The sequence below is a fragment of the Benincasa hispida genome, chromosome 6 (assembly GCF_027475165.1).
Source record: "Benincasa hispida cultivar pf3 chromosome 6, pf3_genome.v1.1, whole genome shotgun sequence".
Lineage (NCBI taxonomy): Eukaryota > Viridiplantae > Streptophyta > Magnoliopsida > Cucurbitales > Cucurbitaceae > Benincasa > Benincasa hispida.
This window is the reverse complement of record NC_143483.1, coordinates 50,631,362-50,703,450: the sequence shown is the minus strand read 5'-3', so window position 1 is coordinate 50,703,450 and position 72,089 is coordinate 50,631,362. Positions and strand designations below refer to the sequence as shown.

The window sequence follows — 72,089 nt, the reverse complement described above, 5'->3', positions numbered from 1 at the left end:
GCTTGAGTCTGATTTAGGAAAGCTTGTACGTATTACACAGGTGTGCTACATCCACTTTGACGCATCACCTACTCTTCTCACTTAGAGAATCAATTCGTCCTTCATCTCCATTCATCTAGTTATCATCTTCCACTCTCATTCATAAGCACTTTTAGATACAAACACTAGAAGAATTTCGGGCATTTTAAACTGACATTAAAGGGTTTTAATGTCAGTTGATAACCGACATTAAAGATAGTGTTATTAGAGCCCTTTAATGTCGGTTGTCTTCAGTGTCGGTTTTAAACCGACATTAAAGGGCTTTAATAACACTGTCTTTAATGTCGGTTGCAACTGACATTAAAGCCCTTTAATGAAATTTGCAACCGACATTAAAGCCCTTTAATGTCAGTTTCAACTGAAGCCCAAGAATTAAATGAAGCCCTTTAAATCGACATTGAAGCCAAGAATGTCCGTTTTATCAATTATTGTCCTTTTTTTTTTTTAATTCTGTTGCCAAATCTATTTTTTCGGTCAAAAAGTATAACATGACACATCATCATCGAACACTGTGGCTATGACATATTATTCATGTATGGATTATAAATCTATTATATTTAATCTGCAAATTCTGCTATAAAATTCTAATTGAAAAGGTCGTACAATAATTCAAGCCTTGAAAACACGAATTACAAGTAATACAAACATTATGATTTTACAAGTAATACAAATAATACAAATAATTCTGGCCTTCATAATTCTTCTTGAACAGACCCCCTAGCTTCAGCAGTGTTTGGTTGTAGGCATCTTTATCTGTCCACTGTTATTCAAAGGATCACAAACAATAAAGGTTTAAGACAAAAGATTGAAAGTGAAAATGTTATCAAAATTCATATTCAACTAACCGTGTTTATTGGGAATGTGCATAAATGGTACATTCAAGGCAAAATTCTTGTAATGAATGTGTTGGATCTAGAGTTCCCCAAGAAAAAAGCATAAAGAGGTTGCGATACCAAATCTTTACTCCTTTGTTGCACCTGCAAAACAAGACAACTCAATAGTTGAATAAATGAGAAAATCTTCTTTTTCAAGATCTTAAGGAAGAGAAGCTTGATTACCTAGATATGAGATATGAAGATGATGAAAAATTTTCGACAGCATAACGATGCTACCACAACAAAACCAAAAATTAATCTTGAACCTATTCAAAGAAACACACTCCCAAAAATATTTCACAACCATGTGTTCTCAACAGAACTATCAGAATTCCCAAAAAATGAATATTCAAGAATACATACATGAATAAGAAAATTTAGCTCACAATGTACATCAAATCTCAAAAGTTGTCACAAAAACTACCATAGTGCATTAATAACCCACAAACTATCATAGTGTAACCCACAAACTCAAGCACCTTGAATCAAATCTAAACTACAAATAAATAGTACCCATGAGTCATAAACGAGTGTTATATTCTAATCCAATATGGTCCAAAGAGAAATAAGCACACTATAACTTCTCAAACAGGAATTTTCATATCATTAGAGTCACTTGAAAACACTTAGAAACTGTGCTTAGAACTGCAAGCATTCAAAAATGCAATTACCAGGAACAATTTTTATGTGAATCCCTTGCTATTGCAAGAAATCTCTCCTCCCCACCCCTTCCAAAAACCTAAAAAACACACAAACAACACCATTAAAAGTATAGGGTAGAACGAACCTGGCGGCGCATGCGGCGGAGACACGCAAACGACGACAATTCCTTCCATGTCTCTTCCCAAAAGTGTCTTAAATATTGAAGAAGAAACGACAAAAGATGACATTATTTTAGTAATCTTTCTTTCTCAGCTAATACACAAGAAGAAAAAAATAGGAAATAGCCAATTTAAACATATTCTTCCAAGAAAAACAGATAGATCTCAAGAGTTGATATCAATAGATGAGAGAATCTTCTTTTTCAAGATCTTGAAGAAGAGAAACTTGGTTACCTAGATATGAGATACGACGACGATGGAAAATTTTCGGCGGCATAACGATGCTACCACAACAAAACCAAAATTTTATCTTCAACCTGTTCAAAGAAACACACTCCCAAAAATATTTCACAACCATGTATTCTTAATAGAACTATCAGAATTCCCAAAAAATGAATAGTCAAGAACACATACATCAATAAGCAAATTTAGCTCACAATGTACTTCAAATCTTAAAAGTTGTCACCAAAACTGCCATAGTGCATGAATAACCCACAAACTATCATAGTGCAACCCACAAACTCAAGCACCTTGAATCAAATCTAAACTACAAATAAATAGTACCCATGAGTCACAAACGGGTGTTACATTCTAATCCAATATGGTCCAAAGAGAAATAAGCACACTATAACTTCTTAAACAGGAATTTCCATATCATTAGAGTCACTTGAAAACACTTAGAAACTATGCTTAAAATTGCAAGCATTCAAAAATGCAGTTTCAGGAACAATTTTTACGTGAATCCCTTGTTGTTGCAAGAAATCCATCTCCTCCCCACCTCTTCCAAACACCTAAAAAACACACAAACACCACCATTAAAAGTATAGGGTAGAAAAATTCATAGGCCTACTAGATACACCATTAAAATGCAACTTCTCATATATGTAAAAATATTGCTTTTTAGGAGCTCTACTATATTTTGTCACACTATCATAAAAAACAAAAGAGCTCTTATATATTTATTCATCTAAAAACTTCTTACAACCCATCAAATTAATGTTTAAGTTGAATTAGGAAATGGGCTAGAAATAAGTTCTCTCTCCTTTAATTAGCCTAAAAATTGCATCACATCAAAATGTTTGATTGCCCAACATAAAGCAAAAAGAAATTATTCGAAAATGACACAATAAAGTTACCAATATAAAGTGTTCAGTCAAAACTTTATGCATATGTATATACTATTCAAACTCAACAATGAATGTCCTCTAACATGCTAAAGACTTGTCTCTAAAGAATAATAAACGTTAATAAACATTGCTCAACTCTTTCAATACATAGTAACAAAACAATATTAATTTGAAACTGAAAAATTAAAGCACACTCATACATATATACACACATCCACACATGTATATATTAGGCGTAGAAATCTTATGAATCCCCAACGTATATACCAAGTTTGAGATTGAAATTGCCCAAACTCCATAGTCTAAATTATTAGCTAGTGAGTCACTTAAGTTTGTGTTTATTCACTTTCATAAGTCTACTCCACTCCAAATTCACAGTGAATATTTCATCATTAAAAGAATTAATAGAGCTAAAAATTAGTATCCATACCAAACATGCACAAACACATATACATTTCCTCTTAAAAAACAAAACAAAAACATTTCAGAAGAAAAGAAACGAAACAAGAAAATGAGTAAGTCCTTCAATTCGTGGAAACGAGAATAGTGAAGTTGTATCAAGTGCGGCTGTTCAACAGGCACGGAAGATTGTATCTTACACCTAAGAGAAAATGAAGAAATTTTCTGAAGAACTGAAAGAGGAGGACATCTCTCACTAGGTGGCGATATACAGTGGATTCTAATCTCGTTGTTGGGAAACTAAAAATTCTGGTTCATGCTTGGAATAGCATCGAGTTTCCCAATAAGGACGTCGCCGTGAAACACCGTCGATTTGAACCTTGGCCCATTCGGAAAAAATTATGGGAAACGTGGAAAGAAAATCACAAGAAGAAGAGAAAGAGGAGGAGAAAAATTGGGGCTGATCTTGATGAACGGAGGCGGATCTACACGACAAATAGAGGCAGATCGACGAACAGAGGCCAGATCTGCCGGGTTGTGGGTTTTGTGTGGAAGAAAGAAAGGAGTCACATTTTGGAAGGGTTTCGTGTGGGTTGTGGGTGAGTGGAAGTCTAGGAATGAAAGGAAAAAGAAAATTGGGGAGGGAATGGGTTTTTTTTTTTTTTTTAAAAAAAAGCGACATTGTAGGTATACTTTTAATGTTTGTTTAAAACCGACATTAAAGATCTTTTTTTAGAAAAAAAAAACAAAACCGACATTATACATCCGGTTTCACTTTTTCCAACCGACATTAAAACCCAAAATTCTTGTAGTAAAATCACGAGGCGAATAGCAAGCCAAAATGAAATTCGCCCTACTTCATAAAGTTTTCCCTTCATTTAAAAAAAAAAGAGAGAGAAAAAATATATGTAATAAGGGTGATTAGTAGATTGATTTTGATTACTCCAATTTAATGACATTGCCAATTCGAGCATAGGAAACCTAATTCCATATTTTTCGAGCCAGAGTAGGGGAAAAAAAACTAAGGGTTCATAAGGCTATTCTAGGTCTGCTCATGTTCAAAATAGATAAATTTTTGTTTGTGCTTGCATGAAGAACTTAAAACAAATTTCCAAATTTGTCTTGAAATGGTTGAATGATTTTTTATTGCCAAATTGATTGTATGTATGGTTCTAGTTGACTGTTGAGGCGTGGGAAGGGAACATTGTAGCTTGGTAAACTGATTATTTTTGTATGATTGCTTGTTCTACCTTGATCAAGGACGATTGAGAGCTAAGTTCGGGGTGTTTGATAGCACCGAAAATGTGCTATGTCCCTCTCCTTAGTTCGAGATCGTTAGGTGGTGCGTTATTTTATGAAGTCAAATTGTGGATGAAATGCGATGGTGAAATTGCGTTGAGCACTCAAGTTTCCTCAGCGGAATCCAAGTATAAACTCCACTGAGTTTCCTGGTAAGTCCAAGGCTGAACTCAGGCACTTGTGAAAACAGGTTGCGATGGTAATTTTTAGGAAAACTTTGTGGTAACCAAATAAATCAATAGTTATTGAGGTTGTTGTTTGTAGTGATGAAAAATAAATAAATGCGGTGGATTTGAGAAAAGTCAGATTGTGTGATAGATGCACTAAGTATGCGGATGAACGGGTTGAGAAGGTCTTTAACTAGCGTTACTTGGGAATGCATCAGACTATGTAATCATGCTACAACCATGCACAACAAGTCATTTTCCAATGCAAATGCGATGCTCCTAAGTCTAAGATGCATGTGTTGAATGAAAAAGTGTCCATAGAGCTTATTCCTAAGTCTCTATTCTTGTCCAATGTGATGATGCAAGATGCATAAAGGCAAGGTGACCGTACACAATCATATTCTATCTCTAGGATGCATGCGATGCATTAATAGCAAACAGTGCTTATTCCTAAGCTTCGATCTCCTGATTATGCGTTTTAATCTGACTCTCTCGAGCCTAGATTCTAACCTGACATTCCCAAGCCTAAATTCTGTCCTTAGACTACCCTTCCGAGTATCTGTAATGGACGAATGAAGCATACATAATACAAGATAATCGTATAGAACGAAGATTCCCAGTTGTGCTAGCTAAATGCTTCTCAACCCATTTAACAGATTTAACTACTCATGCGTAAATAATAGAGAGTGAACAGATATAGAGAAGAAAATTCCATTTTTATAACTGAGTTTGAGTACAAAATAACAATAGAAGATAAAGGTAGAGAGCCTGGTAGCAATTCCTTGCTAACCGAGGCTTTTACACTGTCAATCTCATTTCGGTTCCAAAGATATTCCTACTTCTGCAGGCGTTAGCCCTCTCTTTGTCCTTGAAGCTTCCGGTGCTCTCCCAAGCTTACCGGAATGATCTGTTGGCACAACCTTCTTCTCTCGCGTCCACCTTAAAGTAAAAGAAAATCTAAGAACAAGGCTAAACTATCAACTGAACTGTGAACTCGTAAAATAGCTTAACCCCTTTTCTGAAGGATGCCTTCGATATTTATAAAACCTCCAGGGTGAAAGGCGGTTTCTATTTCATGATTGCACAGATGGGATGCCTTTAATTCCCTGACTGATGCGCCGAATATTTGTCACCGAAAAGCTGAATGTACTTGTTCGTTAGTGGCTGTCAACTTAATTCAAATTTGACTGTCATCAGCTTTCTGTCCCATCGTGATTAATTATACCTTTCACCCAGATGCACCCACCAAGTTGAGCTGACCAGGTTGCAGCAATTCTTCTTGAGCAAATGTTTATGAGCACAATCACCGCAAAGCCTTGCGATAATGCTGTGCTTGACCAATGATTTCCTATGATCACAATTTTTGCCTTGCGTCAATGCATTTTCTGCACAAAAATACAAAAATCAACTGTTCCTATGCGATGAACGCATGCGACCGCAATATTATGAATTTGATGCTTTTTGGACGCAATCTAACATGTTTTATCAACGCAAGCCAGCATTGTTTAAAAACTTAGCACTATGATAACGTGCATTTCTACCCGTTATCATTAGGCTATTTAATGTGTTTAATTGATGTTTTTATAGTCAAGTGTACAAGATGTTGAATGAAGCGTCCGGGCGAATAGACGACAAAAAGGCCAAGTTGTGAACTAAATTACACAAAAAGGGAAAGAAGGCCGAAGTAGCATAATTCTGCCCTCAGTCGAAGCATTATAACGCCCAAAAGTAGCGTCATGCAACACTTGAAGACAGAAGCGTTATGTTTTTGCGTGGAACACAGCAGTGTTGCAATGCTACGAACGCTAGACGGAGGCGCGTGTGCGCTTGCTATATATCAAGTTTTCTGTTTGAAACGTAGGTTATCACGCCGTTTTGCCATTTTGACTCGTTTTTCCTCTTCTCTCAACTAAATACTGTAATTTCTTTCCATTTTTGCATTATAGAATTTGGTTATTGATTTTAGAGCATAATTGTGGCTAAAAGGTAAGTACTTAGCTTGGGTTTTGTAGTTTATCTCCATTCCTTCTTCATTCTTGAGACTTGGGTTGTAATATTTATGAGATTATTATGAATTTTAGAGATTTCATCTTGAATTTATTCTTCAATCTATCTTGCATGGGATAATCTGATAAATTAGCTATGTTAGTATGATTGAGTGCTTTGATTAGCCCTAGTTTATAATTGTTAGGTAGTTAATCACCTAGAAGTAAGGGTTAAGTAAGTTTATGAAGTAAAATTGGGATTTCATTTGATAAGCATTACTTTCTAATCTAGATAAATCTCACTCGAATAGTTGGTTACATGATGGAAATCAATTTTCGGCTTAGCATTGCCCCTAATCTTAATGCTTGTTGTTTTATTGATTAGCTGATGATTCTCGCTATTTCTTTGAATTAACTTGATCTAAAGGACTACTGGTTAGGATTGATAAATTTCACACAAAAAATCACTCAATTCATTCCGTGCATTTATTTTATTCTGCACATTTTAATTTTCACGCAATTAATGTTAATCATCTTCACAACCCCCTTGTTTGGTTATATTCTATAAGTTTCAAAGTTAAGAAATCTAAATCGACTCTTTGTGGATCGACTCCGTACTTCCCTTGCTATATTTAGTAAAGTAAGGTAAAAAATTAATTTGGGGTGCGATACGAGCTAGTGCAGTTCACTAGTCATATGCAAGATGAAGTCCAATCCATCTAGCTTCCCCTCGAATGCGAGATTGACTCTGGTTCGTTGAGTTCATTGATGTTTCATCAAACTTATGTTCGAAGATTTCGTTGATGCTTCACCAAGCTCAAATATGAAGGATTTATCGATGCTTTATCGAGTTCAAATGTAGAGGATTCACCAATGCTTCGTTAAGCTAAAACGAAGGATTCACTGATGCTTTGTCAAGCTCAAGTGCAGAGGATTCATGATGCTTCATCAAGCTCAAGTGCGGAAGATTCGAAAATGCTTGACCAAGCTCAAGTGTGAAGTATTCGTCGATGCTTCACCAAGTTCAATTGCGAAGATCTGTCAATGCTTCACCAAGTTGATGTTCGAAGATCCATCAATGTTTCATCGAGCTTATACACTCTCTAAGGGTAAAACGATTTGGTAGGGTCAGATGACCAAGCCCTCACTAAGGGAAAAATGATCTGGCCTTCTCCAGAGGAGGATGATCTGACCCTCACTAAGGGCAAAATAATCCAGCCTTCCTCTGGGGAGGATGACCCAACCCTCACTAAGGGCAAAATGATTCGACCATCACTGAGGGCAAGAGGATTCGACAGCGTTAGATGATCCAACCCTCACCAAGGGCAAGATGATCTAGCCCTTTCTAGAAGAAGGCGACCTGACCTTCTCTAAGGGCAAGATGATTCTCAAGGGGAAGATAGTTCGGCTTGGTCAAGATGATCCTAATGGAACCATGAGATCAACTTCAGAAGCGCAGATTATTCCCAATTTCGTTTTTCACAGTAATTAAAATTACTGTACAAACAAATTATGCATATACACAGAGTAATTTACAACATGCTTTAGAATAAAAGGAGAGTAAGAAGGGTTAAAATTTAACTTACCCTTGAAGAAACAATCTGTCTTCACGAAAATCCTCCCAAAAGGTTACGATCACTTCGAACCATCGATCTTCCAAAAATCACAATAAACTAAAGGGACACCACCAAGAGGTAAACCTTTGTATTCTCTATAGGGATGAGAATCACAGAAGGTGTGAGCTTTGTGTTCTTTGAGAAGAGGGAGATAATTTGAGAAGAAGATAATTTTCTTGGGAGAATTACGTTCTATTGAAGAGAGAAAATTAAGGGGAAGGAAGTTGTAACTCCCTCCCTTTAATTTCGAAATTAAATTTAAATTAAAATAAATTTAATTTAAATTATAGTTGTATATATATATAAATATAATAACTAACTTATTGTATGTATAATAACTATATGTTATATCAAATATAGCACATAACCTATAGTTTTTATATTGTATTAAATACAATATAACCTATAGTTTTATTCCTTTTAGTAATGCATGATATTTAATATAAATCACATTTAAACTAAATTTAATTATATGAATCTCATCCATATAATTAGTATTTGAACCACATTTAAAAATTTAATTCTCTTAAATAAACTTTATATTATAATTGTATCAAATACATTATAATTAATTCCCTCAATTAATTTGAATAATTCAAATTAATCCAATTTTTTTTTCTCAATAATCCCTGTTGAGCTATAGAGAGGACCTTATGGATCTATAGATTGAAGCTCCAATGGTGCTCAGATAATTAATTAAACTTCTTTAATTAAATTAGCTAACATTCATTAACTGTCGGTCACTCCACTAAAGATCGACAACTACACTCTTCGCACTATAAATATATTTCTGTGTCTATTGGATATAACCAGTCAACAATGCGATGACCGTTCACAAATTACTCGTAAGTACGAGCCAAAATTACTGTTTTTTTCCCTGTAGTTACATCTAAATTCTTAAGTACCATCGCATAGCTAAATTCTCATACTTTGATTTCAAATTATGTTTTTTGAGATCATCCACCACATAGACGTGCATTAACCTCGAAAAGGGGACATTTGTTGAAGGAGAAATTTTGGACCAATCACAAATTGCCACATCATTCACTAAATTAATAATGAAATTCCAAATCATCAAATTTGGGACCGATTGGAGTTGACATGTGCCCAAAATTAAAAAAGATATTTTCCGCTAACGCCATGTGTTTTCATCATGGTCGTTGGTTTGATCCAATTTGATATTATTATTTGGGTTAAAGTCCAACTAAACTAAAAAAATAGGCTGAATTTGACCCAAACGTCAAATCAGGCCCAAATCCAACTAATTAGACCTAAAGGCCAAACCATAGACAAATTAAGCCCAAATCCAACTAATTGGGCTCAAAGACCAGGCCCATTGATCAACCACACCGAGGCCCACAAAGCCCACCAGAGAACTCTATAAATAGAGGAGCTCTCTTCATTTATGGAGGTCATCAATTCTACACTCCAGGTAGCCTAAATGAAATTCTCTATAATCAGAAGACTCCTTGACCCCTGAAGCTGACCACACTTGAAGACTGAAGTTCTTTGGAGATACAAACATTCTTGCAAGACTCCAACTTCAAGAACATTCACACGCTCCGCTTCCATACATCAAGCGTAGGCATTCAACCGATTGAGAATCAGAGGGTTAAGTACTAGAGATCAAACCACATATGCGTCAAATCTACAGAAGCGACGTGCATACACTGATCACCCAAGAAGATCAATAAGCCCAAAGGTCGATCAATCACGAAGATCAACAAGCCCAAAGGTCGATCACCCAAGAAGATCAACAAGCCCAAAGGTTAATCACCCAAGAAGATCATCAAGCCCAAAGGTTGATCATCCAAGAAGATCAACAAGCCCAAAGGTTGATCACCCAAGAAGATTAACAAGCCCAAAGGTCGATCATCTAAGAAAATCAACAAGCCCAAAGGTCGGTCATCTAAAAAGATCGATCAGTTTAAATATTAAAGTTTATTTTGAACTCATCAAAGAATTATGTATTAGATATTGTACTCGCTATACTAAAATTAATACAAATACAAAAATTCAAATTCCACAAAACAAGTTTCTCCCAAAACCTCGTGCGAACAGTCTTAATTGTATAATCAGAAAATTGTACTCTTAACTTAATTATTTGAGCAAGTAATCTTACAAATGCAAGATTTCGACTTGATTATAAGCACACATGTGACTATCTGCTGGATGCGTCTATTAATACCATAAAATATCTAAATGGTCCATTCGGTGGGTTAATAGGTCCACATATATCACCATGAATTCGCTCTAAAGATGCAGATGATTCAGTTTACACTTTAGTTGGTGATGGTCTAATTATCAATTTTCCTTGAGGGCAAGCATCACATGATAGTTCATTAGATTGAAGAACCTTCTAGCCCTTCAATGGGTGCCCATTTGAATTCTTAATAATTATTCTCATCATTATAGACCATGGATGACCTAATCTAACATGTCAAATTGTAAATATATCTGGATTCATGAACTTCAGGTTCATTGTTATATATGTTTCAATTACTTGTATATGAGTATAATATAATCAAGAAGATAAAGCAGGTAACTCTCTCCAATATATGTTTTTCATATGAGACAATAGATATGATGTAAAGATACTCCATATTGTTCTTTCTATCAGTCTCAATATGATAACCATTGCAATATTTATTTGTTTTTCCAAAGCCTTCAATCAAATTTGCAGAACCTGATATCATATTGACTTTTGCTTCCAGCATTGTCAGTTTGGAAAAATATTTTTTACTTGTAAGTATTGTATGTGTAGTTGCATTATCTGCCAGGCATAGATCTTCTTTACTCATTTTTTAGTTACCTAACATAAGAAAATGATCTAGGTTTCTTCACTAAAGGAAAATAATTACAATAAGAAAAACAAAATTAGGAATATACAAAGGTTAACATCTACAAAGAGAAGAAAAGAAAAACATGGAGATGGATAAAGAAAAAGAAATATTAAATCTAAATATTCTCAAAGTCAAAGGAAAAACCTATTAATAAATCTAGATGTTCCATCAATTCTATTGATTTTCTCTTCAAGAGATTCAAAGAAGTTCGCCACATCCAATTTTTTCATGTAGGATGAGTCAATGATGAGAACCAGTGAAGGTCATGAACGGAAGCGGGGATTGGTCCCAAATCCCAATATTCACAGAATATATAATTTTACAGAAACACACAGAAATATTATGCATTAAATCAAAATTCAGCATGCCAATTATAATTGAGAAAAGAGAAGAGGAAAAGAAAGACTAACCCCTTGAAGATCCGATCTTCTTTGAGTGATTCATCTTCTCCAGAATCGATCAACTACAACATACTTCAAACTCTAATTGGCCACCACCAATCAGAACCTCCTATATTCTCTGGGATGAGAATCCAAGGAGTTGCATGGGCTCTTGGTATTTATGAAGAGAGGGAGAGAGATTGAGAGAATGAGGGGGTGAGATCACTTTTTCTCAGAGAAGTTTATATCAGTTTTTCACATAGAGAGCTCTTTGTAAAATCCAAGGGGAAGATGATGAAAACAACTCATCTGCCCACTCCCCACATACGCATGTAGTATAGAGAAAAAATGGGAGGGAGTTAAAATATTTTTTTAAAAAAAAAAGATTAAAAGAAAAATTGCTTTAATAAAACATTTAATATATATTTATATGATAATCACTTTATCATATAATATATATTCAAATTTATGCTTTATCAAATATAACATATAACCTATAGTTTAATATTGTATCAAATACAATATAACCTACAGTTTTCATTCTCTCATTAATGCATGATATTTAATATAAGTCCTATTTATACTAAATATAATTATAGGAATCAAATTCACATAATTAATATTTGAATCATATTCAAATATTAATTTCCTCTTAAATAAGCTTTATATTATAATGTATCATATACATTATAGTAATTATATTATATATAATTAAATTGAATTAATTATATCACATAAAATTGATCCCCTCAATTAATTGGACAATTGAAATTAATCGAAAATTGATTCACATTTAATCCCTGTTGAGCTATAGAGGAGACCTCATGGACCTGTACCTTGAAGCTCCAATGGTACTTAAATAATTAATTAAATCATTCAACATCCATTATCTATCGAACACTCCACTAAAGACCGACAACTGCATGCTTCACACTACAGATATATTTCTTTGTTTATTGGATATGACCAGTCAACAATGCGATGACCCTTCACAAATTGCTTGTAAGTACAACTAGGTCAAAATTACCATTTTGCCCCTGTATTTACATCTTACTCCTTAAGTACCACTGATCCCTCTAATGAATAATAAGTCATAGTTCAACTATGATCAAACTCTTCTCGGGCCAGGAGATAGTGTGGTGCCACATTGTTCAAGTACCAAAATCAGCCCTAAGGGATTAATTTTTCTACTAACCCCGACGTCGGGGAAGGAATGAATTCCTTCTTGTTTAGCTATGTTCCTAGCTCCCCAATCAGACCAATCTCGAAAATGATAGGCTTATTGAGTTGACGATCTGGCCACTCTCACCCATATAAATCAAAGAACCACATTCATAGACAGGAGTTCACAACTCACTCAGAATTCAGATCATGTCACCTACGATCATCCTGGTGAAATGTAGATCTCAATTATGAACGGCGTTGATATAATGAGACTAATCATTTCGTGGTTCGATCTTATAAAAACTCCTTTGTATAGAATACCACCGCTCACATGTCTCCACATGAATGATCAGGATCAGATCATTTGTAGCACTTTACAACAATTGTAACATTTACAAAGTAGGTCATATTCGTAGTGTCACCAGGATAGTGTTGGAAATTTCTTAAAACTCGGAGTTCGTAAATATTGGAAACATATTTTATTTATCAATAAAAGTATTATTGAGTTATTCATTCAATAAAATGTTATTGATATTGCATTTTGTTGTAAAATCGAATAAATGAATCCATGGCTATAGTATGAATACTTTAACTTTATGTAGAGACATAAACGTGGATCAAGTTTTAGTTTATCGCCAAAATGGTCTATAAGTATATAAATGTGATTGGATACCTGATCCTGGTGACACTATTGGATGCGACCCATTTTGTATACTGATACAAACGACGTGATCTCAAGATTATTCATGTAGGGACACGCAAGTGGGGGCATCCTATGCAAAGGATGTTTGCATAAGACCGAACCTTGAAATAGTCACTTTTCTTTTAATGGGATATACAAGCACGCAATGGAAGCAAACAAAATCAACAAGCACTCTAATTATATTTAATATGAGTTCTAAAAGCATGCTTTGACAGAAAAACAAAAGAGGGTTTCTTATGAACATACCTTTGATGAATTCTCCCAACTTCAAGCTGCTCTTCCCGTGATTTCAGCTTCAATTCAGCAGTAAACCACCAAGAGATCTTCTCTACTATTCTCAATCTTGAATTTGAGTGGTGGAACTCTAATTAGGGTGAATTTGTGAAGGGTGTAACTGTGAGTTTTGGTCAAGACGAATTTCTGCAGCAGTCTTCTAAAGACTCAGCAATTCTTTTTCCCAATCTTTAAGTTTAGAGCTTTTATACACAAAGTGCATGCAAGCATTCAATACTCAGCTCAATGCTAGCAGCAACTTCATGAAGAAGTGGGATTTGTGTGTAAATTCGGGAGGAATACCTCCTACTTGGTGTAAATGTGGGAAGAACCCACTCTGACCAAGTTTTCATTTTCAATTTTCAAATTTCAATCAATTCTATAATTAACTAAAAATTTGATTTAATTAATTCATAATTAATTAAACCAAAATTCAATTTCTCAAATTGAATTTAAATTGAAAATTAATTTTATTTTTTAATTAATTAACTAATTTTAATATCAAATATTAAATTAATCACACACCCAATTTTTATTATGATTCTTATTCATGTAATTAATATTTAAATCATTATTTAAATATTATAAACTCCCCAATTTCATTTAATTTCAATAAATTAAATGTTAATTATATCAAATATAATTATAAAAACCCTAATTTGAATTTGAACTTATTCAAAATCAAACCCTAATTTCAATATGAACAATTCAAATTGATATCATTCCAAATTCACTCAATTTATTAATTCAAGGTGTTCATGTGTTACGAGTTAGTAGGGGGACCTTATGGACCTAAAGATCATGAGCTCCAACGATTTAAGATTAATTGACTAAAATTCTTTAGACTAGATAAATCAATATTCGTTAACTATCAAGTCGCACCACTATAGCTCGATGATTGCACTCTCCTCTATATTTCTGTCTACTTGATTTAACCATAATCAGTAAGTCGATCATTCACATGTTGTTCGTAATAACGGCTGGGTCATTATACTGTTTTACCCCCGATATTACGTCTTTCTCCTTAAGTTTCACTGATCCTCTAATGAACAATTGGTTTGTGATCCAATCACTAAACCATATCCCTCTTGGGCCAATGAGAGGGTGGGGTCCCTTGTTCTAGACCTGGATTAAGTACTTAAGAGAACAACCTTTCTTCTATCCTTAAAATGGGTAGGCGTGAATTCCTTATTGCACCCTATGTCCCCAGCTATCTTGTAACGACCCGACCCCTGAGGACTCAAGTTAGGTTGTTACTAAACTCATGCATGCATGAAACTTAAAACGACATCCTTTTATAGTGAAATAAATGCTAAATAAATAAGTTGAACTCAAAAGACCTTCATTAAATTTAGATATTAAAAACAGACGATAGGGTGCCCATAAATCATAAATGATAATAAATAGGTCTGAAAACAAATCTTAATAGTAAGTTTTGAACATCAAATTGAAAGTTGAAAAATATGGAAAGAAATCTAAATATCATGAGCGGAAGCATAAAACTGGTCCCCAGTGGCTCGTTCAAGGATTCCTCTTGTCATTCGCCAGTGTGTCCTTACTCTTATCTGAAACATAAACATGAGAAAGGGTAAGTATAAAATGCTCAATAAGTAACCCTACTACTCGGGTTGGGCTAGGCATCTATATCCTCTAGATGCCTACCTCTAGTGGAACATAAAAATTGCTCTAGTCCTCATGGGACACATACATACATGCAAAACTAGTTTCTATCCTACTATAGTTAAGTATGTCCATTACCTTTGGTGAATACCGAAAGAAACACAATATCTGGTGAATCCCGAAGGAAACACAATATCTGATGAATCCCAAAGGAACCACAATCTGGTGAATCCCGAAGGAAACACAATATCTGGTGAATCTCGAAGGAAACACAATATCTGGTGAATCTCGAAGGAAACATAATCTGGTGAATCCCTAAGGAAACAAAATATCTGGTGAATCCCGAAGGAAACACAATATCTGGTGAATCCTGAAGGAAACACAATCTGGTGAATCCCGAAAGAAACACAATCTGGTGAATCCCGAAAGAAAAACAATGCCTAGTGGGCATCTAACTAATCAGTAAAGACATTATCACAGTCTCAACATCACAATTATTACAATATGGTTTAATAACATACATATACACCTCAACATCATGGCTATTCAACATGCATATATGCCTCTATATCCTCATATCAAATACACCTTCAGTGAATCAAGTATCACCTCTTACTAGCATGCAAGTCTCTATGTGCACAAATAAATCTTTCAGATTCTCATACAAGAACATATATCGGTCATACTATACTATCCATCTATCATGTTATCATTCTGTCATAATATTCATCTATCGTGCTGGCATATATCTAATGTCTGGCATGTGAGTAGTTCCAGTAGTAAGATTACTTACTTTGATATTAGGTTGAACCAAAAAGTAATTGGATCTTTGTGAAATTCTTGAATCCTTAATCGAGCCAAATATTTGAGCAACTAACCCCTTCTAATCTCCACAATCTTTGAATTAAATCCTAGTACATAAACTAAAATAAAATTTAACCTTTAGGTTCACACCTAAGTGTTTAATCACGCCAAAATCAGCAACAAAACTTAATAACTTAATTCGTATAAATTACATTCGAACTGAACAAGTCACAAAGCCCCAAATCTTACCAAAATCACCTTAACTTTTCTTGACAGCACGTTAACGACCTTTTAAACTCCTTCAAACTTTCAAATTCAACCTCCAAAATCACGATTGAAATGATAATTAAACACCTTATTTATTGGGAATTCAAGATCCTCAACAAAATCATGAAAATCATTTAGATCTTATCCCAAAACTATGAACCTCACAATGGCGTTCGACAGAGGACAACGATTGGAAGAGAGGAGGACCAACAGCGAGCAGATATGGCGATATGAAGGTCGGAGCGGTTCGGTTTCAACTTAAGGAGGAAAGGATGTGGACGTCGGCGGTGCGGCAGCCGAAGTTCGTCTAAACCAAAGAGAAAGTGAGAAAGTGGGGGTTTGAAAATTCCATATTTCTTTTCTTTTTAATTCTCCACCACACAAATACATAAATAATATAATATATATATATATTATATTCTTTCCTTTTCTTTTCTTAAATTCCAAAACCCTTACATATATATATATATATTTCCTTCCCTTAATAAATGTCATATCAAACTCAAATCTTTCACCTCTTTTCCAATTAATTAAATAAACCTAAAAATAAATTCACCAACTTTAAATCACTTCTTTCCAAAAATTTTAAATCCCAAAATTAAATTCTAACTTTTCAAATTAACTTGAATCCAAAGTTACAAATCTTTTTAAGTACTTGATTTAATTACTTCCAAATAAACCAATTATTTTTTCCTAAATCTTTACTTAAATTTTGGATCTAAGTTCCAAAATTAAAGAGGGTAAAATATTAAAACCACAATTTTCTCTTTTCCCTTTCAAATTTCACAAAAACTTAAAATTTCTTGTACAAATAATTCAATTATCCTTTCCAATTAATTTAAAACTCATACTCAGAGAATCCACATTAACCAATAAAACTTCTTCAACTGTAACAATTTGTTTCCAAATTCCAAAGATTAGGAAATTAAAACTCAGCAATTTGAGATAATTAACTTAAATTTTCCTAAAAGAATCGGGATGTTACATATCTATCCGGTCTTAACACTGAAATGAGAGGCATATTGAGTCAACGCTGTTGAGCCAACCCTCACCTATGCAAATCTAAGGATTATTCCGAATAAACGGAAGTTCATAGTTAGCTTGGGATTAAGATCGAGTTACCTAGGTCATTTAAACGAAATAGTCAGTCTTTAAACAGTAAACAACGTTATGAAGTAAGAGTGATTTATTTCTTGGTCTGATCTTATGCAAACTCATTGCATAGAACGCTCCCACTCCTTATGTTAATATATGAACGATTCAGGATCACATCGTTTGTAGTACATTTACAATAAATTGTAACAGCTACAGAGTGGGTCGCATCCAATAGTGTTACCAGAATAAAGTACCCAACCTTATCCGTATACTATAGACCGTTTTGGCTATTTACTCGGACTTGATCCATTATGTCCCTATATAAAGTTCAAGTATTCATATAATAGTCATAGATCTTAGTTTATTGGATTTAGACTTTACAAATGCAATTTATAGATTCAATAACAACTTTATGGAAAAAATGTTGAATAACATCTTGATTGATATTAGAATATGTTTAACTTTACAAACTGTGAGTTTTAGGACAAACATCTTTATAATGACCGTTTTCTGTTAAAAAATTCAATGACCTAGGTTAACTCGATTTTAATCCTGAGCTAACTATGTGCTTCTTTTTATTCAGGATTATCCTTTTATCTGTATAGGTGAGAGTAGTTCAACAACACTGCTCAATAAGCCTCCCATTTTGAAGATAAGATCAGATAGATAGCTGGGGACATAGTCTTGCAAGATGAAGATCACTCCTACCCGATTTAAGATTAGTAGATAGGTTGTTCCCTTAAGTATTAACTTCTGGTTTTGAACAAAGCGGCTCCGCCCCCTCATTGCTGAGAGAGATATGGTTTATTAGTTGGAATATAAACTAATTGTTCACTAAAGCATCAGTGGGAGCTTAAGAAGCAAGATGTATTTACAGGGGTAAAATGATAATTTTGATCTAGCTATAAATATGAACAACCTGTGAAGGGTCAACTTACTGATTGTGGTTAAAGTGGATAGAAATATATCTGAAGTGAGGAGAGTGCAACTATCAAGCTATAGTGGTGTGTCTCGATAGTTAACAAATATTGATTAATTCGGTCTAAAGAGTTTAGCCAATTAATCTCAAATTGCTAGAGCTCATGATTTGTAGGTCTATAAGGTCCCTCTACTAGCTCTTAAAATTATATATTGAATTAGTGAATTGAGCGGTTTTGAAAAGTCCAAAATCGAAATTAGGGTTTTGAATTTGAAGTATTCAAATTCAATTTAGGGTTTGATTAATTATATTCGATATAAATAAACGTTTAATTTATCAAAATTAAACGTAATCGAAGAGATTAAAATATTAAAATATTGATAAAAATAAATAGGATTCATGTATTAATTAGGAGTTTAATTAATTTAATTTTTGATATTATTTATTTATTTAAACAAAACATTTTCAATTTTGAAATTCAAATTCAGATTTGAATTTCGATTAAATTTAATTTTAGTGAAAATTAAATTAAATTGGAAACAAAAAAGAAATTAAAAAATTGTTTTAAAATGTGGAAGTGGGATTATCCTAAATTCACCTTAGTTAGTGGAATTATCTACAAAATAACACCTATGCCCACTTGATTTTATTCTTTGACGTGTCAAATGAATTGAATATTGAAGTGTCTGTTGGGTTTTATGTCCTAAAACTCGCAGTTTGTATAAAGATAAACATATTCTATAGTCAATAAACTTATTATTGATTGTATAAATTGCATACATAAAAGTCTAAATCCAATAAACTAAGATCCATGGCTATTATATGAATACTTGATCTTTATATAGAGACATAGAGATGGATAAAGTTCGAGTAAATAGCCAAAACAATCTATAGTACATGATTAAGGTTGGGTACCTTATTCTAGTAACACTATTGGATGCGGCCTACTTTGTAGATGTTACAAGTTTGTTTATATATTGACATGACGAGTGGAGGCATCCTATGCAATGAGTTTGCATAAGATTGGACCAAGAAATAAGTCACTTTTACTTTATAACATTGTTTTCTGTATAAGACTAACTATTTCACTTAGATGACTAGGTAACTCGATCTTAATCTTGAGTTAACTATGATCTCCTGTTTATTTGGGATTATCCATAGATTTGCATTGGTGAGGGTTGACACAATAACGCCAGCTCAATAAGCCTCCCATTTTAGGGTGCAAGACAGAATTCACGCCTACCCGATTTAGGTTGTTCTCTTAAGTATTGAATCCAGGTTTTGAACAAGGGGCCCCACCCTCTCACTGGGCTGAAAGGGATCTGGTTTAGTGATTGGATCATAAACCAATTGTTTATTAGATGATCAATAGAAACTTAAGGAATAAGACGTAATCTCGAGAATAAAACAAATATTTGACCCAGTCGTTATTACGAATAACCTATGAAGGGTCGACTTACTAATTATGTGGACATAATATATTTACAGTGAGAGGAGTGCAACTATGGGCTTTAGTGGAGTGACCCATTAGTTAACAAATGTGAATTAATTCGGTGAAAATAGTTTAGTCAATTAATCTTGGATCGTTGAAACCCATGATCTATAGGTCTACAAGGTCCCCCTACTAGCTCGTAAATGGATTAGTCTTAGAGTAGCATGATAAGTTAATTTGAAACGTTCAAATAAGAATTAAGGAAATTAGTAATTATATAAGATATAATTACGTGTTTAAATTTTAGAATTAAACGGACTTGGAGAATTTAATTAATATTTAAATATGATTTAAATGTTAAATTCATGAAGGTGGAATTTATATGAAACTAATTTAATATTTTATATTAAATTAATTATAATTAATTATTTATTACTAATTTTATTAGAAAAATTAATTTATGAAATTAGTTTTGTAAAATTAATAATAATTTCAATTTTTTGTAATCAAAATTGATTTTGGAAATCAATTTGAAATTAGAAAAATGAAAAATACAAACTTTGGAAATTTGGATTTCTCCACCATCATTCTAGTAGCTTACTCAAAACCCACTTAAGTTTTTGCTTCAATCTTCTAAGTACGAGGTGCTCTCCATGCAACCTTCTTCATTCATTGCATGATTGACCTACAATAAATAGAGAAGATTGAAGTGAAAATTGTTCATGCAAATTGTTCATTCATTGCTGAAGTTTTGTTGAAAACTTGAAAGGTTGAAGAAGTGTTATGCAAGCTTCTGCAGTGAGCTTCTTCTCCAAATTTTCTCAATTCAAGCTTAATTTGAGTCCCACAACTCAATCTAAAGCTCCAAGAGAATAGTAGGGAAGATCTTGAGGTGGTTCACAATAAGAATTGGAGAAGACTTGCAGCTGAATTCGAGATTCAAGAGGTTTTACAAAGGTATTGACTTGAAACCCTCTTATTATTGTATGAACATGCTTTATTTACCGTCAAAATTAATGAATTAGAATGCTTATTGATCCTCGCTTCCACTGCATGCTGATATACTCCTTCAGTGCCTGCATGATGAACATGAATAAATACTCTGAATTTCAGAGTGAAATTTCATTCATGCAAGTTGAAATTCAGAATTTCTTACCCTCTCTCAAAACCCTATCCTTGCCTTTACCAAATTGAATTCAATCAAGTGCTTCCACCACACAATCCAAGTTAGAGGATAGTATAGAAGATCCTCTTGGTGATCTACTGTTGATTTGGTGGCCAAATTCATGGAGAGCAGCTGAATTTGAAGAGTTTCATCAAAGGTATTGTATTCTTGAAACACTCTTCCTTGAAATTTGTTTTCATGCATGCTTTATAACTCAAATTAAGTATAATTAGAGTACTTATTGATTTTGCATTTCACATGTTTACTCTATCAGATAAGATATCTGGTCTTATACATCTACTACAAACCATTTAGGTTATAACTTAAACATGATCCACTTGTATATCTCTACATACATGTTTAAGCTACAGAAGATAACCTTTGATGTTAGTTTATTGGTTTGTGGGTTTAATGCTATTAAATGTGAAATACAACATCTCATATTTTATTAAATAAATAAAATATTTGTACAATATAATTACAAACTATAGAACCCTACAAAATTTAGGGTATCAACCCTAACATCAAATATATCATTATTCTGGTATGCAAAATTTGTTTCCACGTTTTTTTTTCTTTTTATTCAAGGAGACTTGATAGAGATCAACTAAGTGTTTTGACATATGACAAGTACATGACCAATGCTTAGTCATTCAACATCGGAAGCATTTATTTTCAACACTTTTTTAACTCTTTTATCATGTGGAATTTTTCCTTTGTGATCATCATTTTGTGTGGTTCTTTTGAAATCTGAATAATTAGAACAACCACCATGAAAGTAATAATTATTTTTTCCTCTGCCACGGTCAGGACCTCGATCGTGACCACGACCTCAACCACGATTATTAACATCATAACACTCACTTCAGGGAATAATTTTGTTTCATTGGTTGAGATTCATGATTTTTCATCAATAACTCGTTATTTTGTTTGATCACTAAAAGACATGAAATTAGTTCACAATACTATTTAAAACCTTTCTCTCGATGTTACTACTGCATGACATATCCGAAATGTAGAAAAATGTCTTATCTAACATTGATTTAAAATTTTGGAGCCTCAAGTGCATCCATGTACGACGAGCTGTAGGAAGAAAAATTATTTTCTGATGATCACATTTTCATGGCATTTGATCCAGGTGTATTTTGGCATCAAACACTAATGACAAATAATTATTACCATTAATATCAAATTTTAAAAATTCTAATTTTATAATACTTTCATAGTAACACTATCACAAAATATTATATTTATATTAGAAATTTAATATATATAAAATATGTAAAACAACATTTCATTTATTAATTATAACGAAGTAAGAAAAATCGACACACCTTTATGACCTACCTTTAGCGAGGAAAATAATAGGAGCTCGTGCTGATAATGTGTTGTGAATTTGAAGAATACAACAGGAACACATATACCGATAAAATATAATATTAAAATAAATATACTAGAATATAATAATAAAATAAATAGATATTAAAATAAATTACACATAATATATAAATTAACAAAATAAAAAATAAAAAATTTCTCTAAATTCTCCATTTTCTCCAATTTTCATGGACTTTACCCAATGTGTATGTCTTTCAAAATCCACTAAATGACACTATGTATAGGCAATTTGGCAAGTAGGAAATGGATTACATGAACACTAAGAATCAATATTTATAAGACACATGCCTATATATATGGAGGGTAGAGGGAGTGACATTTGGCTTTTCGACACTAAGAATTGGTATCTATTTTACACATAATTTGTGATATTTATATCTTTTTTAGGTTAAAAAATGCATTTAAACCTTGAAGTTTCACGTGAAATAGGAACTTTTCGACAAGATTTTCGGAAAAGTTCAATTCATAGAATTTGAACTTTGTATTTGTATTACTTGCTGTATAGTGAGTACAATATCCAATACATATTTTTTTGATGTTTTCTCTCGAAAAGTAAATTTTAATCCTTAAGCAATCTTCTTAGATGATTAACCTTTGGGCTTAATAATCTTCTTGGAGGATCGAAATTTGGGTTTAATGATCTCCTTGGAAGATTAGCCTTTGGGCTTGATGATCTTCTTGGACTGGCCTTTGACTTATTAATCAATTGGGATTGACCTTTGATTTGTTGATCAGCTTGGATTTTTCTTTGGCTTCTTGATCAGTTTGGATCAGCCTTCGGCTTATTGATCGGCTTGTGAGCTTTTTCTTGAGTTTGAGGAGATTGAATCCTCAATTTATAGGTTGTGAAGATATGGTCAATTTGTTGAAGTGTTCAAATCTTTGAAGCTTCTAATAGTTTCAATTTCAAGTTTTTTAGAACTTGAGAAACTTCAGTCTTCAACACTTGAGAGTTTGAGAGTTTAGGTTCTCAAGACTTGGGAGCTTCAATATTTGAATAAAGCTTCAATCTTCAGATCTTTAATATGTCTTCTAATCTTCAAGCTTCATGGGAATTGTGTTCTTCCGATCTTTAAAGCTCCAGCCTTTGGATCTTCATAGCTTTGGAATTTCAATCTTTAGAGCTTTAACCTTTAGGTCTTTCCATCTTTTTCAAATAAAGTGGTAAGACCTCTATTTATAGACGATTTCCATGGGCCATATATGAACTTAGGCCCAATTGCTTTTGGACCCAAATATTGGGCTTGAGCCTTGTCTTTAATTTGATCCAAATTTTTACCTTGGGCTTTGAATTGGGTTGCGCTCGGGCAACTTGAATTATTCAATAAAATCCAATTTATAATTTCCATAACGGCCCTAGGCGTTCATTGTGATAAAATGGCAACTTATGATTAACCGGAATTTTTTATTCAACAACAATAATTTAGTATTTATATACTTAAAAAATTATAACAATTTATGGTGAAAATACCTCGTAAAAATTAAGTGTTGATTTTTATTATATAATAATTTTAGGTCTAGTTTGATAACTATTTGGGTTTTAAATTTTGAAAATTAAGACTATAAATACTCACTCCACTTCTAAACTTCTTGATTTGCATTGATATACTTTTCACCAATATTTTTAAAAATCAAACCAAAATTTGAAAATAAAAAAGAATATTACTAACATATGATATGAAAATAGATAATCTCTCCTCTTATAAGTCTTTATCCATGACCTCTTAGGATGGTAAAAAAAAATGTGATAATTAATAATTATGCCGTTGGAGTATAGTTTTGATCGATTCTTTACTATTTTTTAAAAGAATGCTAACGTGACGACAATAAATGAAAAGATATACATACTTTTTGTGTACCCAAAATTAAGGTTACAAAGGCCAGCTGCAAGTTAAGGCTACTAGCTTAAACCTTTGGGAATTGAAACAATTGATTGAGGCGAAAAAATTCAAGTTAAATTCCTTTTTTTTTTCTCGGTCTCATTTATTGCAACATAACAAAAGGCTTAGTTAAGATCCAACCCAAATGAGTTTACACTAAACATCTTTTCAACAAGAATCTCATCATGTCTTTGGCTTTTCAGATGTTTTGTTAAAAATTGCCGACATTGTTTCATCATTAATCTTTTATTTTTTTTTAATCCGCGAGCTCTGTCCCAAACGGGATGAGGAATCCCTTATTAGACGGGAAATAAGGAAGGAGTGGAAAAGATTTATTCTCGTTGACTAAACGTGGACGGGGACGGGTATTACATTCCCTAGCCTCGACCCCGATCCCGACCCCGTCCTGATTCCCCGTCCCACCCGACAAATATGTATACTCAACTAACTAACATATATGACATATATATATATAATAACACATATTCATCATATATATATATATATATTTGTCAAGAGAGCTAAGACTTTTCTTCTTTTACGCAATGATTGTAGGTCTTAATTATTTGCACAAATTACCTTCTTCACCTTGCTGAGGTTTAAAAAGCATCTTTGTCCAAAAATCATAATATATATACATACACCTATGCAATGATTGTGGTGTTCATGGTATATGGACCTTTCTTTGTAGGTCAAATATACTAAATGGGGTTCCTAATATTAAATAATAATCACAATAATAATAAAAAAAAAAAAAACAATTCTATTCTTTCAAAATTCTCAAACTTTATTTTTAATACAATATTCAAAATTCTCAATTAGAGTTCTCTCTAGAAAACATTTTGTTAAAATTTGATTAAGAAAACTTGTCCCATTAAATTATTGTTATAATAACATATTTAGGGCATACTTTGGGAAAAAAAATAGATTTTGTTGATGTAAGATTTAGATTTCTTAGGATGGATGAGATTATAATCTCATGTCTCAAAGTAGTATAGTAAAACCTATGTTTGATTACCATATGGTTTTTTATTTTTAGTTTTTTAAAATTAAGTCTATAGACCTTTCTTCTAGTTCTAAATTTCTTACTTTGTTATCTATTTTTTATCAATGTTTAAAAAATCAAGTCATTTCTTGAAAACTAAAAAAAGTAGTTGTTAAAACTTTTTTTTTTAATTTGATTAAAAATTCAACTATTTTATTTAGGAAAGATGCAAACCATTGTAAGAAATTAAGAACACATATGCTTAATTTTTCAAAAAAAAAAAAATCCAATAATTACCAAACATGGCCTTAATGATCCATTAAATTATTTTGTTAAGAAAAATAATTTTACTTTTAACGAAGAACTTAATTGAGAAAATAAAAAGTATTACAAAAATTGAGAACTAAAAGATTAACGACCAAATTCAGAGTTACTAAAAAAAAAAAAAAAAAAAAAAAGGACTAGAGAGTAATTTTTGTACATGCAAGTGCCTTGTCCTAAATCTTATATTTGACCTTATACTATTTCAAACAACAATTTTGGTGGCAGAATTATTTTGAACGATAGAAACATTCCACCGTTACCAATATATAAGTTTAAAAGATGTTAATTATGTTTCTTCTTCTCAAAAGATTTTAATTGAATGTTCAACATAAATGGATCTTTTTAAAATCCATCACTGGACTATTCCCACTCCAATTGTTTCCAAAATTTGTGATACGAAAAAACTGTCATAGAAGAATCTAAAATTTTTTGTTTTCTCAAAACAGATTTTCTTATATTGTTATTTACGGTCATATAAAATAATAATAATAAATAAAAATAAATAAATTCCTTCGCATCTTAAACCATTGTTGACTGAAACTACTGTATACATACACACTAATTCAACTTTGGTGTGGAACTACTTGAATATTGTGCTATCTCATCACTTTGTTTTGATAGCTTTAGCTTAACACGTATTTTCACTATAAGGATATGAATGTAGGCTTTTTCTGATTCGAATAGAGATGTTAGCTTTATCGTAATTAACATGTTTTCACTATAAAAATGTAGATCTGTTTTGATGCGAATAAAGATACCATTAGAAGATTTTAATTGGTGTCGGAAGAGGTAATCTCTCTTGATGACTTAATTGTTGTTGAAATATAAGTTGGCTGATCTTCCAACGCTATAACAAGTGTTAGAAAAAAAATCTTATCGAGAGAGGCCATTACTCTTGTAGTTATTTTCTTGAACAGTTGTGTTACTGCAATGCGATTGGCTGATATTATCATAAGACTGCAATGTAGTTGGCTGATTTTATTACAGACAAAACTTGAGCAACATATTAGAGACATTGTCATAAATATTGTTACATATCTGGAAGTATATTCTACAGAATATATTTTCTATATCTATCTGCGTGATTTGCAGATTTTTGTATATGTCTTCCTTATCTTTCTGCGGAGAATATTTATTCACTCAAGAAATATATTCCCATAGCTAGCGTTATTTATATTGCACTCTTATTCATTTTTAAGGTTAGTCACCTAATTAGAAAAATGTGTATTAAGAGTTTTGAGCTTAGGGTTTGTCTAAGTCTTAACCTCCATGTATTGTTATTAAAAATCCTTGTATTTGTCGTTGAGACTTTTGTGGTTCGGCAGCCATTGTAGAACTCAGAAAGAGTTTGATTTGATATTGTATTTACGGGGAGCCTAAGTACGTTGAGGATGATGAAAACTCATATTTAGAGGGATCCTAAATATGATGAATGCATGTGAAAGGATCTCACTCTTAAGAAAGCATTATTGTGGGAGTGAGGGGAGCCTAAGTTGAAACTGAAGAGGAACCTATACGTTAGTCACTAAAGAGGGAGTATATCATATAAGTACTTTCATTGTAATTGTTAAACTCGTTATAGAGAAGTTTCGTTCCACCGGGCACACTGCCCCTCAGACATAGATGTTTTTACATCGAAATGGATGACCAATCTCTGTGTCATTATTTTTCTATTTGCTTTCATATTTCCCAATTGTCATACATATTGTTTATGACATTGTGCTTCACATCGTATTCTATGTTAGATCCACCCTATTTTTTCAACTGGTATCAGAGCGAGTTGACTGTTAGTTCATTGAGTATTCAATGGAGTCGATCAAGGAAGGTGGATCAACCACTCATCCTCCTATTTTAGATGGAACCAATTACTCATACTGGAAAGCTTGAATGATTACTTTTCTCAAATCTATTGATAGAAAGTCATGGAAGGCTTTTGTGACTAGATGGTCTCCTCCTCAAGTTGCTGATAAGAATGGAGTTGTCAGTAAAAAACCTGAAAGAGATTGGACAGAGGCTGAAGATGAAGAACCATTAGGAAATTCTCATGCCCAGAATGCAATCTTTATAAGAGTGGATAAGAATGTATTCAGACTGATCAATATTTGTGTTTCAGCAAATGAGGCTTGGATATATACTTGATGTTGCTCATGAAGAAACATCTAAGGTAAAGATGTCAAGGCTGTAGCTCTTGACTACCAAATTTGAATCTCTAAAGATGCTCGATGATAGAATTATCACTACAAGAAATTTGGACTTTAATGTCGGTTCGAAAAAGTGAAACCATATGTATAATGTCGGTTTTTTTTAAAAAAAAGAAAAAATAGATCTTTGATGTCGGTTTTAAACCGACATTGTAGCCATTAAAGGTCTAAATTTATTTTTTCTTACTTTATTAAAAAATATATCTTTCATTTTAACCAAACCTTCTCTCTCCTTTCACCCTCTCTTACCAAACCCTCTCCTCCTTGACCGTTCGAATCCCCAAAGTTTTCATTGTTCCGATCGTTGTCGTCACGGGCGTTATTAGGGTCTCTGTCGTCGTTAGTGGTTGGTCTCTGTCATCCGATCATTGTTGTGGGCATTGTTCGATCGTTTCTGTGGGCATTGTCGTGGGTCTTTGTCGTCTTCAACAACATTGTCCAGTCGTTGTCGTGGTCTCTATCACCGACATTGGTTGGATCTGTAGATTTAGGTCACCGGCATTGGTGGATTGTCATCGGTGTAGTGGAGTTCGCCGTTCATTACAAAAGAAGTACGACAATTGTTGGATCTGTAGATTTGGATCTGTAGATTTGGTTGGATCTATAGATTTGGATTGTTAAGAAGTAAAACATATCGTCACTGGCGTCGATATTGGTTGGATCTGTAGATTTAGAGTACGCCGACATTCGATCTACTCGTGGGTCTTCTGATCCGATTTTTCTTCTGTTGTAACTTGGCTTTTCGTTAGGTTGCTATCATTCATTTTAAGAATTACATTGCTAAGAACTAGTCTCCCGTTAACCTAGGTAATAGATATGTTTGTTGCATTATTATTGGAATCATTGGCTAGTTTTGGTGGCTTAATTGTTCTTGTTGAAATGATGTAGATGAACAACAGAAGATTTCTGAAAGTGATAAAGATGCAGTCCGGAAGAAAATTCTTCCATTCTTGTCACAGGTTCCATCTTTGTTGAGGTAAGTGTATGTTGTCTATTTATGTATGATGTAAAATAACAGTTAAAGACTGCATTTTTTAATATTTTGGGTATAATAGAAGTTTGGGAAACTCATTGTTCTATGAACAATCTTTTTAAATTTGGCAACTTCCAAAAATAATTGACTATGACATGTGTGGATCTGAATTCTTTCTGTTGCTTCAACATCGTGCATATGCAGGGTACAACTTGGGGAGTGATTAAAGTCTATCATTCATGTTGATTATCCGGAGCAATGGTCATGTCTTCTTGATTGAGTGAAAGAAAATTTACAAGCTCCAAACGTTTATGGGGCTTTATTTGTGTTGCGAATTATCACTAAAAAATATGAGTGAGTATATTATGTTTTTTAGTTGTGGGCTTTTCCGATCCGGTCGTCTACTTGTCTGATCTACTCATGGGTCTTTTGATCCGGTTTTTCTTCTGTGTAGTTTGAATTTTCTTTAGTTATGAAGCAGTAGCAATGTGAATAAGTTGAAATTTAAACAGTCAATAGGTTCATTAAAGATAGAGAAATCTATCTTTCCATGTTCCTATGCTCTGTTGCTATCTTTAAAGTCATTCTTCTTTCTTTCAGGATAATTTCTCTTAAAATCGCCTTCTTTGTGACAGTGATAGCACTTAATCATCGGTTTTTGCCTATGAAATCTCTGCCCCTTTATAAACTTTTCTTTTTGAAATGATTGTTCTTCCCCTTTGAAAATAAGGTCTCACCATTTCTAGAACTTTTAGATTCTTCCTTGAATTCCAGCTACTTACATCTGATGGCTGCATTTACTGCATCAGTGGAGATATTATCTCTTCCATACTTAAGTGCCATTTTTACATCTTTATAAGTATTTGGTAATTAATTAAGAAGAATGGTTGCTTCACTTTCTTTGCCTAGTTTCTCCTCTGTTTGATTTATTTCTGAAGGTCTTTAATGTCGGTTGCAACCGACATTGAAGGTTGTGTTATTGAAGCCCTTTAATGTCGGTTTAAAACCGACATTAAAGACAACTGACATTAAAGGGCTTTAATAACACTATCTTTAATGTCGGTTTAACCCGAATTTCTTCTAGTGTATTGTAGAATTTAATGTGCCTCTTCTAGACATTATCGATGAATCTTTTGTCCTTGGAGAGAAAATTTCAGAGGAAAAGCTTGTTTGGCAAGTTTTGCGCTCCTTACCTAAAAGATTTGATATGAAGGTCCTAACTATTGAAGAGACACATAATATTGCCAATATCAAAATTGATGAACTGTTTGGATCCCTTTGAACATTTAAAATATCCCTTGAAGGTCTAAGAAGAAGTCCAAGGGAATTGCACTACAATTCTTAGTGATCAATGAAAGTTCTAAGAGTAAGAACATAGAAACTGATGAAAATCTAGCTGAATCAATTTCCCTTATGGAAAAGCAGTTTGGCAAAGCTCTTAAACGATGGGACAGACATTCAGTATCCTGTAGAAACTATGTGTCCTCTCATGTCAAGGACATTAGTAACATCAGCAGTAACCTTGATCCAAAGCTCTTGAAAGTTCCTACAAGGAAGATAGAAAGTGACAAAGGAACCAACAGTAGCCAAGGTATCTGTGAAACCCAGATTTCTATTTTCCTTACTTAAGCAAGTGATAAAAGGAATTAACTAAGTGAAAGTTAAATCCTAAGTTAAGGGGAAGGAAATTTCTAAGCGTTTAGTAGATTTTCCTTGAATAATTTAAGTTGAGCTTTAATTGGTAAAATTGTAATAAAATTTGTATAATAAATAAGTTGTTGAAAACAGTTAGTGTGATTGGTGAAAGAAGGAATGGAGATTTGAAAGGAGAAAATAATATTGGAAAAGTTGGGGAAAAATATTAAGTGGGAATAAATATAGAAATTAAGTACATGGAATTAATGTGGAATAATATGAAGATTGAGTTTGGAAAATTCGGGGAAGAATACGACTAAGTATGAAAAATTAGGTGAAGTACGGAGTAAGGAATTAAGGAAAAATATAGAAAATATTATTTTAAAATTATCCTGGAAGATTCGTGTAAAAATATCATTAAGTGATGAGTAAACGGGTAAAAAAAATATATGGGGAACATTTGTCACAGTAGCTAAGGATTGGAGAGAAAAGTTGGAGAGAAAGATGGAGAGAGCGAGATCATTGAGATCGAGACCAGCGAGATTGGAGAGGAAATGGGAGAGAGCGAAATTGGATAGAAGATGGGAGAAAGCGAGACCAGCGAGAAAGCTGAAGAGAGCGAGACCAGCGAGAAAGCTGGAGAGAGCGAGACCAACGAGAAAACTGGAGAGAGCGAGAGTGGAGAGAAACGTTGGAGAGAAAGCTGAAGAGAGCGAGATTGGAGAGAGCTGACCAGCGAGATTGCTGGAGAGAACGAGAGTGAAGAGAGCGAGACCAGCGAGAAAGTGGGAGAGAGCGACACTGCCGAGAGTGGAGTAAGCGACACTGCAGAGAGCGGAAAGAGCGAGAGCGCCTATGCGTTAACCTTGCTTTGTCTGATTTGAACGTCACGCCCACGCCTCGCCTATGTATTGAATGGCCGAGCAAGCTTCTGGGCGATGTATTTGGATGCGTTGGGGTGGATTATGCATGTAAAAACCCTAATTTGAATACAAACAAAGCTTGAAGACGTAAGGGCAAACGTCAATTAAAATCTAGGTATCCGATTAAGAGAAATTCTTAAACCCTAAGAAATTGTGTTGGATGCGTTTGGGAAGAACACATTGAATCAAAGTGAAGTCAGCTTACGTTGATAAAGGGAGGATTAAACATTTGGCCATGCAGCCAAGTAGATGCTGTCAATCTGACAAGCAATTTGAACGCCTATAAATAGGGAGTTGGGATTTCATTTTCAAATCGCACAAAAATCATAAATTTCGTAGAGAAAGTAGAGGGCAGTGAGGGTTCAGAAGAATGTGTAAAATTTGGACGAGGAGATCTTCCAATATACTCGTGCATTTGAAGTGATTTTAAAGCCATCTGAAAGCTCTGAAAGTCTAGTTTTCAGAGTAGGGCTGCCGGAGGAAAAGCTCAAAGGAACTGGGCTGGAGGTTGAGAAGAAGGCAGAAGGGTCAGACTGTCGGATCAGTCAAGGCCAGTCTTGAAGATTTTGAGATTCGAGCCAAACAATGAAGAATTATGAGCTGAAATTTTAGGGTAAGATTTCCAAGACATTTTAGAATACGTTTGTAGAAGGAAGTATTTTCAAATAAAGTTCAAAACTATGAGTAATCTAAGTTGAAAATTGAATCTGGATTCTAGGGGTGAAAAAGGGACCCGAGGAGCTACTAGAGTGAAAAGTTCCTAAGAGTTCGAGGTGAGTGGCTAAAATGATTTCGAACTAAAACATTTTAAAACTATTTTGATTACAAACGTTTTACAGAAAGCATATTTTCAAAAATAATTCTCATGCCTACTAGTTTTATAAAGTGGTTTCCAAGCAAGTTTGAATTGTGATTTGAACGCATGCATATTGTTGAAAAACTATTTACATATGTTGATTTTATCCACCATGCGTTATCATCTTTAAAGCCATGTTGTATATGTGTTATACTATACATGCTTTAAAGAGAAAAGTTGTTTATAAATAGTTTTGGTAAAATGCGATGCCGAAGTACAAGGAGAAGACATCCACCCAACTAGATACTGAAGTACACGGAGAAGGTATCTATTGGTACTGAAGTACGTTTGAGAAGGTACCAAGCCAACGGGATACTGAAGTACGTTGGAGAAGGTATCCTAGTAGCTCGATACTGAAGTAAAGGAGAAGGTATCTGAGCAGTAGTACCTAATGTGGCCACAGGTGAATAAAGTCAGAGATTGAGCAAAAGGATTCTCTCTAGACTAGTAGGTGGTGTTGGGTTTATTTTACCAGTTATACGGTACTTTGATTTGAGAAATGATTTTACTGTTTTATGTTTAAAACAGTTTTATATACATTACGCTTGGAAAATATTTATGCTGCAAAAGTTTATATTTCAGATAAAACTATTTTCTGAAATTATGCATGAGAATTTACTATGTTTTCTCAGTCACTCACTGGGCGTAAGCTCACCCCGTTTTCAAATGTTTTTATTTTCCCCCCCCACAGGTAGCGGTCAAATCCTCTGAAGACAACTCAGTATCTGCTCTGCCACTAAAGGACCAAAAGACTTGTAACCGTTTGCTAGGTGGTTACTGTTAATATTGTACACATGTTACTATTGTTCATAGAGGGACTAGGGTTTGTGGGTTTTGGGACTTGTAAATCTAATGTTGTAAATACTCTAAACATATTAAGTTTCTAAGTTAATAAATTGTGGGCCTAAAGACGTCCCGTTGCATATGAATTATAATTGGTATCAGAGTTATTCCGCAAGAGTTATTAGGCAGTAAGTGTCAGCCCAAGGGTTGGTAACTGCTACAGTCACGCCTTTCTCTAGGCTAAGAAGGTGGTCTGGGGTGGGGTGTGACAGTATCAAAGGAAAAAATTTTAGATGTAGAGAATGTGAGGAGTTCAGGCACTTTCAATATGAATGTCCAAACTTTCTGAGAAGACAAAATAAAGAATATTTTGCTACCCTATCATATGATGAAAATGAGTCGAGCAGTGACTCTGGTGAGGAAGTTCGAGCTCTTATAAGAAGCCTTTCTCTTGAATGATTTAATGTGATTGATCATTCTAGTGGATATATTTCTATGGCAGGAAGGGAAACATAACAAAATGCAATTACTTATGAAAACTTATCTTTTGAAGAAGTCTATCAACTATGGATAGAGAACTCTAAACTCTTGAAAATTCAAAGGGAGATAATAGAAAAATTAATTGAAGATAATCATCGTCTGTTAAGCACCATTTCTGAGTTGAAGAAAGAGTTGAAGGTGTTAAAAGTTGAACTTGAATCGATGTCAAAGTCCAATCGCATGATGAACTCAAGCACTAATGATCTTAACATGATTATGTCTTTTGACAAGTAGGTTTCTGATAAGTGTGGCATTGAGTTTAAGCAGCAGGGTAAGCGATTCTATAAACACTACAGGAAATTCTACTTTTTATTACTTTTGATGCGGAAATAAAAAAGCGGAAAATTTTCGAAAAAAGGTGGAAAAACCCCATCCATCTCTTTTCAATCTCACGGTTCTCCTCTTCTCTTCTTCTCTCTAAGCCCAAGATTTACAAATCTCTAGTGTGGACGGTGATGAAGAAGGAGAAGAATCCATTTTTCATTCCCTGTCCCTTCCAGAACAACGCCACTCTTCTCTTCCAAACAACAACAACCCATTTACCCTAATTCTTCTCTTAAAAACCCTAATCACCAAAATAATGTTGTCACCGTAGGAATGCACATTGGCCTTCCTCCCCTCGCTGTTCACCTGATTGATGCCCACCACTGGATCTCTACGCCCGCTTAAATCCTGGTTGATCCCACTGAATTCTCCTACTTCATCTGCATATACAACACGAGCAGGTTCTTTTTTCTTACCTATTTTAACTTAATCACAAACTTACACCTATTTTTTAATTCTCAGTTTCATTTGCAAATTGACAGATATTTTGGGTCTTTTTTCATACCATTTAAAAGAAAATAAATCATATTGCTAAAAAGTCTTGTTTCAAGTTAATTTTCAAGTTTAAATCATATTACTAAAAAGTTTTGTTTCAAGTTCCACCATTATCTCCCTTTGAATTTAAAAGACAATGAGATGGCTTTATATTTAGTCCTATGCTTAGAAGCAAGTATACTCATATTTCTTTTTATGTTGGAAGAAATGTTCTTGTCATGGATTTCTGTCAATTTCTTTTTGCGATGGAAACATGATGAAGAGGATTTAGAAAATTGAAACTAGATGCCCTTAGTTAGTTCCTGTTAGGTAAATATTCTGTTCATTCTATTTGTTTCATTTTCCATTTTTTATCTCATTGACTTCTTATTTTTCTCTCATTTTCATCCATTTTATATCTTGTCGTCTATTTTTTATCTCATTTTCAAGATCTCTATGTTGATTGTTGAGTTTTTCTCCGTTCTTTCTTTGTTTCTTCTTCTCAATCACATATTGACCATCTTTCTATTTGTTCATGTCGAAATTCCAACATTTTTTTTTTGTTTCCAAAAAGTTGAGTTTTCAACACATTTGTTTTACCATGTGATTTGGAGCTAAGCAGTTGGATTTTGATTGTTGTTGATAGTTTTCACAAGGCTATTTCACAAGGCTATTCTAGATATCTAGTCTTGTAATCTTTAGGTATAAATTCCCCTCAGTACAATATAATGTTGGAATTGGTGTCCTAAATCTCTCTTATATTCTCGTATTTTGTAAACTCTATATAAGTAAATTGTTATTAATAAAATAATTGTTATTTTATGAGCATACACTCAATTCAATAAATTAAGATCCTAGGTTATTTTATGTAATTTAAACATGTATGTAGAGAAATATGGGTAGATCATGTTTAAATGATAACCTAAATAGTTTGTAGTAAATGGATAAGGCTAGGTACCTTATTCTAGTGACACTACGAATACGGTTCGTTTTGTAGATGTTACAAGTGTTATAAAGTACTACAATTGATTTGATCCTAATCATTCATGTAGAGACATGTGAGCGGGGGTATCCTATATAAAGAGTTTGTATAAGATCAAACCACGAAATGATTAGTCTCATTATATAACACCGTTAATAATAGAGACTTACATTTCACCAGGATGACCATGGGTGACATGACCTGAATCTTGAGTGAGTTGTGAACTCTTGCCTATGACGACGGTTCTTTGATTTTCATAGGTGAGAGTGGCTAAATTGCCGACTCAAAATGCCTACTATTTTAAGGATTTGTCTGATTGGGGAGCTGGGAACACAGCTACACAAGACGGAATTCACTCCATCCCTGATGTTGGGATCAGTAGATAAATTGCTCCTTTAAGGGATGATTCTGGGGCTTGAACAATGTGACCACACCCTCTCTTTGCCCGAGAAGGAATTGGACATAGTTGGACTATAACTTATTGTTTATTAGAAGGATCAGTGATACTTATGGAGTTAGATGTAACTACAAGGACAAACTGGTAATTTTGGCCCAGTTGTACTACATGCACTTTATGAAGGGTCATCGCACTATTGACTGGTTATATCCAATGGATACAAAAATATATCTGTAGTGCGTAGAGTGCAACTATAGGTCTTTAGTGGAGTGACCGACAGTTAATGGATGCTGGGTAATTTAATTAAAGATTTTATTTAGTTATCCAAGTACCATTGAAATTTCAATTTATAGGTCCATAAGGTTCCCCTGTAGCTCAACAGGGATTATTGAGAATTAACATTGGATTAATTTGAATTGTTTAAATTAATTGAGAAAATTAATTATATATGATATAATTATTAAAATAATTTTCTATATGATATAATTAATATAATGTATTTGATACGTTATAATATAAAGTTTATTTAAAAGGAAATAAATATTTGAATATGATTCAATTATTAATTATATGGATGAAATTCATATAATTAAATTTAGTATAAATGTGACTTATATTAAATATCATACATTGTTGAGAGAACTTAAAACTACAGGTAATGTGTTAGATTTGATATAATATATAGTTATGTATATATATAATATGTTAGTTATTATATGTGATATATATTTATATATGTATACATATTTAATTTAATAATATAATTTTTTAATTAAATTAAATTGAGAGAGTAATGAAAATAACTCCATCCCTATTTTTTCTCTCTAACAATCATGAAACGTGAGCAGTTGAGTTTTTAACTCCTTCGTCTTCTTCACAATAGAAAGAGTTTCTCTGTGAATTCTTTAATTTTTCACTCCTCAGCTCACAGAAGAAAAAGATTTCTTCTACTTCCTCTAAAAAATCCTCCATTTTCCAAAATTCAAAGCCCACAACTCATCTAAAAATATAGAGAATGTTAAGTCTCTGATTATTGATCAAGTTGAATTTCATGCTTCTGTTGATACTGAGTGATTCTCAAGAAATTGTTGATCTAGTTGTTTATTAGGTTTTTGATAATATTTCTACTGGTATCAATTATGTATCTGAGGTGAACAATGTTATTATTGTTGTTTCAACTAGTCAGTTGGATGATTCTTATGTAAATGTCTTAAAGGATGATATTACTTCTCTACTGGTGTATCTACTAGTGTTGCTATTGAAAATTGGTCTTCTATTTTTGGGGTGGCTGAGAATTTGATTGTTGATAGTGGTCTGGTTGACAAAATGGTTGTGAGTACTTATAGTTCAGATGCTAGTTAAAATGTTGTCGTTGAAAATCTTGATAGGCTTATCTCAAACATTGGTATGCATGATGTTACTGTTGGGGTTGATGCCTTAAATCTCGTAGGGTCCTGTAGTTTGTAAACACATGTATGAACAAACATTTGTGATGTAATAATATGAGATATTTTATTCACTACCGTCTATGAAATATGAGATATTTTAGTTGCATTAACCACAAACTAATAAATTAAGATCCCTGATTATTGTAACTTAAGCATGTATATGGAGACATACAAATGGATCGTGTCTTAAGTGATAACCTAAATGGTCTGTAGTATATGAATAAAGGAGGAAAACCTTATTCTGGTGACACTATGGATATGACCTGCATTGTAGATGTTATAAATGTTGTAAAGTGCTACAAATGATCTGATCCTGGTCATTCATGTGAAGGCATGCGAGTGAGGGTATCCTATATAAAAGAGTTTGTATAAGACCAGACCACGAAATGTTTAGTCTCATTATATAACGCCATTCATGACAGAGACTTTCATTTCACTAGGATGATCATAGGTAACATGACTTTAATCGTGAGTGTGTTGGGAACTCCTGCCTATGAGGGCAGTCCTTTGATTTGTATGGGTGCGAATGGCCAGATCGCCGACTCAAAACATACCACTTTGGGGATTCGTTTAATTGGGGAGCTGGAAACTCAGCTACACAAGACGAAATTCACTCCTTCCCCGAAAAAGGGGTAAGTAGATAAATTGCTCCCTTAAGGACTGATTCCAAGGCTTGAACAATGTGGCGCCACACCTTCTCATGGCTCAAGAAGTGTTCACTCATAGTGGGACTATGATGTATTGTTCATTAGAGGAATCAGTGGTACTTAAGGAGTTAGATGTAACTATATGCGCAATTTAGTAAATTGGCCTAGTTGTACTTACGAGCAATTTGTGAAGGGTCATCGTACTGTTGATTGGTTATACCCAATGAACACATAAATATATCTGTAGTGCGAAGAGTGTAGCTATCAGTCTTTAGTAGAATTCGCGACAGTTAACGAATGGTAGATATCGTGATTAAAGAGTTTAGTCAGTTATTCACGTCCCGTTGGAGCTTCAAGCTACAAGTCCATAAGGTCCCCTTGGTAACTCAATGGATTCATGTTGAGAATCAAGTTTTGGGTTAGTTTAAAGTATTCAAATTGACAAGAGGGAATTTGATTATATATGATTATATGATATAATCAAATTGATTCAATTATATGTTATATAATTGATTTGATATATTAGATACATTAATTAGAGGAATTAATATAAATATGATTTATATTAAATGTCACAAAGAAGAAAAAGAACTATGGTTTAAATATTACATATGTTATGATATTAAAACGATAGGTTTTAAATATAATATGATAAATTAGTTATTATATTTATTTATAATAAAGCAATTATAAGATAATTGTTTGATAGTTATTATTTTCTCCTTTAACCATTGCAAGTGGGAAGTTTTAATCAGCTTTAATAACTAAAGGATAAAAATGAAAATGGTTTTCATTTTTGAGAATCGGGATTCACATCTATCGGGTAAAAAGAAAAGCTATACAATAGCTACTGAGAAAGTGAACGATCAAGCATCAAGCATCGAGTGTTGTTGACGATAGCTCCTCGATATTCAACGATTGAGTACCCAGTCTACACAATAGACTTAGCGATTCTCCCATTTACTCAATCATATAATTCCTCCTTCCCTCTACCAAATCCACATAGAGCCCACACCTCCTGGATTCTCACACCAAGAATACCAAGGTAGCCACTTGGTAGTGTCGAGTTTGCTGTTCGAGGGTTGAGGATTGAGTCTTACTCGATTGTGTTCGAGGATTTGACAGTTCGTGAGTTTCACTGGTTGTTTGTTGCGTTCGTGCACTTCATCGAGTTTGCTTGGACGCTTGACGAGTGTGGATCGAGGGAATATTCGAAGAAGAGTTCTTCAAAGATATGTCACTTGATTCCCTTTCGTTTTAATTGAGAAGCATGTTGTAATTTACTCGATGATGCATAACTATTCTTGTTTGATTGTAAATGTGTTGTTCTTTCACCATGTGTTTGGAACGATCTTGCTTCTGCTCAACGGTTCTCTTGAAGAGTTCCTTCAGTTACAAATAAGTTTGTTGTTAATCAAGAAGAAACTAGGGTTCTTGAAAGTAGCGTTCCTGTTATTTTTGCGAATGTGGCTTGTGATTCTGTTGAGATTAAGCGTGCTTATATTATTTGTTCCTGTAAGACTGATGATGTTTTAGAAGATATTCTTGAAAATGTTGTTGCCTTAGTCTTAGTCTATGTTGATATTGAAATGTGAATAGTAATGCTAAGTTAAAGTTGTCTGAAAAGGATGGTGTTGGTTGTGACCCGGTCAGATATTTGCCTCATTTGTGTATTGTGGTTTCTAAGAATCTTGTTATTGAGAATGTTATTGCATCTGACTCTGGCTCAACTTGTGATATTTTTTAAGCTAGTTCTTCTAAGTTTGATATTATTGAAAAAAATCTTGAAGAAATTTTTGAAAGAGAAAATGTTACTGAAGTTGAGCACACGTCTAAGGACATTAAAGAAATTAGTTCTAGTGTTGTGGAGAGCACTAGGGATAATATTTATGATGATGATATTCCTTTGGTTGCCTTTAGTAAAGAGAAGATGATGAAAATTGAAGACGTTGATGACTTAAGTCTTAAGCATAGCTTTCATCCTTCTAAGAAGAATAATTATGTATCTGAAGATTTTATTTCTGAGGAAGATATTCTTTGCTATACTGATCCTATTATTCCTAATCGGGTTCTCTCTGATGTGAATATGCGTGAAGATATTTTAGAGTTGAATGCTTGTGCCAATAATGAATGAATTGTGGAAAAGATTAGTGTTGATTTTGTTATCAATAAAATTCTTTCGGATTTGGGCACTGAAAATTTAGGCTCTAAGGGGCTTAAGGAAGTTAGTATATCTAATATTCCTACTGTTGATCATGTTGATGTCGAAGATATTGTTGATTCTATTGTTCTCAGTGTTGGGCCTATCATTAAGGATACATCCTCTAATGATACGTTGTTATCTCAGCCTTCTTTTACCGACTGATTTTCTTCATGGCAAAAGGGGGAGAAGGGGTAGGTTGTGATCATGAGATCGGATATCATGATATGTTTATGTTTTGGTTTGTTTGGTATAGGTTATTATGGTTTTCATTCACAAATAATATTTACCTTATTTATTTTGTGAGATTTTTTTGTCTCTAGCTTTATTAATGGGCAGATTTTTTGTTTTGGTTTTTCTTTCCTTATTTGGTTGTAGATCTTCTAGGATGATTCTTTCCAATTTTGTTCTTATCTTGTTTGTGGTATTCCTTCCTTTTGTGTGCTAAATTTATTATTGCTTTTGGTTTTAGAATAAGCAACATATTGTTGTGCAAGTTGTTTTACAAAAGTGTATGTGAAAGAGACAGGCTCTCTAGAGGTGTTCGTAAGCGTTGTCGATCTCAGTGTTACTTATGTTGGTGTTAATCTGCTTCACGACATCTTGTGCTTGTCATCGTCCAGAGTATTCCTCCACTGGTTGATGGGGATACTTTTCCCACTAATGATATTATTATATTGGATGGAGCTCTCTCTATTTCTCCTTATGTTGGCTATTCTGTTAAGCAGGGCTAGTTGCTGAAGATTTTGAACATGTGTTGCATGATAGCATTCTGGTGGCTATATTGATAGCTTTTCTAATGAGTCAGTGGTTTTGTGCTTTCAAATTACTCTTACTTGTTGTCGGTTGGTTTCTTATCTCTATTGTCCTTTTTTTTTTTTTTTTTTTTTACTTTTGGTTATTTTTGTAAGCCAAACAAATGGGGGAAAAGAAGTTTGGTTTAACACCATTCTGATGGTTTGTGGTTATGAGGGATCTCATACAAAACTTTTAGAAGCATTATTGTGGAAGTGAGATGAGCTCTAACTTAGGGGGAGCTTAAGTTGAAATTGAAGAAGAAGCTATACGTGATTCACTGAAGAGGGTGTCCATCAGATAAGTATTTTCGTTGTAATTACTAAACTCTTTATAGTAAAGTTTTGTTCCACCAGACATATTGCCCCCAAACGTAGGTGTTTTTACACCGAATTGGGTGACCAATCTCTATGTTGTTATATTTCTGTTTGTTTTCACGTTACCCACTTGTCATGCATATTGTTTGTGACATCATACTTAACATTGTATTTTGTGTTAGATCCACCACGTTTTTTCAAGTTGTACAAAAGATAGGCTAATATTCTTGTAGTTGCTTTGATCAATAATTATACAAGTTAGAGGCTCAAATTTTCATACAACTACCTTTTTGTCTAAAATAACAGGCCTTATGATCGAGATGTGAACTAGCTAAATTGAATAGATATAAAGGTTTGGTTCAACTTCCTCATAACAGCAAAGCAAAAATTCTTTGGAAGAACTTTCTTGTCGCTATTCTATGGTCCTTATGGCTAGAACGTAACAAGCGAATATTTCAAAAATCTTGAAAATTCCTCGGGCGACTTATGGGAAGGCATTATCACTATGGCTTCTTATTCATGTAAAAATTCCTCCCTTTTTTTCGAACTGGGATGGTTAATTAGCTTTAAATTGGAAGACTTTCTTCTAGCTTTTCTTTTACACCCTTTTATCTCTAGTTATCTAACAAACTATCTATTTATATTTCTCTTTTTTTATTGAAATACATTATTATTGGACTGGAGATATGAATGAAAGTGTGAAGGATGTGTCAATCTAGTTGAGATATTCCAGTGCATTCCAACCTCCTTTAATACTTTCATTTAAAAAAAAAATAGATGTAAAGCAGAACAAAGTTCTCTCATCTCCTACTTTCTTGGAGGGGATTATTTTTAACTTATATAAATTAACATAATGTAACCTTAATTAGCTTTTGAAAGAAAAAAATGTAACCTACTTTGACGCATTTTAACTATTATTAAACTACAAACACAGACATTCTACTCCTTAAATCATGGTGTTTTGTTGCAGTATTACTCTTTCCCTAGCTGTTCCTTTCGATTATTTATAAAGTCAATCCAAATCCAAATCCAAATCGCTCCTCACACAGTCAAAATTGAATTTCAACAAATGCAAAACCCTCTTTTGCCCTTTGATTTATTTTTTCTGACGAAAGAAATCGTAATCATCTGAGTAACTTACTAGATAAAAACATTGTCGTAATAATCAATCCTTATCACCATTGTTGAACTAAAAAGTGGAAATGCAAGTGGATTATTTCATCTTCGAAATTACAGAATATTCCAGTTCTTGGCGATGATATTATGTCAGTAGAGAGAGAGAGAGAGAAGAAAAAAAAAAAAAGTCCACCGCTGGCACTTTTGCTGAACAAAAAAGATTTTTAATATTTAATTAATTTTATTTATTTACTGATGTTCCCATTTCAAAAGCTCTTATGATTGACCCATTTTTTACAAGCGTATGAAATCCAAACGATGTCGCATTAATTTTTTTTTTTTTAAAAAAAACAACACTAAAATTTTATATTTTTTTGTGTAGAAGAAGAGTGTATGAGATTAGATACGATCTCTGGATTCTTATTTTTATTTAGTGTATAAGAAAAATAGAGAATGGATTTGGTTTGGTGCAGCCTCATCGCTGAACCATTTCTGACTGTGAATCAAAATCTCACGACATGCATGCAGATTAATTCAAATGAACAACAATTGCATTTTAAAGAAAAAAAAAAAGGATTAAAAATTACCCCCACAGGACAAACAGCAAATAAATTGACACTCCCCACAAATTATAAATAATAATCATAATAACAATAATAACATTCTCGTTTTTATGCACACCCACCGCTTCATTAATTCTACCGACTAAATTTATAAAAATAGAACTAAAAAAACTAAAAAATCTTAACTTGTTGTCACGCAGTGCTGCCTCCACACATCCAAATGCTGGTGGTGGTGGCCACGGCGGTGCTCACGTCGGCGCTGGTGGTTCATCATCACAACACACCGCCTCAATTCCATCTTTTCTTCCTTCACTAAATCCTCCGCTTCTTCTACTTCCTCTTCTTCGTTTTTCTCGTCGTTTTCCTCTTCAATCGCATCATTGTTGTCGATGTTGTCTTTGCTGCGGCCATCATTTTGTCCTAGTTCTTCATCTTTAATGAGATGCAATCTCAACCGTCCATCTCCACGACACGCCCGAAGAATCTCGGTCCGTTCGATCCTAATCTCGGTCAGCTCCAATCTCCCATCTTTCCTCACCGGTCGGAGATAAAAATTCGGATGTCCATGTTGATTCAACGACGTCAATGGTGGCGGAAACTTCCTCTCTTCCACCACCTTCCTCCGCCGTATCCTCACCGTAGACCCACCGCCATCCTCCATCGTCGTCAATTCATCATTCACCAATCTCTCATCGGAGCTCTCAAATCCTAAGGTTTCGGTGCACGACATCAACCCGTCCACGCCACCGCCTACGTCTTCGATGAAACCGACCCCACGCGGGTCCTTTCTCGTGGCGGAGGACGGCGACGGAGAAAGAGGAGGTTTAATGAGTGAGGATGATTCAAGAATATTAGGAGATTTATTGAATTGCATAAGATTATGATCGGAATTAATTAATCCTAAGCCTAAGCCATGGTGTAATTCAAGGTGGGAATTGGAGTTATTGAAGGGTGGTGAAGATTTGGAAGAAAGGTTGTCGGTGAAGGACAAGAAAGAGTGGAGACTTTTTCTGTAAAAACTCATCATCATCGTCATCCTTTGTAATTTTTGTACGTAATTTGGGAAAATAAATGGAGAAAATTGAGAAGAAGAGGGTATATATATATTAGCAATATTAAAAAAAAAAAACCATCCAATTAAAATTTGCCATGTGGTAAACAATTTTCTTTTTATTCTTTTTATAATTTTGAAAAGATTAAATTGTATTAAAAGTTATGGGCTATGGTGAAGAGAGTGCCAACGGGGTGAAGAGGAATGAGCTACACAGATGAGGAAAGGGTGCCGGGTCCCACGAGAGATGCCCAAAAGACTTGGAATAATAATAATAATAATTAGTTAATAATGTGTAATGTAATATGGTTCGTTTTTTAATTGGAGTAGGTCAATTGGACAAAAGGACATCCAAGTAAATTTAGGAGTAATTGACATGCATTTCCTCTCTATTGAAATCAGCATTCAATCTTTCATATTGATGATTATTGTAATTCCAGAAAAAATGGATAAAGATAAATTTTGGTTATATCAATCTATTAGATATAAAGTTCAAAATTACATCAATAATATTATAATTCATGAATTTTGCATTTAATAAGAAATATTATATTATATAATCTCAAATTTAGATATTTATTAATAACGAAATTGAATATTTAAGAATCTATCACAATATAACACATATATTTTAATCTTATAGTTTAAAACATAAGCATAAAATAATAATGGAGAGTAGTGAGAACAATTTGATTTAATAGTTTATTCTATTTTAATCGAATCAACTAATAAAGTTCCTAAATTATACCATTAAAATTTTAAAGTTGAAAAACTAAAAAGAGAAAATTGGAAGTTTCTAAAAATTTAAAAGATAAGTGTACTCAACAAGTGATCATTCCAAATATACCCTTGAATTGATATGGTACCAAAACTTTAGGGATAATTCAGCTTTTTTCTTTATTTTCTATTTTACTCCTTATCTCTTGCATCTAAGTTCTCTTTCTATAAATAGTAATGTATAAGAAAAGAATTATCAGTATGATGTAGGTGGTTTATTGGGATGTGAGAGATGGGTCAATGGTGATAATCCAGAAGCCTTGGAGTGAGGGAGAGAGATGGATGAGAATATAAATGATTGAACTTGTTGATTTTGTCCGCCTATATACATTTATCACCATTACTCTTTTTTCTTTTTTAATTATAAAATTATTTAAAAGATCGATACAGTTCTAATTACACTTTTAAATTTTATAAAATTAAAATTGAACTCTTAAAATTATAATAATTATAGAATCGAATCTTTAGATGATAGGTAAATTAATTAAAGAATTTAATTTTATAAATATTATAAATTCGAATTAGAGTCTAATTTTAATATTTTTATAAATTTGAGGGTTGAATTTTCACGTTTATGTAATGTGTCCATTTGAAGAAAAATGGATTAAAACATTAGTTTTGACTAATGTTACGAAAATCAAGTTTAGCACACAAAATTTAATTTGATTATTACAAAGTTTAATTCTTTCGAGGGTTAAAAGAGCCTTAGAGATGATATTTTAGTGGGGGGAGAAAATGGAGATAGAATACATTTATTATATTTTCGACTTTGCAATATTTTTCCCCTAAAAAATTTTAAATGATCATTCTGGACTTTATTCCTCAATTCAAGAAATTGAGATTGAGGTCCAAATTTTTTATCAATTTTTACGTTTTATTTTTTTTATTTGTTATTTTTTGCAATTCTTCAAGTATCTCAGCCCCTTAATTCACTCAAGAAACAATATTATAATAATGTGCTTATTGATCCTAAAAAGAAAAGGCTTAGACTTTAATATAAATATATACTTTTTGTATACAAATCAGAGATTCAAATTACGAAATTATCTCTTGGACTTTAATATATAAAACGGATATATAATTTGGTTTAAATTTTTAGGTTGGTTCCTTTCATTTTAAGGCTTTGGTTCATTTTAGATTGCACTTGGGATTGATTTTGAGATAGGTAGAAGTGATTATAAAAGTTTTTTTTTTTTTTTTTTTTTTTTTTTTTTTTTTTTAATGTTTGGTAAAATAGATTATGAGTAAATTGGCTAAAATTACTTCTAAATCACAGGTTCATTTCACATCCTTTTTTAAAACCGGTTATTTAGCAGCTAAAAGAATATGCAATTTTTAATAAAAATTAAGTTCTAATTTTATCATTTAAAATTAAGTCTTATTTTATACATATATTTTAAACAATTATTTAATAATTATAAATTTTAAAAAAATAATATTAAGTCCATTTTAGTTATTACATCTGGAAAACGATAATTTAAGATTTATTACCAAATATTTATAACCAACTTGTTCAAGGATAAAACTGAAATTTATCATGCATTAATACACTTCATATTACAGTTAATTTTATAAAAAAAATACTATTGTCAACAATTATTTTAAAAGTTATGGCAATCCCAAACAAAGCCTTAGTCTCTCTACTTTTAAAATGTTCCCTTGAATCCATGTTCTTTTAAAATGTTTATTTTGATGTTTTCATTTTAAAAAAATAGCCATTTTATATCTCCATTTGCAAATATTTAACATAAATTTGATACACAAGGGACAACTTTTAAAACAGATTGATAACTACATTTTAAATATTTAAGTAAATTAAGTGTAATGTTGGGTTGTTTTCAAATATAATAAAATGAACCAAAATTTATATAAACAATGTGATCATTATCTATCAATGTTAGATACTGATAGACTACTATCATCTATCACTAGACACTGATAGACACTGATAGATGTCTATTAGTATCTATCATTGTTTATCACTAATAGACTGTGACATTTTGCTAAAAACAATTTAAGTAGTTCTGCCATTTAAAATTATTTCCCTTAAAAATTTGATAAGCAATTAGATAAACATGAAAATGAAGTCATGGGAATGATTATCAATTTCTAATAGTAGAAGAACCAATTGAAATTGCAAGGACCATAATACACTGGTAATGCTTAAAATGTACAATTATATTCCATTTAACTCCAAATTGTTCTTGCATTTTATGTATTTATTTAATTACTATAGGTTTCAAGCACTAAAAGAGTGTAAGAGGGCGTTAGTGACAGTGACCCAAAATGAAGCTTAATTACATCAACCAGAAAATAGAAGGCCAAAATGACTATTTTGCCCTGAAGTGAAGGAACTCTTTTTTAAGAGAACCATTGAGCGGAAACAAGATCGTTCTAAACTCATTATGAAAGAACAAAATATTTACAAACATACAAGAACAGTTATGCATCATTGAGTAAATTACAACATGCTTTCAATTAAAAACAAAAGGAATCGAGTGACATACCATTGAAGAACTCTTCTTCAAGTATTCTCTCGTTCTACACTAGTCAGGCGTCCCAGCAAACTCGATCATGAGCACAAATGCAACGAATAACCAGTGAAATGACGAACTGCTAGATCCTCAAACGCAATCGAGTAATACTCGATCCTCGACCCTCAAACAGCAACACTCGACACTACCACTCGGTTACCTTAGTATTCTCGGAGTAAGAATCCAGGAGGTGTGGGCCCTATGTGAATTCTGTAGAGGGAAGAAGGAAGTATATGATAGAGTTAAACAATCGAGTAAGTGGCAGAAAGGCTTAGTCTATCTTATAGACACTGGGTACTCAATTGTCTAGTAATAAGGAGCAATCGTCTAACAAACTCGCTTGTCATTTACTCTCTCAAAAGGGCTATCGTATAGATCTCTCTTTTCACTCGATCTATTATGATGCGCGATTCGAATAATAAAAAAATGAAAAACTCTTTTCACTTTTTTATTCTTCAGTTATTAAAAATAATAATAACCTCCCACTTCACGCACGGTTAAAGGAGAAACCAATCACAATTATCTCATAATTTTTTTATTATAAATAAATATAATAACTAATTTATCATATTATATTTATAACCTATAGTTTTAATATCACATCATATGTAACATTTAAACCATAGATCTTTTCTTCTTTATTTAATATAAATCATATTTATATTAATTCCTCCCATTAATGTATCTAATACATCAAATCAATTATATCACATACAATTGGACCAATTTAATTATATCATATATAATCAAATTCCCTTATTAATTTAAACACTTCAAACTAACCCAAAAACTGATTCTCAACTTGAATCCATTGAGCTACCAATAGAACCTTATGGACCTGTAGCTTGAAGCTTCAACGTTACGTGAATAATGGACTAAACTCTTTAATCACAATATCCACCATCTATTAACTGTCGAGCACTCCACTAAAGACTAACAGCTGCACTCTTCGCATTACATATATATTTCTGTGTCCATTGGATATAACTAATCAATAGTACGATAACCCTTTACAGATCGCTCGTAAGTACAACTGGGCTAATATACCGTTTTGCCCCTATACTTACATCTAACTCCTTAAGTACCACTGATTCGTCTAATGAACAATACATCATAGTCCTACCATGAGTAAACACTTCCCAGCCCATGAGAAAGTGTGTGGTGCCACATTGTTGAAGCCCCAAAATCAACCCTTAAGGGAGAATTCTATCTACTTACCCTTGCTTCGAGGAAGGAGTGAATTCCGTCATGTGTAGTTGAGTTCCAGCTCCCTAATCAGACAAATCCCCAAAGTGGTAGGTTTGAGTCAACGATCTGACTACTCGCAGCCATGCAAATCAAATAACCACCCCTCATAGGTAGGAGTTCCCAACTCACTCAGGATTAAGGTCATGTTACCTATGGTCATCCTAGTGAAATGAAAGTTTCTGTCATGAACAACATTATATAATGAGACTAAAAATTTCGTGGTCCGGTCTTATACAAACTTCTTTGTATAGGATACCCCCACTCGTATATCTCCACATGAATGATCAGGATCAAATTATCTGTAGCACTTTACAACACTTGTAATATCTACAAAGCGGGTCATATTCGTAGTGTCACCAAGATAAGGTTTCCCTCCTTTATACATATACTACAGACCATTTAGATTATCATTTAAGGTATGATCCACTTGTATGTCTTCACATACATGCTTAAGTTACAACGATAACTAGGGATCTTAGTTTATTGGTTTATGGTTAATGCAACTGAAATATTTCATGTTTCATAGATAATAGTGAAGAAAATATCTCATATTATTATATCACAAATGTTTGTTCATATACGTGTTTACAAACTATAGGACCTTACGAGATTTAGGGCATCAACCCACCATGAAGATGGCACAACGATGCCCAACTAGACGCTACGCCAACATTGCAAAGCAAGAGAGTGTCTATTTCGTACAAAAGGCACAATGCTGCGATGCTCCGAATCCCATTTACATGCAATTTTTGTTAACGCCGCGGTGCCAACTTGTTTATCATATAAAGATTTTTAATGCCTAGGGTTAAGGAGATCGGATCCAACCGATTATCTTTGGCTTTCTCTCGATTTTCTGTAGCTTTTTGGTCTGTTCATGTATCAAAACAATACCTCGCCTATCATGATGTCAATTATGGTCTAAGGTGTCCATTCTAGCTTACGGTAGAGTAATTTTTTCCCAATACTGTAACTTATGAGATTTTGATCATTAATTATAATTTCATGAATTGAGTTTGGATTCTTTTTCTGTCCTTGCATGTTTATGGTTATATTACTACTTTGAGGTTGTATGATCATTAGTTAGGTATCGAATTGCAATATGTAACATATAATTGTGTTTCCATCTTAAATAGTAAACGGTTAGTTTAGCTTGTAAACTATTGCGTCTTATAGTGAATAATGTTCAAATCAACCTAGGAAGAATCATGATGAGTATTGATCTAGATAATTTCTAGTTGGTATTTAACTTTAAAGGGATTGAATCCCGTATGAAAGCATGTGATTGCTTTGCCCCAATTTTTGTTTGAAACATTAATTCACAGAATAGAGATAGAGAACAAAATTAAGCATGTTTTCTAAGAATTACTAAGGGAAAAGAGCAAATTACCTTTGAAGATCTCCTCTTCAAGTCTTCTCTCGGTCTTGATATATTTCACAGCACGTACAACTTTAGAACACAACTAGCAGATCTTCTATGTTATCTTCTTGGACAAGGAAGTTTGTGGAACCTTTTGAAAAAGGAAAGGGATGAAACTACCGGAGAACTATTCTCTAATGATTTTGTCTGGGAGATTTTGAGTGAGAGGGAAAGATTTTCTTTGTGTCTTTTTTCACGCAAAAACCAGTGTAGTGAGTGGATCTCACAGATGCAGATCATATTTGCTAAATGAAATACGTGAGGGGAGTTATGTTATTTTAACTCCCCTCACCCCTGCAACTGCAGGGAATTATTTTATTTAATTAATTTAATTAATTAAATTAAATTGATTGTTTAATTAAATATTATATTAAATATAATATATGTAACACGTATATATTTGAATCATATACAAATATGTTATTCTCCTATAATTTATAGTTTAAAATGAATCTTATTCCCATTAATTTAATCTATAGTTTTAATACAAATCCAATTCATATTAATTTAATATTTGAATCTCATTCAAATATTATTACTCTCATATTATAAATTTTAAATTTGAATCTAATGCAAAATTAACTTTATATTATAATGTATCTATATAAATTATATTAATTGTATCATATACAATTAAGATAAAGTCCCTTAACTGATTTGAACACTTCAAATTCATTCAACACTAAATAACCTCGTTTTACCCATTATGAACTAGCAAAGGGACCTAATGGACCTACAGTTATAAGCTCCAATGATACAAGATTAATTAATTAAATTCTTTAATTAAATTAATCAACATTCATTAACTATAAGACACTCCACTAACGACCCATAGTTGCATTCTTACGAACTGTAAAATATTTATGTATCCATTGATTTAACCATTTCATGTAAGTTAGTCATTCACAAATTGTTTGTAACTATAGCTTGGTCAAATTACCATTTTACCCCTGTAATTACCTCTTACTCCTTAAATACCACTGATCCTCTAATGAACAATTTGTTTATGGTTCAACCATAAACAAAGTCCCTCTCGGGCTAGTGAGAGGGTGAGGTCTCATTGTTCAAGTCCCAAAGTTAGCACTTAAGGGTGTTGGGATTTATGTCCTAAATCTTATAGTCTGTAAATATGTAAACAAGTTATTGAATAAGTATAGTATTATTTATTTGAAATAGATAAAGTTTTATTTATCTTTGGCACGACTCAAATCCAATAAACTAAGATCCGATGTTATTTAATGTAACTTGAGCAGTATGTGGTTGACATAGAAGTGGATCATATTCAAGGAATAACCTAAAAGGTCTATAGTATATGAATAAAGTTAGGTCCCTTATTTTGGTAATACTATGGATACAACTCACCTTGTAAAGGTTATAAATGTTGTAAGTGTTACAAAAGATTTGATCCAAATCTTTCATGTGATGATATGTAAGTGGAGTATCTTATACACTGAGTCTATATAAGACCGGATCACAAAATATATAATCTCTCATTGTAACACTGTTAGTTGAAGAGATTAATATTTGAAACCATAATTGTATAACTCGATATCAATCCTGAGTGAGTTATGAACCATGAGGGTCGTACTTTGATCTATATGGGTGAGAATGACCTTAGTTGCCGACTCATTATGTCTACCATTTTAGAGAAGATATTGAATGAGGAGCTGGAAACATAGCTTCACAAGATGGAATTCGTTCCTTCTTGGCTTTAGGGTAAGTAGATATATTGTTCCTTTAAGTGCTAACTCTGGGAGTTGAACTATGAGGCCTCACCCTCTCATTGGCTCGGGAGGGACTTTGTTTGCGGTTGGACTACAAACAAAATTGTTCATTAGAGGATTAGTAATACTTAATGAGAAAGAGGTAATTACATGGGTAAAACGATAATTTAACCAAATTGTAATTACAAATAACTTGTGAAAGATTGACTTACATAAAATTGTTAAATCAAAGGTCATATATATAATACAATTCATAAGAGTGGATCTATGAGTCTTTAGTAGAGTGCCCATGCTTAATGAATATTTATTAATTTAATTAAAGAGTTTCATTAATTAATCATGTGTCATTGGAGCTTATGGCTATAGGTCCATTAGGTCCCTCTGCTAGCTCACAAATGGATTAAACAGGAATTTTAATGTTGAAAGAATTTAAATTGTTCAAATTATTTCAAGGAAATTTATGTTAATTTTATATGATGTAATTAGTGTAATGTATATAAAGAAGTTAAAATATAATGTTAATTTGAATTAATTTCAAATTTAAACTTTACAAGTATATTAACATTTCAATTAGATTCAATATTAAATTAATTAAAATTAGATTCATATTAAAATTATAAGTTAAATTCATTGTGAATGAGATTAATATTAAAAAGACTATAGATTAAGAGAGAATACGTATAAAATATGATTCATATATACATTAATTTAATTAAATAAATAAGATTTAATTAATCAATATTTAATTAATAAATAAATTTTGATTTAATTAATTAAATAAATAACTCCCTTACAGTTATATAGAAGTAGGAGAATGGGGTTAGGGGAGTTTTCATGTAAGATAAAAGGAAAATTGGTTTTCCTGCACTAGTGTTTTTTTTTTCTTTTTATGTTTTTATGAAAGAAAACACAAAAAAAAAAAAAAAAAAAAACTCCTCCCCTTCTTTCTAAAAGATACTCTCACAAAATAGAGAAGAGTTCTCTACAACATATTCCCTAAACTTTCACTAGGATCCCACAGTCCTCTTTGTTCCAATAGAGAATAATGGAGAAGATCTTTGGTCGTGTTCTTGCATTGATCATGAAGTTTTTGCCGTTTTGAAGATTGGGAGGAAAATTCAAGTTTTTGTTTATAAAGGTAATTATTTTCTTCTCTTTTCCAATGTCAAAGAGTATGCTTAACTTATTCTTAGGGCTAGTTGCATAAATAGAATTCAAGCCCAAAATAATAGAATATATAGTACAAGGATAAAATAATTGCATATATAGATAAAAAAAAATGATAAAAGACTAAAAAAAATCATGCTTAGCCACTATTTTGCTTGTTGGTTCCCAGTTTTCTCAAATTAAAAGCTATCACTGATAGCAACTATTAGTGATAGTTACTGTTAGCTGCTATCGCTGATAGCTTCTAGCAATTGCTATCAATGATAGTTCAATAGCTTTCAATTTGAGAAAAGTTAATACAATCTTGAAATATTAGCTTTTAATTTGTTATCAATTATCAGTAACTATCATTGATATACTTTCATCAATTGGAATCAACCTTGAAATATTAAGACCTAAGGCTATCAGTGGCTATCAATGATAGATTCATAAATAGTGATCAACTTTGAAAGAAAACCAATAACTTTGATTACCACAGTAGTTATCACTTATAATATCTTTTATCATGGCTATCACTGATAGCAGCTACTAGTCGCTATCACTGATAGACTTTCATCAATTAGAATCAACCTTGAAATATTAACACTTAAGGCTATCAATGATAGACTTCTATAACTAGTTGTCACCTTTGAAAGAAACTTGATATATAGATATCACCTAAGTTCTATCACCAATATCACTAATATCACTCATATTATGGTTATCAGTGATAGCTTCTTTTACTAATAAGTGATAGCTTCTTTTACTAATAACATCATTGATAATATGCTATCAGTGATAGCTCTCTATTATCGATAATGTGCTATCAGTGGTAGCTTCTATCACTGATAACGTGCTATCGAGTAGTTTCTATCATCGATAAATGCTATTAGTATTAGCTTCTATCATTGGTAACATGCTATCAGTAGTAGCTTCTATCAATCATAGCCATTAAACACCTTTTTGCCTCTTTCTTGTCCTTCCCAAACATTTATAAGTCCCTTTTCTTTTCGATGATAGCTTCTATTACTGATAAACATGCTATTAGTTATAACTTCTATGCATTCCACTTACATTTTAGTTTGAGATTCAACTTTATTAATTAAATTCACTAAATTGGCTATCAATGATAGATTTCTATAAGTGGCTACTAACTATGAAAATATAATCAAAGATTAAGCTATCAATGATAGAAAATATTATTGACTATCACTGATAGACTTTCATTTTCTATTTATATTTATTATTTGTTATAATAATCAAACTTGATGATTGACTTGTTGGTGTTAAGTCACTTATGAATTAAGTACTTTCAAGTCTTAGGTACGGAACATAAAAAATGAAAAATGGAGGGAAGAAGCAAAAATAGAAGAAAAGAAATAAAATAATTAAAAAGACTAAAAAAAAAAGGTGTGCAACAAGACAAGGGAGGGCGAAATTGAAAATTAAAAAAAAAAAAATCAAAGATTGACTAGTCAACTCATACATATTTGCAAATATTTTAAAGATATAATATATTTTTAGATTTTTTCTCTTATTTTACTATCTATTACAAATATCTTTTTTCAACTCAAAAAGTATGCTTTACTTATTCTTATTATGTGTCATGTATAAATTTCTTGTTACAAAATTGGGCAAAAGTGATTAAATGCTTCCGTACGGGATTCATCCCTTCAAAGGGAATAACTTTACTTACCTTAAAGGTAGGGAGAAGTGAATTTCATCTTGTATAACTATGTTTCTAGCTCCTCACTTGGTATTGTTCGTGCCAAAAAAATGATGTCGTTAGTTTCATGTTTAGTCCTAAACAAATAAAATTTGTAGAACAAGTACAACTACTAATACTAACATGTAGTAATAGTAGAACTACGAGGTCGATCCCCAGGGAACCTCTTTAACTATCAAACTTAACTCTTGAATTCCAATTTATGGGAGAGGGGTTGGTAAATTTTTAGAAACAAAGTAAAACTAAAACTAGGATTAATATGAATTTTGTAAGATACTAATAGTAGAGAGCATAAAAGAATTCTTGCTAAGATTTCATGGCCATGAACTGGTAGATTCTTGAAGAAATCCATTGAATCTTACAAGAAATTGATACAAGAATTGAAGAAATTACATAAATTTCTCTCTAAATTGTAAAAAACTAGTCTATCCCTCGTTTTTTTTTCTAAAATGAATTTCATGGAAAACTTGCTTTTAATGGCTGCAGGTCGCAGTGTTGCGACCTTGGGACGATGTTGGTTCAACGCTCACTAGTGCAAAGGTGCGCACAATTTATTTAATCAATGTCCATAACATTGCGACGCTACCCTGTATGGATGAATTAAGCATGCTATTTCCTTTTAGCGTTGCTCAATGCTGGTTGGAGGGTTGCGATGCTGCTTTAGTGACATTTTGGTAAATATTTTGACTTTCTTCAATTACGTTGATTTCGTGGTCCTTTTTGCTCTTTTTTAGTCCGAAATTCTTGCAGTGACTCCAAAATTCTCCCGAGACTATTTTACCTATAAAATTGACATTTAAAGCAAACAAATAATATAAAATTGAGGGATTTAACATAAGAACTTAGCTCTTTTCAAGACCTATCAAAATACTCCAAACTTAGCTCTTGGTCATCCCGAGCAAATTAAATTAGAAACATACATTCAATCAAGCAAAATATGAATCACCTATATGTTTATTCATTTATTTGTTCATTCAAATTGTTTATATGCTCACTTGAGTTACACAAATATTTCATTTTCATCTTCTTTCTCAACAATCTAAAAAGTAATAATACAAGCAAGCATTTAGAAATTAAAAAATTTTACCAACAAAGAAAGGATTGCAAAGTTTTAGTTTATTTAAGAGCAAAAAACTAGTGAAAAGGTAATATCTAACTCTCAATTCCTCTTCACCCTACACTGGCTCGGTTATCGGTCTAAAATATACCTAACTTTGGAGAGAGGCAATTCTAAGACAAGGGTGCCTTTATAAACTCACGCATACAATCTTAATTGGCATGTCTTTTACATAGAGTGATAGCTTTCACACTCCAACCATCGGGAACTTATCGTTCTTTTCTCATGGGCCCTAACTAGACATAATGGAGGTAACTCTTTTCACCTCTATCCATGCATGCACACACACGTTAGTGAAAGTTATGTTATTTTGCAAGTTTGCTTTATTTTTTTTTTTATGCTAGCAACTTTTTCTTTTCTCTTTCTCTCTCTCTTTTTTTTTTTCTTTTTTTGTAATAGGCCCTATTTTATCCTCTTTGTCTAAACTTGCTTCTAAAACAAGTTGGTTGTTCTTAAAACCAAAAGTTGTCCTATCGGGGTGACAAAGAAAATAAAGTAGAAATGACATGTTTAAAAATATAAGATTCAAAATAAACATAAAAACAAAGCATTCGATTTTTTTTTTTATGAAATTAAAAGAGAGAGAATTTTTCCATTGAAAAATGGTTTCAAAATTTTGTTTGAAAATTTTAAAATGTCTAAAATATTGCTTGTTTTTTATTAAAAAGAATGTACCATTTCATTGATAAGAAAGAAATGATTGTTGGGAATATCCAAAAACTCACAGTTCGTAAATGTTAACATATTCTAATAAAATTATTATTGAGTATTTCATTCAATAAATTGTTATTGATATTGCATTCTGTTATAAAAATCCAATAAACGAATCCATGGCTATATTATGAATAACTTTAACTTTATGTGGAGACATAAAAATGGATCAAGTTTTAAGTATATATCCAAAATGGTCTATAAGTATATGGATGAGATTGGATACCTCATCCTGGTGACTCTATTGTATGTGACCCATTTTGTATACTGATACAAAGGATGTGATCCCAAAATCATTCATGTGGAGACATACGAGTGGAGACATTCTATGTAATGAGTTTGCATAAGACCGACCTCGAAATCACTTTTCTTTATCATAATCGTTTACTGTTAAAATTGACTTTCAAATTCCATGACCTAGGGTAACTTGATCTTAATCTTGAGCTCTATGAACTTCTATTTATTCGGGATTATCCTTTGATCTGCATAGGTAAGTAGTCTAGTAGAATTTCTCAATAAGCCTCCTATTTTGGGGATAAAACCAGATACATCACTAGGGACATAGTCCTACATAATGGAATTCACTCCTACCCGGCTTAGAGTTAGTAGATAGGTTGTTCTCTTAAGTGCTGATTCCTGGTCTTGAACAATGGGACCCCAATTTCTTATGATCGAGGGGGTCATGGTTTATTAATTAGACTATAAACCAAATTGTTCAATAGAGGATCAGTGAAAACTTATGGAGCAAGAGTATTTACATGGTAAAATGGTAATTTTGATCTAGCTGTAAATACGAATAACTTGTGAAAGATTGACTTACTGATTATGGTTAAAGTTGACAAAAATATATCTACAGTGAGGAGAGTGCAACTATCGAGCTATAGCGGTGTGTCTCGATAGTTAACGAATATTGATTAATTTGGTCTAAAAAGTTTAGCCAATTGATCAAAAATCATTAGAGCTCATGATCGGTAGGTTTATAAGGTCCCTTTACTAGCTCATAAACTATATCTTGGACCAGTAAATTGAGCAGATTTGAAATGCTCAAATCAAATTAGGATTTGGAATTTGAAGTGTTCAAATTCAATTTAGGGTTTGGATAATTATATTTGATATAATTAAACGTATATTGGAGAGATTAAAATATCAAATATTGATTTCAATATTGATTAACACGAATAGGATTCATGTATGAATTATGTGTTTAATTAATTTAATATTCGATATTAAAGTATTAATTAATTAATTAATTATTTAAATAAAAAAAAATTCAATTTTGTAAATTCAAAATTTAGTTTTGAATTTTGTCTAATTTTAATTTTGATAGAAAATTACATTAAATAAAATTGAATTTTGAAAAAAATTGGAAATTAGGTTAAGTTAGTAGAAAAAATCCAAATTTTATTGGATTAATCCACTAACCAACACTTAGCCCACTCATTTAATACTAATTGAAGTGTCAATCAGCTGATTAAGTGAATGGTTTCATGTTTAAACACCTTAAATAATCCAATTTTTAGATTTGAGGAGTTTCATGCAAACTGAATTAAAAAAATTCTGAGATTCTCTCTAAAAACCCTCCTCTTCTCTAGCCAAATTGAACTCAATCTGAGATTTCACCTCTCAATCCAAGTTAGAGAATAGTAGAGAAGATCAATGTGGTAGTCTACTGTCAATTTGGAGACCCAATTCGTGGAAAGGTGCTGGAATTTTAGAGATTCAACAAAAGGTATTGTCATCTTGAAACCCCCATGTATGAAAAAGTTTTCTAGCATGTTTTTTAAACTCAAATTAAGTGCAATTAGAGTGCTTATTGATTCTAATTTCTTCCGCTGCATGTTAGTTTACTCTATCAATTGGTATAAGAGCATGATTTAAGCACTCAATTAATGTTAATTTTAGTTTGATGGATGAATTTCTAAGATTGTATGTTTGATTGAGTGATATGGTTTAAATTCAATTTTGGTATTAGATTTCTCTTTAATTATGAAGTTTAATTTGTAATTGGCTCTTGATTGATGAGCTTATATATGTGCTCTAGAATCTGTAATTTTATTAGAGTCAATAGAGTTGAAATTAAGCTGTAATTGAAGATAGAAGCAAGCAAAGTCCATAGCAGAAATCTAGACTGGTTCTACTATTCTCGCAGCATCATGACGTTGTTCATCTTAGAGCCCGAAGCGTTGCAATGCTGGGATGAAGCATCGTGATGCTGTTCATCCCAACCTAGAAAGGCGTGCATGACAAAGCTGGTTCGCGGGAAGAAATCGGATTAATTGGTTCGGTGACCTGTTGATCGGTTTAGCACTTTTTGGTTTGATTCAACCTCTTTTGGAGTCTTAGAGAGTCGATTCAGGCAGTTCGGGTCTAATTTAAGTTGGGTTGAGCGGTTCAGATTCTTTTTGGAGCAGTTTGTAACCTTTATTTGTAATATTTTGTTTTCAATTACTTGCTTAGGATGCAAAGTTGAACCATATTAGTTTTGTTTAAATATTTATACATGAGATGTATGTTATATTTAAATTAAACATGTATTACATATGCCAAGCAGATTTAAAATCCCACTATAAGAAAACATGTTACATACATAATCATATATTATAAGTTAGTTATAGTATATACTATGCATGGTTAGGGTTTCTAAATTTTAATATAAGTGTTATATTAAATTTTGAATTCCTTTGATGTTTATTATGAATACAAAGTATATCTATATTTATAAGTTGTTATAAAATTGGATTTGACTTTTAAAATTCATAACAAAGATAAACAACATGCTCACTTAGGTTAACAACTTGTTTTAAATAGTTAAAATGGGTCGTTATCTTATAAATTACGATTACAAACTCAGTCGGTTCATAATTCTGTCTAAGACTTGAGGTATTTAAGTTGACGGTTTATGTAACACCTGCTATCTGGGGATTATGGCCAAAATGGTGATCGTTGTTATTCAGGTTTTATAAGCTTGTGCGAGCGGTGTGAGATTTTAAAATGGTTTTATCACCTAGACATCATAGGTTAAAATCCAATTATAAATGTTATACTTGGACAAACCATTTAGACTTAGGTTGTTTAAATTAGCCTAAATATACCTAAGTAAAAGAATACCCAAACATTTAGAATACTTTAGTGGAAGATTAACAATATATACGATATATCGTTCTTAGCTCTCACGGCCCCAAGAGTTCACATTGGGAGATCCATGCTTAGCTTCGTGTTGCTTTTACCGCGACTACTCCATTCAGAAAGTGTTTGCATGGGTCAATATCAAAGTGAATGGAGGAAGTAGTTCATAGTAAGTGGGTGAAGGAAATGTATCAACATATTCTATTGTCTCCTCCATTAGTTTAAACTGTGAGATTCTTATGTTGCACATGCTATCGTTTTTAGGTGGCACTAGCTAGTCGTTAACCATATCGATCCCTTTGGAAGGTTGTAACATAGGATTCGGAACAACCCAAACTTTAGAAATGGATAGGGTTTCATAATTTCGTCTTGAACATTGTCTTCCAAATCAGGGGCATATTCATACTGTCTTATTAAATCTGAAAATGGAGAGTCACACTTACACGATTTACTAAGTGTTAGTAAGCTTTTGACCAAACGATAACTAAATGACTATAGGAATAGGAGTTATTCTGGATATAATATTTAGTCAAGATTGTCTTGCTGTAGTGAATGAATATTTGATTGCCCCTCAGTAGCATCTACTCTAACGCACTAAAGTATCGTTGCAAATAAATAAAGAATTATGGGTACTTTATTACGTTTGCTAAAATTGGATTTAGATGCCTAATTCTAATAGAATTTGTTTAATTTTCAGCAATATCAAACTCAATTATACAACTACTAGCTTCTGATAAATTCAACGGAGAAGGATACTCAAACTTGAAGTCAAATATAAGTATAATACTAGTCGTTGACAATTTGAGGTTTGTTTTAACGGAGGAATGTCCTCCTCTTCTCGATTCAAACGCTAACTGAAATGTTTGGGAAATCTATGACAAATGGGTTTGGGCTAACGAAAAGGCTAGAGCCTATATCTTAGCGAGCATATCTGATGTGCTCAACAAGAAACATGAAGCCATGCCCACTGCCCGTGAGATCATAGCATCGTTGGAAGAGATGTTCGGGCAACCGTCATCTTCGATACGACATGAAGCTATAAAATATGTTTATAACTCACACATGAAAGAAGGGACCTCTATTAGGGAACATGTCTTGGGCATGATGGTCCATTTCAATATTGTAGAAGCTCATAGCGCTATCATAGATGAAAGAAGTCAAGTTAGTTTGGTAATGAAATCTCTTTCGAAGAGTTTTCTGACATTTTGTAATAATGTAGTAATGAATAAGATTGATTACAATTTGACCACTTTTCTGAATGAACTACAGACTTATCAATCCTTGATGAAAAATAAGGAAAGTGAAGCAAATGTTGTTTCACAAAAGAAATCTTTAAAGGGATCTTCTTCTGGAACGAAACCTTTAGAGAAAAAGAAGTATGTTTCTTCTTCAAAGGATAAGAGTATCCAGATAAAGAAGAAAGGAAAAAGGAAGAAGTAAACCCTGCTAAGAACAACAAGAATAAAGCACCAAAATGAAAATGATTCCACTAGAATGAAGATGGGCATTGGAAACACAATTGGTCGTAGTATCTTACTGAAAACAAAGCTGAAAAGGCAAAACAAGGTAAATTCGATTTACTTGTAACAAACATGTTTAGTGGAAAGTTCTCACTTCACCTGGATATTAGATTCAGGTGCCGCTAACCACATTTGTACTTTTCTTCAGGAAACTAGTTCTTATACTCAGCTCTTAGAGAATGAAATGACTTTCAAGGTAGGAATGGGTGAAGTCATTTCAACAGAAGCAGTGGGAGACGTCAATTCATATTTTGGAGATTCTTACATTTTGTTTGAAAATGTATATTATGTACCCAAAAGGAAAAAGAACTTAATCTCCGTTTCTTGTTTACTAGAAAATATGTACAAAGTAACTTTTGATATCAATGAAGGTTCATTAGTTCAAGAGGTGTTCATATTTGTTATGCTAAACTCGAAAATAACTTGTATATGTTAAAATCGACTGATACAAAAGCCATTTTAAATATAGAGATGTTTAAAATACCAGAAACCCAAAATAAAAAATGAAAGATTTCTCACAATGCCTATCTTTGGCACTTAAGATTTGGTCATATAAATCTCAACAAGATTGAGAGATTGGTAAAAAGTGGTCATCTAAATCAGTTAGAAGACAGCTCACTACCTCCAAGTGAATCATATCTTGAGGGCAAAATGACCAAAATATCTTTTACAAGAAAAGGTCTTAGACCCAAAAAATCTCTAGAACTCATCCATTTAGACCTTTGTGGTTCGATGAATGTGAAAGCTCGAGGAGGTTATGAATATTTCGTCAATTTTGTTGATGATTATTCAAGATATGACTATATTTACTTAATGAATCAAAAGTCTGAAATTCTTGAAAAGTTCAAAGAATTTAAGATAAAAGTTGAAAACTTATTAGGATCAAAATATTTTGATCAGATCGGGGCGGTGAGTATATGGATTCACAATTCCAAAACTATTTAGTAGATCATGAAATTCAATCCCAACTCACAACACCTAGAACATCACAACAAAATGGTGTTGCAGAAAGGAGAAATCGAACATTGTTGGACATGGTTCATTCGATGATAGTTATTCTCAGTTACCTCAATCCTTTTGGGGGTATGCATTACAGACTTCTGAACATATTTTGAACATGGTTCCATAAAAAAGTGTTTCTAAAAAACCGTATATGTTATGGAGAGGACGTAAAGGTAGTTTATGTCACTTTAGAATCTGGGGATGCCCGACATACGTGTTGGTGCAAAACCCTAAAAAGTTGGAACGACGTTCAAAATTATGTCTATTTATAGGATACCCTAAAGAAACAAAAGGTAGACTGTTTAATGATCCTCAAGAAGATAAAGTATTTGTATCAACAAATGCTACATACTTAGAAGAAGATCATATTAGGAATCATCAACCTCGTAGTAAATTAGTATTGAGTGAAATGACCAGAGAAACTATAGATAGATCAAAAAAAGTTGTTGATCAAACTGGTCTATCAACAACAATTGTTGCCCCATCACGTTCTTTTCAAGAGTGGAGAATGCCTCGACGTAGTGGAAGGGTTATCAATAGCCTGGCCGCTACATGGGTTTAATAGAATATCAGATCATCATACCTGATGATGGCCTAGAGGATTCATTGACCTTTAAATAGACAATGGAAGATGTTGATAGGGAAGAATGGATAAAAGCCATGATCCTAGAAATGGAGTCAATGTACTTAAATTCTATCTAGAAACTTGTAGATCAAACAGATGGGATTAAACCTGTTCGATGAAAATGGATCTACAAGAGAAAACAAGACCAAACTGGCAAGGTGCAAACCTATGAAGCCATACTTATGGCAAAAAATTTTACCCAAAGAGAGGGGGTAGATTATGAAGAAATTTTATCTCCTATTGCCATGATAAAATCTATAAGAATACTTTTATCCACTGCCGCATATTATGACTATGAAATATGGCAAATGGATGTCAAGACAACTTTTTTGAATAGCCATCTTAATGAAATCATTTTCATGTCTCAACCAGAAGGGTTCATTAAACAGGGTCAAGAACAAAAAGTTTATAAGCTTAAAAAGTCCATTTATGGGTTAAAACAAACATCTAGATCTTGGAATATAAGGTTTGATATTGCGATCAAATCTTATGGCTTTGAACAAAATGTTGACGAACCTTGTGTTTACAAGAAGATAGTCAACAAAATTGTAGCTTTCTTAGTTCTTTATATTGATGATATCTTGCTCATTGGGAATGAGAAAATTTTTCTTGTTGATATAAAGAGATGGCTAGCATCACAATTCAAAATGAAAGATTTAGGAGATGCTCAATATGTTCTTGGGATCCAAATTATTCTGAATTGCAAGAATAGAACCCTAGCGCTATCTCAAGCATCTTATATTGACAAGATGTTGTCAAGGTATAATATGCAAAAATCCAAAAAGAGTATGTTACCTTTTAGACATGGAATTCATTTGTCAAAGGAACAATGTCCTAAAACGCCTCAAGAAGTTGAAGAAATGAAAAGAATTCCATATGCATCAACAGTTGGGAGTCTGATGTGCGCTATGCTATGTATACATCCTGACATATGCTTTGCATTTGGAATTGTCAATAGGTTCCAGTCTAACGTTGGACACAGTCATTTGACTACTGTCAAGAACATCCTCAAATATCTTCGAAGAACGAGGAACTATATGCTCGTGTATGGGCCTAAGGATTTGATCCTTACAGGATGCACTTAATCTAATTTTTAGACTGATGTAGATTCTAAGAAATATACTTCAGGATCGGTTGTTTTCTTAACGGAGAAGCTATAGTGTGGAGAAGCATCAAATAGAATTGTATCGCTAATGTCACACCCCCTCCTAGATTTCGTCTCTTATCTAAGAGGAGGCGTGAAGACAACAGATATCACTTTTTAAAGACACCTATTGCCCATTCATTACTAGTTTCCTTTTTAGAAACATTTAATATTGGAGCAGAAAACTTAAGGAAATAAATGAGATCACATACTTTGTTTAGGAAACCAGTTTACAAGTTTTTAAACTATATTTTACAACTATAGCCCCATCTCGACTACAAACTTTTATTCTAGTAATAATTCTATCTTGTGGCAAACCTCGATTACTCCCTGTAACTTGGACTCTTTTGCTACCTGCAAGGAAAACATGAAAAATAAAACATGAGCTTTTCAAGCCCAATGAGTGGAATCATAATTATAAGTCTATTTCAACTTATATCATCATAACATGAGATTACTAAGCAAACCTCCATCTTGAATGAAGCTTTTCACAAACCCACCTATACACATGGTAGATAGTTAACATTTCACATCTATAAATATTCATTAACCTATGTGCATATAGTTTTCACTTTCATGGGCTTAGAAGCTAGGCCCGTCGACCCTTTGACCATCCCATGCAAGGTTTTCCCCCCACAGGCTCAGGAACTAGACTTCTCGGTCCCCTGACCATCATGTGAGATCTCATTTTGGGCTCAGGCGCTAGGTTCATTGACCCTCTGACTATCCCAACCACATTCTCATCTCATGGTATAAGCATTCATTCATAAACAATAGCATACCAATACAGAATATGCTAAAGACTAAAATAAGAAACCACTCACAGTGATCCACTAGGATTTCTTTTCCTTCCCAGTTCACCCGGTTTCCCTTGATCTCCTATTGAACCCTATTTCAGATTCAACTTCAAGCTTAGATTACCCATCATTCTGGACCTTATCTCAAGACATTTCCTTCAACAAAATTGTTCAAAAATGTCTTAACTAGCTTACCTCAAAGTTTTTCCTTGAGATTCCCTCTCAAAAGTTCAGAGTCTCAAGTTTCTTCTACTCGGCCTATCTGTCTTCCCACTGGTGAACACCTCTTGGTTTTCCTTAATTTTGATAGCATTAGAGTTAGAATTTCCTCAAAGCAGCCCTCATACCAAAACTAAATTCAATTTAAAAGCTTTTGGTTCAAAAATCACCTGATTTGAACGAGTAATTTGGAATAACATCTCGTTTGAACTTAGCTCAGGCATCTGTCTATACACTCTGCTCTGCCCAACACCTCTATTTCGATCACCGCTCTAACAACGTTGCTTTTCCTCCATTCAATGCATGAATTTCTCTTATTTACTCTCTCTTATTCTTTCCTCTTCATTCATTGATTTTTCCATATGCTATGCAAGGTTAGGTAAACTCTTCTTGAGATTAGTTGTATGTTTGAATTCTTGAAGGTTTCTAGTTGATTGTATTGAATTTTTGTGAACTCATTGGGTTGATTTGTTTCATATTTAATAGCATTTTTCTGAATTGATTTGGCAAGTCGATTTATTTAAGTTCTTGTTTGCAAAATCATCATAGCCTATGCAAACTTGTTAATTTCGTTGCACAAATTAGGATCACATGTGTAAAGTTAAGACTTTTTCTGACCTAGCTCATGTATGCCCTGATTTGATCTGTCCTAATTAATCATGCTATAAGGTATGACTTTCTGGCTTGTAGTATGTCTCGACGTTTGAACCTTTTCGTAATGCAATTTGGTTTTAACTTGGATTTTGCTAAGAAATAAGAGTTAAATTAAATTAGGGCTAATTTGGTTTAATATCCAATTTGGCTATTTGGGTTGTTAGATTCTCTAATAAGTTGAGAAGTTCACTAATTTTATATAATTAATTAATGCACGATGATAGAATAATTAAACATGCATACTAATCCCATGGCTCTTTTCATTGGTTTAATCCAACCCATTTGTGTGCTCATTCTTGTTTCTTTCCATCGCATGTTACTTTTTAATAATTTTTTTCACAAAATGAACCAAAACCCCCATCACATGGAATTGTTTAATTAACCTTGCTAGTCTACAGTTTCCTTGTGGATTCAACCCCGTTTTTACTATTTTTACTGCGTTTTTGGGTATAAGCATAGGATCAGTGATTATATTTATTTGTTTGAGTCAATGATCGTGTCCAACAACATTTCTATTAAATTTGACATTCAAACAAATTGGTACAGTTGTCGGGAAAGCTTGGTAACTAGCCTAGGGGAATTTTAGGATTCTGAATAATAAAAAAAAAAGTGTGTGATGATTTCCTTTGGTTTATGATCTTCTCCTCTAGGATTGCAGATCTTGCTTTTGTTACAGATATTGTTCAAGAGGAGAGGAGAATCTGAAGGGAGCGGAGAAGAGAGACATTGGAAGGAGAAGAATACCTAGTTGCTAACAATCCAATAGGAGTAATGGAAGAAGAGGTCCGAAAGAAAACTTTGAGGGAGCTGGCGAAATAGACATGGATCAATAGGTCCTGTGCATAGTCTTTCCTCCTACCACCGTACCTTTCGAGCTCAAGGCAGGACTAATAAACCTGTTGCCAATTTTCAGGGGGATTTCAGGAGAGAACCCATACAAACATATCAAGGACCTATATGGTGTGTGCACTACCAGAAAAACCACCTTTCTTGATGTTTGCAATTTTAAATACTTGATGTTTTTATGAAAAAATGTCAAGAAATATGTGATTTTAAAGAAAAAACGTCGAGAATTGTTAAGTGGAGGTTTCCAGAAAATATTGTACTTGACGTTTTAAAAATGTCAAGTTCAATTAATGATTTCTTGACATTTTTAAAGTGTAAAAAATATTAGAATATACAGGGCAGCGTTGCAATGCTAAAAAGTAGCATTACAACGCTACGAATTTTGACAGAAAAATGAAAAACATGCGTGCCTTTTGCAAACAGCGTTGCAATGCCCTCAATAGCATTGCAACCCTACAGGTTTTGATGGAAAAATAGTGCGACTCGCAAACAACATTGCAACACTCTCAATAGCGTTGCAACGCTATAAGATAGATTTAAAAGAAATTTTCGTTTTTCTTTCTTCTACTTGCAAATTTCTACAATTCTTTTTGGTTTTCCACTTCCCTTTGATGCATCTTTGTTACTCCATCAATCTTGAAGAGATCCTGAGGTAAGTAGATTTAGTTTAGATTGGGTTTAATTCATGATTTTCTTGTTTTAAGGGATGAATTTTCAAAGTTAGAGCTTGGTTTTTTTGGCTTGAGGCTTGAACTTTCAAAGTTGGGGCTTAATCTCTCAAGTATATTCTTGAATCCCATAATAAATTCTTCTTTCATATTGTTCTTGGTTTGAGGCCTAAACTTCCAAAATTAGGGCTTGATAATAGGATTTTCGGTGTCGCTCCCAAACCCTTTCGATACAAATAATATTTTTAAATCACCGAACGAACTACTTATACTAATTGGTAGTACAACTAGCAGTTTCGGGGTCAAACCTCAAGGAAGCACGAAAGATTAGTTCATCAAGTTTGTTTTCAGTTAAAGTGATAAATGATGGGGGATTGGTATGGTTGGATAATTAAAATTGCATGAAAATAAAAATACAAGAAAAGTAAAGATAGAAGCGCAATTAACCGAGATGTCTTAGTTTAGAGGAATGAATTTGCCCAGTGTAATTTAGTTCATTGACCTAATTTATGACTTAAATTTCTTATTTATGCTTAGCTCAATTGATCGGGATCCTAACCAATGGTCTTAATTATCTAATTAGTCAAAATGCACAGAAAACAAATCCGCTCCATACAAATTAACGAATTGCATTAAGATCTAGGGATTACGCTAAGATGAATGTTAATTTCCAACGTCTAATTAAACAATCAATGCGGGTTTTCTCTAGGTTGCTAGGAACAATTATTTTTTTCTAACTAACCTATTGCTTCTATTGGGATTATCCTATAAATATTTGTTAGATATTACAAGGTAATCTCAAAAGCGTTAAAATTTATGACAAAATTATTGGGCGTTAATCAATAATTAAAATCATGCAATTCATACATATAGATTCAGATCAGAACCCATAAACAAGTTTGAATAAATCATTAAATTACAATATTACATCAAGTTCCTCCAAATCCCTAAACTAAGAAACCAAAATCTTACCTTCCCACGGAGGATGAAAAGCTACAATCCGGCATCTACTCGATAAATTACTAAAGATACTAAAAATTAAAGGAAATGGAAAGAGGATGAAGTTTTTCTTTAGCCTCTATCAATTTGGCCTCCAAAATTCGGCCTCTTGACCTACGATTGAGGAGAGGAATTTATAATAATCAATGCAGTGTTGCAACGTTTGGAGTAGTGTTGCAATGCTGATGCGACCAGAGGGAAGTGGAAGCCCAATGCTTCGTCCAATGCTTGGTTGTACGCGTGCTCGACTCCATGTCAGTCAATCATCGCAGCGTCGTAATGCTCTAAAGAAGTGTTGCAATGTTGATGCTTTTTCCCTCAAGCGTTGGAGTGAAGCATCAGGATGCGTTGAGGTACTGGCGGTGATTTAACTTCGAAGCGTTGCAATGCTTGGAGTAGCGTTACAATGCTACATCCACTGCCAGATACTAGCTACTCGATGCTCAATGACTTGACACTCGATCCTCGTTCACTCAGTAACATTTTCTTGATTAGTTGACAGACTTTTACTTGATGGTACTCGATAATGCTCGAAGGCTGCCTCATACTCGGTGGAACTCGATGGCATTTTGGCCTTTTCAACTCCTTTGAATCCTGGATGTTCAAATCAACGACTCCTAATTGCTTCAAATTAAGCCCATTCTTCACCAAATGATTAATTATACCTCTTGATTGCTCGATGCCTAAAAAATCATCAAATAAACACTGACCGAGAATTAAGCAGAGGAAAATAGCACATTTTTTATGCTATCAAATTCCCCCAACTTAATTCTTAATCGTCCTTGAGCAAGGTAAAATCACACGTTCACACAAAAGATTATGCTTGCTCAATCACAAGGGTTGTTACTCTAGTTTCAATAGTCTATAAGATTTGCAATAAAAAAATGAAATCCAATTATAATCAATCAATAAAGCACGTTTAAAAATGATTCTAATTCTACTTATGTGTGAGTGAGTCGAAAGCCCTACGAATTAAGCTCGCAAAACCCGGAATGGTTTTATAAAGCTCTCAATTCATTTTCCCCCTACACTTGCTCGAAGGCTCAAGGGCCAAGCTTCTTTGACTCAACTTTGTAATGACACACTTAAGGAAACCAAACTTTTATTTTACTCCCCTTTTTCTATATATTTTTATTATTATTTTTTTCTACAAAAGAGGAAGCCTTATCTAGACACATCACCTTCGTTTTAGCTTGCCCAATGGGTGTCATTCGAGTCATCCAACTACGATCTTACTCATTCCTCGAGGTACTTTAGCTCAGAGGGAAATTACGGGTGTCATAGCTGGCCCAGGTTAATCATAATCCAAGAAAGAGGAGTAATCTCCTTAAAAAATAACATACAACTTGCTTTTACTGTACAACACTATGTCTTTTACAAACTGCTTTTAACGTACTCTACACTTGGCTTTTACAATACAAAACAAGAGTTTGGCAAAAACTTAGGCATGCATTGCTAGGTTGAGCTTTCAGTCACTTATCACGTATCACCTAGGCCTTTCGAGGTGACAATACAAATATAAGCCCCATAATACAACACAAAACATGCAAGTCCTAATTTCGTTGAATAAGGGACTTAAAGATGCATGAAAGATAAGAATTTTTTTAAAAACGAGCTAAAAATCATGATCATGCTCGTTAAACATAGTTTTATGCAAACCTATTCACAAAAAGGGTGTTTCATCAACTACTTCATTATAATAAACAAAGCAAAAGAGCATGCAAGTAAATTAAGCACACAAACATCATCCAAGCACAGCGCTCAAGAACCCCAACAATCACAACATACCCCACCAGGAATGATTCATTCCTTTACTAACGCAACGTAGTCAACTCCATTTGTTAGAACAACTTCCCTTGAGTCTCTGCACCTACCCTTTTTTTTTTCGGAAAAAGGATTTGGCTCAGGATTGCCCATTTTTCATTCTAGGGTTTCTCTGAATTTGAAAGTTATCACTTAGTAGGTTTCCATACCAAGGCTCAATCTAATTAAGTCCGTAGCGTCGATCGATTTCGTCATATCCCCCTATCCGGATAAATTGATAAGTCGGGCATTCCCGGCCCACGAAACGAAACCGGTGGTTTCTTGGTCAAGACCAGCTAAAGCTAAAGTTCCATTAAAGAGCGTTTCCACGGGGTAGAACCTCCTCAGGGAATATAAGGTTTTCATGAGGCTGATCTTGAGCCGCCATCCAAGCACGAATACCTTCGTTTAAGAGAATATTTTTGATATAGAAAGTCTCAAATTCAGGAAATCCGTTAAAATTCTCACCGGGAATGATTCTTCTCTTTTATTCGATTTCATCAACTTAAAATGATACATTGTCTTCAATGTATTTCAAGTAAAGCTCAATAAAAAAAAAATAAAGACAAAGGAACAGAAAACCTCCCCTGATAACAATGTCGCACATGGGATGGTGGTGGTAGTGGGCTCACTTTCTAAAAAGATACCCCTATCCTCCCTTCTAGGTAGTCCCTACTAAACAAAAAAAAAAAAAAAAACAAATATAATCTAGAAAACTAATAAAGAAAACAGTAAAATTTTTCACCTGGCTCCCTTTAGGAAGGGAAAATTTTTAACATCAGTTGCTCGACGTGACCTGTCCCCTGTCAAGGCATAAAGAAATTCTCATATTTCTTTGGTCTCTTCTTGGACAAGTCTATATAGCCCAGTATGGCTATAAGGCTCTTTATCTTCTGAAAAAAACCAGACAGGTCGAATTTTGTATTTTTAGAATATGGCGAAAAAGGTAAGAAGAAAGAATTAAAAGACTCAAGGACTGACTCAACTGAAAATGAAGACTTTGACTCAACTGACTCGACTAACTCGCAAGGTGAGGGTGAGCAAAATTAAAAAATGAGAGGAATACCAGTACAAAGAACAGGACGAGGCTTGGGAGCCTATGACTCTTTTACCTGGGATTCTTCCAAATTAAGTCCATACTCATACATAACCTCACAAACTGGCAAGCATGGAGTGACGTCCTCATCATCACTGGAGTAGTAGTCCTCTACAAAGAACTCAACCTTTGAGATATAGACGATGGACTGCTCTGATGTGCTCTCCAGTTTCTGCATGGTGTCCATTAGCTGGGCAACATGGGTGATCCATCCTTGTCCCTGAGCTTGAAGATCCTACTGAGACCAAAAAGAACTATTAGCAAGTTTAGAAATTTAAAATTCTAACTTCATACCTGGGTAAAAATTTCTATAAAGCAGTTTTTGCTCCTCCACCGTGTCAACAGGCACTACCTCATACCTTTGGGTCTCTTTAAAATCAAAGGAATGGTCTGGCAATGACTCGTCCGGCCTCCTAGCTGAAGTTGCAAGTTGAGCAACAAGGTCACTAAGACTTTGCAAATCAGTCCTAGCATCTGCCTCAGGGCAAAGACTCTTCTGTTGGATGCGTTCAAACTCTTATTGCCTACAGAGATTGTCCTACTCAAACTTAAAAGATCTGTTAGCAAGCTCCATAACCAAAGCCTCTAAATACATATCTTGAGCGTGAGTCAACTGGTGTGGTGCTATGAAATCTTGGTCATCAAAGCTTTGTTGCCATCCTGGGTATCCATGATCAAAAGACTCTGCCTCACAAGAATGATGAGCCTCGTAGTCCCAAGGACCATAATATCCTTCCTCGATGAATCCACATGGTCTTGGCATCCATTGCAACCTCGGGCATGCTTGCGTGGGATGCCTCTCGAGTAGGCAAGTCCCACACACCGCTACTTACTGCGATCACCTTCCCACCAAGTGGCCAATCAAGGAAGTCAACTCGGCAAGCTTTAACTAAAAACTAACTAAGAAGAACTAATTGGCTTCCCTAGCCACGAAGCCAATTTGATTACAAGATTTTTTGTATTTCTCCCAAACCCTTGCTATACAAGTAATATTTTTAAATCACCGAATAAACTACACATACTAACTAGTAGTACTAGCGGCAAGTCCGGGGTCGAACCTCAGGGAAGCACGGAAGGTTAGTTCATCAAGTTTGTTTCTAGTTAAATTGATAAATGAGGGGGGATTGGTTGGATAATTGAAGTTGCATGAAAATAAAAATGCAAGAAAAATAAAGATAGAAGCGCAATTAACCAAGATGTCTTCGTTTAGAGGAATGGATTTTCCCAATATAATTTAGATCAATGACCCAATTTATGACTTAAATTCCTTTTTTATGCTTAGTCCAATTGATCAGGATCCCAACCAATGGTCCTAATTATCTAATTAGTAAAAATTCACAAAAAAACGAATCCGCTCCATACAAATTAATGAATTGCATTTAGAT

The 72,089-nt window shown here is 33.3% G+C and overlaps 1 protein-coding gene across 1 annotated transcript; it reads right to left on the bottom strand.

Annotated features, from left to right (window-relative positions):
* Positions 1 to 42,791: 42,791 nt before the first annotated feature.
* Positions 42,792 to 43,811, bottom strand: LOC120080310 (uncharacterized). The gene has a single exon (XM_039034945.2). It carries the CDS (start codon positions 43,788 to 43,790, stop codon positions 42,936 to 42,938), a length of 855 nt encoding a protein of 284 aa, XP_038890873.1. The 5' UTR covers positions 43,791 to 43,811; the 3' UTR covers positions 42,792 to 42,935.
* Between the last annotated feature and the right edge of the window lie 28,278 nt (positions 43,812 to 72,089).

What these genes read in the sequence shown, in the direction of transcription:
- LOC120080310 (XM_039034945.2), bottom strand. Translation starts at nt 43,790, where the DNA reads ATGACGATGATGATGAGTTTTTACAGAAAAAGTCTCCACTCTTTCTTG.